The 53,969-nt window shown below is 38.4% G+C and overlaps 4 protein-coding genes across 4 annotated transcripts; 3 read left to right on the forward strand and 1 right to left on the reverse strand.

The window, feature by feature from the left end:
• Positions 1-3,200: 3,200 nt before the first annotated feature.
• cnfn (cornifelin) lies at positions 3,201-5,337 on the forward strand. Its single transcript, XM_062991862.1, has 3 exons — positions 3,201-3,321; positions 4,620-4,756; positions 5,224-5,337. The coding sequence occupies exons 1-3, from the start codon at positions 3,201-3,203 to the stop codon at positions 5,311-5,313; spliced, it is 348 nt and encodes a 115-aa protein (XP_062847932.1). The 3' UTR covers positions 5,314-5,337.
• A 6,666-nt stretch (positions 5,338-12,003) lies between these two features.
• tlr21 (toll-like receptor 21) lies at positions 12,004-14,979 on the forward strand. The gene has a single exon (XM_062991863.1). The coding sequence runs from the start codon at positions 12,004-12,006 to the stop codon at positions 14,977-14,979; it is 2,976 nt and encodes a 991-aa protein (XP_062847933.1).
• A 4,790-nt stretch (positions 14,980-19,769) lies between these two features.
• Positions 19,770-25,806, reverse strand: LOC134310310 (uncharacterized). Its single transcript, XM_062991865.1, has 4 exons — positions 25,762-25,806; positions 22,889-24,180; positions 21,955-22,109; positions 19,770-20,559 (listed from the first exon to the last, which is right to left on the reverse strand). The coding sequence occupies exons 2-4, from the start codon at positions 24,168-24,170 to the stop codon at positions 19,993-19,995; spliced, it is 2,004 nt and encodes a 667-aa protein (XP_062847935.1). The 5' UTR covers positions 24,171-24,180; positions 25,762-25,806; the 3' UTR covers positions 19,770-19,992.
• A 423-nt stretch (positions 25,807-26,229) lies between these two features.
• Positions 26,230-31,250, forward strand: pafah1b3 (platelet-activating factor acetylhydrolase, isoform Ib, gamma subunit). Its single transcript, XM_062991866.1, has 6 exons — positions 26,230-26,279; positions 27,461-27,551; positions 27,673-27,762; positions 28,019-28,135; positions 29,140-29,262; positions 30,422-31,250. The coding sequence occupies exons 2-6, from the start codon at positions 27,471-27,473 to the stop codon at positions 30,677-30,679; spliced, it is 669 nt and encodes a 222-aa protein (XP_062847936.1). The 5' UTR covers positions 26,230-26,279; positions 27,461-27,470; the 3' UTR covers positions 30,680-31,250.
• Positions 31,251-53,969: the final 22,719 nt, after the last annotated feature.

Below are 53,969 nucleotides of genomic sequence, written 5' to 3' on the forward strand. Positions count from 1 at the left end.
CGACTCATGACTCACTTATAGCGACACTGTGAACAGAGCATCTCCGACACCTTTCTTAAAAGAAAAATATATACTTTATTTGTCATATATACATATACAGTTGTACAGTACAATGAAATTCTTTCTTTGCATATCCCAGCTTGTTTGGAAGCTGGGGTCAGAGCGCAGGGTCAGCCATCGTATGGCGCCCCTGAAGCAGACAGGGTTAAGGGCCTTGCTCAAGGACCCAACAGTGGTTGCATAGCAGAGCCTGGATTTGAACCGCTAATCTTCTGGTTGATAGCCCAAAGCTCTACCCACTAGGCTACCACTGTCCCGAAGACACACACACGTACAGGTACTAGCGCTCCCCCCCCCCCCCCCCTTTTTGTTTGTTTGTTTGTTTGTTTGTTTGTTTGTTAAGATTTTAACATCATGTTTTTTACACTTTGATTACATTCATCACAAGAACAGTAGTTATTCATAACACAAGGTTCATCATTTCACACGTTTATTTCAAACAGTCATGGACAATTTTGTATCTCCAATTCACCTCACTTGCACGTCTTTGGACTGTGGGAGGAAACTGGAGCATCCGGAGAAAACCCACACAGACACGGGGAGAACATGCAAACTCCACACAGAAAGGACCCGGACCGCCCCACCTAGGGATCGAACCCAGGACCTTCTTGCTGTGAGATGACAGTGCTGCCCACTTAGCCACCGTGCCCCCCCCCTTTCTTGTAGAATTGTGCTTAAAATAAAGATATATTATACTGACCAGATTGTTAGTTATTTACAAGTCAATATTGTCAATATGGACAGCGATTTAAAAAAAAGAAGAAAAAAAAGTGAACCTGTAAAACTGCGGTGTTAAATGCGATGTGGTAGAAAATTTGGGTGCACCTAACTTTTGTGCTGGTGCACCTAAGAAAAAAAGTTAGGCGCACCAGTGCAACCAGTGCAAAAAGTTAGTCTAGAGCCCTGACACCTCATGGGAATGAGGAGGATCTTATGTCAATCTAAACACAGACAGTACTCCCAGTATTAGCAAGTGTCAAAAATCCCTACAAGATGGTAAAACATAATTCATTTTGGGTTTCCACTGACATGCTGGGAAAAAAACCCTAAAACAGGTTGACTTGTTTACCAAATTGAAACTGATTGCTACTCATACAGGTGTGTGTTTTTGTGAATGACTTATAGGTGAAACTTTGAGTTTTGATCAGATATGGTTCTCCATACTTCCATAAAGAATCGGACTATATGTTCTTGAAATAGAGGTTATTTGTGTAGGTGCGGCCGAGGTTATAGATGCTTCATTAATCTGGAATTTTAAGTACTCACTGCCACACACACATACACACACACTACAAAACACCAAGTATCTACAGAATGTAGATAAGGCTGTGCAAATACATAATGGAAAAGAGCAAAAACCAAGCCCTCCCAAAAATCAAACAACAGGTACTGCCACCCTGTATTGCTTGTCATGGTTACTGGTTTCCTTAGCACCACGTGCAAGGCTGTGACATCATTATAGGTATAAACTATAAGAATCCATCCACACTTTATTTGCTGTACTGGCTGTGAGCTTATACATTTGTCAAGATCTACAACAGGATACGAAACAAAAAGTAGGTATCAAAATATGTATATTATAGTTTTTGTTTTATAGGTAGTTGTCACATATTAATTACGTATACTATTGTTATATGATCTTTATTATATCAGATTTACATGTTTTACAGTGGTGTTAGGTATTAGAGAAACATTTGCATGTGCATTTCTTTAAATGTTTATGTACTCTATATGGTAATATGAATTTAGGTTGACTTAAAGTCAAAAGTTTACATACACTTAAATGAATTAATTTAAACAAAGTGTTTAGGTGGTGCGACCGATAATCAGATTAATGCGACATTTTTCTACCGGGGTAAATATGTTTTACCGAATGTTTTACCTTTTATACCACTGTACATAAAATATTTTTACTTAAATTGATGGAGACTCATCTCTGAAAGTCATGTAATATGTGCAATCCTTTCTAATTCATTTATTTATTAAGATTTTAACGTCATGTTTTATACACTTTGGTTACATTCATGACAGGACACATAGCTACTCATTACACAAGATTCATCAGTTCACAAGTTTAATGTCAAACACAGTCATGGACAATTTTGTGTCTTCAATTCACCTCACGTGCACGTTTTTGGACTGTGGGAGGAAACCGGAGCACCCGGAGGGAACCCACGCAGATACAGGGAGAACATGCAAGCTCCACACAAAAAGGACCAGGACCGCTCCACCAGGGGATCAAACTCAGGACCTTCTTGCTGTGAGGCAATAGTGCGACCCACTGAGCCACTGTGCTACCCCAGTCCTTTGTAATTGAACACTCTGGTCAGTTTTGTCAGAATGTGGCCCAACATACCTGATATTCACTCTTGATGTCCTGAAATATGACAATAACTTATAAGGTAGTTTGTCCTTTTGACTTGCCCAGAATCTTCCTTCTAAGCTGAATAAGTAAGTCCGTCAAATCTGCTGTGTTTTAGGATGAACCGAATGCTCATAATTTTGTTTTTCTATACACCTTGGTGTACAGTGAAATGACAGTAAAGTTAATCTTGAATCTTGAAGTAAACGTGTGTCTTTGTTGGCCAGCAATGGCTTGGTGCCTTGGTCACGTTTTCCTGCTTGACAAGCCAGTGTTTCCAATGTTCTGACCAAGAACAAGTACAGTGGTACCTTGAAACTCAACGTCAATAGGTTCTGGGAGTGGCGTTGAGTTTAAAAGGTGTTAAGTTTTAAGGTATATTTTCCCATAAGGATGTATGTGAAACCTGTTAATGCGTTTCATGGTCCCGTGGAACTGCATATATTTTAGGCTTATGTAAAATAATGGGGTTGTTTTTGACACTTATACACTGATAACACAAATATAATATATAAAAACCACTGAAATACAATAAAAAAACTGTTCAAAATCAATCAAAAATACAATAAAACCTGCACTTTATCTTTAATTCCTTTCTATGTTGTTCTTTTATTACATTAAACTACATTAAGCTTTTTTTTTTAACTATAAGTGTTTTAGACTCTCGGAAAAGCTGATTCTTACAACTTCTCAGAACCTCGAACTGTAACACAAGTTTAAAAGTGAAACAGGAGAAAATCCAGCTGAACAAAGTTTTTTATGTGTGTTTGTGTCAGTGATGTCATATCAAGCTGAAGTGATTAACACACAGCCTCAGGTGACGGTCACTAGTTACACCATTTCCAACACCTCTGACTGGAGCTCCAACCTGTGTGACTGTTGTGAAGACTGTGGCATCTGTAAGTCTGTGTTTGTCTGTGTTTTTATGGATGTATAATAACAGAGTAAAAATAATGTATTTTTAGCAGTATGCAAAATCAAAGACAAAACTAAAGACAAAGACAGTATAACTACATAGCCCAAGCATTTTTGTGGCATTGTTTGAATGGTTTGCTTATTTAGAAGTGATTACTATGTTATTCCAGCTGGTTTCAAGGGTGATGCTAGGTAGGTTGCTATTGTTCCCTAGGTGGTTGCTAGGGTGTTGCTATTTCATTGTGGCTACTAAAATCCATGTCATTGTGGTTGCTAAGATGTTGCTAGGCAGCTGCTTTGGTATCAGTTATGGTTGCTGTAGTGTTGCTTATTGATTTATATGTTACTCCAAGTAGTTGCAATATAACATTTCTGGTGCTTGCTAGTGGGACGTTGTAGCCTAGCGGGTAAGGTACTGGACTAGTAATTAGAAGGTTGCTGGGTCTAGCCCCACCACTGCCAGGTTGCTGCTGTTGGGCCCTTGAGCAAGGCCCTTAACCCTCAATTGCTTAGACTGTATACTGTCATGGTACTTTAAGTGGCTTTGGATAAAAGTGTCTTCTAAATGCTGAAAATGTAAATGCTAGGATGTACCTTAGCTATTTATATGTTATCCCAGGTGGTTGCAATGGTGTTGCTAGTTGTGATCTTTGGTCTTAAGAGGTTACTAAGCTGTTTATATGTTATTCCAAGTGTGTAGGGCATTGCTAACTGGGAGTCAGTGTATCTTTCTTAGTTACTTAATGTTGCAAGGCAGTGCTTATGATTTTAGAGGTGGTTGCTGTGGTGTTGGGAACTGATTCAAATGCCATTCCAGGTGTAAGATGAGGCAAGGTTTAGGTTAGGTTAGGTGGTTTAGCATTGCTTTTGGTTGTTAGGGTGTTGCAGAGCAGCTTATGTGTTATTTTGGAGCTAGGTGGTTGATTTTTTAGGTGATTGCTAGGGTGTTGCTAGATTGCTTGTTGTATGTTTCCCCTAGGTGTAATAAATAAGTGAATAAATTTGTGTTGCCCTGTAATGGATTGGCACCTTGTCCCAGGTGGATTGCTGTCCAGGGCACCAAATCAAGTACAACCCTGGCCAGGTTTTGGTGAAAATGAATGAATAAAATGTGGTTAAATAATATATAATAATGTGGTACATAAATGATCATTATTAATTTGGGTGTAGATTGTCTGTGAACACCTACAGGTACGTTCAGTACTATGATACAACTACATGAGTATTAAGTGCACCAGTTCTGTCCTGATGGAAAATGACTTTTCTGTCCTGTGCTCTGTAGGCCTGTGTGGGGCGTTCATCCCATGCATCCTGGGCTGTAAGGTGGCACAGGACCATGGTGATAGCTGCTGTCTACCTTTTCTACCCGGGGCCATGATTGCTTTACGAACTGGCATCCGTAACAAATACAACATCAATGTAAGTTTAGACGCACAGTTGGAACTCCTAATTTATTGTGACATTATTATTATCATCCAAATTATATTAATCTGTTTCTTCTCCCCCTTTTTTCTTTACTTTTTATGTTTTCTTTTTTAAGTTTGGTAGACATATTACTTTCTGTTTATTCTTTAATTAATCTTATTTTTTATTTTTTTCAAATGGAACCAAACCCAAATGAAATCTTGCTCTTATACAGCGCAGTGATTAAGTAAATAGGCATGTCAGTTAATAATTAACCACTAATAAATGGTGCATATCAGTTACATGAACACTTATACTATATCTGCACTCAACCGTTTCATTTTGTGAGCTTGTTTGTCCTTCTGATTAGTGGCTCAGCTGTACAATAGTGAGCAGATCTTTGTAACTTCACTTCTCAGGTTATAAAACCATGTTTTATACTGTATACAGTATTTGAGCAGCTGTGATGTTTTTTCCTACAGGGGTCGATCTGTGATGACTGGGTGGTTATGGCATGTTGTCCTCTATGTGGGCTCTGCCAGATGGCACGGGAACAGAAGATGAGGGGATGATAAGTCCGAAGGGCAGAAGAAGAAGGACTAACAGCGTCATTACAAACAAAACTGCGCTTTATATAAAGACCTAATGATGTTTAATAACTGGTCATAGACTTTTAGACTTTAGGCTTTATTACAGGTAATGACGATATTGGGAGTTTCAGTTGAAAAAGTTTTAAAATAACCCAAACTAATAATAATAATAATAATAATGATAATAATAATAATAATCTTTACATTCTTTTGATTGGCTGAATTGAGTATTATTTAGGGGGTCAAATTAACCATTATAGCACATAAGTCACATTTTATTTTCATTGAATTGAGAATCTTACCTGGTAAACACAGTAAATTTGAATTGTAAAGCTTTAAGAGATTTTTGGTAAATACTTTAAATGTATCTTTACATGCTTGACTACTAGTAAATACACTAATTACAGTATTAATAAACACATTTAGACATTGACATTGGAAAATTCTGCATCTGATAAAGTTATTAAGATGTTCTTAGGCTATTAAAACCCCCTGGCTGGGTGCCCAGTTGGCGCAGCGGGATATTCCGCTAGCACACCAGTGCCGAGATTCTGAACTCCTCGGTTCGAAACTTGGCATTGCCACCAGTGGGCTGGGCGAAATCTAGCAAGCATAATTCTCAGTGCCTGCAGCAGAGACGTTTCTGCTAGGGCGGGATAACCGGACTATGTGGGTGGGGTCTTCAAACACTGTGTAAGGACCCTGATTAGCAGATAGAGAGATGCCTGTGCAGAATGCATGGGTGAAAAAGGGTTCCGCTAAGGGCTGCAAATATACCCACCTCGTGAGCAGCAAATATACCCACCTTGACTGCAATCAGGGATCCCCCAGCAGCGGAAGACAAATTGACTACACTAAATTGGGGAGAAAATGGAAGAAAATGCCTAAATAAAATGAAAAAACCCTAGATATAATTCTGTAAAGATTCATATAGTTTAAAATACCAGTATAGATGTACAATAACATAAACAAACCTTCTGATCCTGTCCTCTAAATTATACCCTTAAATAATTGTGCTTAGTGAGGTAGATTCAACTGTTTTGATTTGTCAACTGTATTAGATAATATATTAAACAGGTGCTAAAACATATTCAAGCACTTTTGAATATTATCATTATTATTAATATTATTATTATTATTGGGTCAATGGAAAATTAAAGGTTTTACTTTTTTATATGCAGTGATCTATTAAATATATTAATATTTATTAATGTTCAGGAAACTGTATAAAATGATCAGAATTTGTAAAATGTGCATCCACACATTAATAAACATATCCATTAAACATTAAAAAATGGAAATAATAAAAGAACAAAACAAACCTGTACCAGATACACAACACAACCTAATCTTACTTTTATTCTAGGTAAAAGCAAACTACACAATATACAGTCTTATGCAAAAGTTTAGGCAACATATACATTTGCAGCTTACATTTCCATCAACAAAATGTTGCATTTGACCAGGAGTGTATAAACATTTGTTTAAGACTGTATACTTTTGCCTCACATGAACTGGCCTATGTGTCAATCAACAGCTGTGATGGTTTTAGCCCATGAATTCCAGTGATAGCTCAGTGGTTAAGGTACTGGACTAGTAAACAGAAGGTTGCCGGTTCAAGCCCCGCCACCACCAAGTTGCCACTGTTGGGTCCCTGAGCAAGGCCCTTAACCCTCAATTGCTCATCGTGTTCTGCTCATTGTGTAGGTCGCTTTGGATAAAAAAGCGTCTGCTAAATGCTGAAAATGTAAAAATGTAAAAAAATTCCATTCTTTCTTTATCATATCTCCAGCAAACGCCTTTTTAAAAATGTTTCTGGCTGATATGAGCCAGTACTGATACTGGCCACAATACAAGCCAACATTTCTTGGCCTTTCACATGTCTTTTATTCCACAGATCCTTATAACTGCCATTTCTTTAATCACATTTTGGACAGTAGAAGCTGTAAGCTGGAAACCTTGTCCTCCTGTTTAAGCATTATTTAGCTTTATTTTCAGATCCTCAGTCGGTTGTTAAGAGAAGTGTTGTTGAGTGCAAGGTTGTCTGATGTATTTTTCTCAGTGCCAAACCAAATTTTTAATGCCATCAGCAAAACATGTTTTTGGTTGAGCGTGTATCATCACATGAAAATCTTCTTCCCCTTAAAGCTTCTTTGAGCGTCCAAAAAAGTGGAATTTAGATGGCACTAAATCCGGACTATAAGCTCTCTCTCAGTCTCTCAGACACGACCAATTACTACTACTCCCGCACTCACCATAATACACCACACATCCTTATTTGAATACAGGTCTGGACTGCTTCAAAATATGTATTACCCCCCGGTAATTAATGATGCCTTTATAAATGTGCAAGTTAGCCATGACAAAGGCACTAATAGGCTCCCATTTCATAAGAGTTTGGCATTTTGAACTTTGTGATTGTAACAGTCAGGATAGTTCTTTTGCTTTTTGACCTAGAGAAAACAATGTCTATTATTTCTATAAATGATTTAATCACAACACACATTTTCAATTTTTTTGTTAGTCCATCTCTGGTGAGTTTGAGCCCAGTGGAGTGAGTAGTGTATCAGTTGTTATGGAAGTTGTTTATACTGTATACTGTATGGCTTCTATTTTGCAAGGAAAGAAGCATCCAAAGTATTGTTTTCACATAACACATTGGTTTTTAATGCAGTGCCTTTTGAGGAATCAAAAATCACAAGTGCTAAATGTTATTCCATTTATTTTAAAATTCAAATATTACTTTAAATATAACTTTAAGAAAATAGGCCAGTGATGCCCCAATATTCCATGTGAAATGTGGAAAGGTCCTGGGTTCGATTCCCAGGTGGAGTTTTTCAGGTCTTTTCTGCATGAAGTTTGCAAGTTCTTCCTGTGCTTGCATGGATTTCCTTCGGGTGCTCCGGTTACTTCCCACAATTCAAAGACATGCAGTCAGGTTAATAAAATTGCCCTAGAAGTGAATGTGTGTGTGTGTGTGTTTGCCCTGTGATGGACTGGTGACCGGTCTGGGGTGTTCCCTACATTTCACTCAGTGAATTGTACCCACTGCGATCCTGACTAGGATACAGCGCTGGTTAAACAGACAATAAATAAATAAATAAAGTAGTCATGAAAATATTGTCACATCATTGACCATAATTTGATTAAATGTGACTATATGGGAAATTAAACATGTCTATATGAGAGATGAAATGTTACTTCATTATAAAAGACAAATTTCACTGTGTTCTGGTTTTAAGTTTCTATTCATGAACTTAATGATCTCAATTCTGTTTCCTCTTTTTATTGTTGGAAAAGAACTTCTTTTTTTAATAGAGTTTAGTGGGTGGTAGACAGCAAGACAGATAGAGCATTGCTAAATACACTGAAGGTAAGATATGAGATTTTAATATACTGATTATAGATCTTTTTTAACCAGTGGTATTATAATAACTGGGAGCAGGGTCCTCTTCTGGTGCAAGTGGTTAAAACCAATGAACAAAATAGACTTTAGTAGAGCTTTCTCTATATCAATATTTACCTTTCTAAACATGTAAACAGGAACATGTACTATATTATGGTAGTCTTGTAATTGTATTCATTTCTGCAATTGTTCTTTGTTGAGCTTTACTGTACCATGCACTTTGCAGGAAAGAAGTGGCAGTTTCAAACCTGACACCAAATTGATTTAAATAATTTCCATCTTAACCCTTTGATGCACAACCTGGGTCAAAAGTGACCCAACTGAGTTTTTATTTTCTATATATTTGCAATGAATTAATTTCGTCATTCAAGCTTCCATGAATTTTTCAATTCACAACATGGGTCAAAAATGTATTATGTATTTACTATGAAATTTGACAGAAACTACTGACATTTGTAAGTGTTTGTAGTCAAAAACATATTTACTGATCTTTTGAAAGACAATCAAAGATTAGGCTCTTGAATCTTGAATATGTCCAATAATATTTGCTTGCTAGCTGTTTACATATTCTACTGTAGTATAGATAGCTTTTATTAGCTAAGACAGCAAATACATGAATAATTGACAAATGTGCATATGAAAATATTCTTGAATGGCTGAATATGGGTCATTTTTGACCCATGTTGTGCATTAGAAGGGGTTTGCTTAGCTTGTACATCAAAGGGTTAAGGGCTCATGGACAATGAAGTTCAATCCAGCTAGCCCTATTTACACAGGTGCAGAGAAATTAGGAGGACATGATACACAGTTGCAATTATAAAACTTTCTACACCATAAAATCAATTAACCAGTAAATCATTAAAGCTGATCATTTATTTATATTATTTAAATTAAATGTATTTGTATAGCACGTTTTACAGTAGACATTATCTCAACTTTACAGTTGTATCTTAGTGGTTAAGGAACTGAACTTGGTTGCCGGTTCAAGCCCCACTGCAGCCAAGTTGCCACTGATGGACCCCTGAGCAAGGCACTTAACCATCAATTGCTCAAACTGTATTCAAATGTAAATTCAATGTAAATGAAATGTTGTAGCCTAGCAGTTAGGGTACAGAACTAGTACTGGACTAATATTCAAAAGGTCGATGTTTCAAGCCCCACCACGGCCAGGTTGCCACTGTAGGGCCCTTGAGCAAGGCCCTTAACCTTTAGTTGCTTAGACAGTCTACTGTTAAAGTACTGTAGGTCGCTTTGGTTAAAAGTGTCTGCTAAATGCCGAAAATGTAAACGTAAACCAAGTTTCTGTATTCAGATTTTAAGATCAGTTCCAAAATAGAATGTATGGAAGGGAAGAGATCTCCCGCTAACCAGAAGAAACATCAGAGCTCATCTGACAAAATCCAAAATTTTTTTTGGGATATGCTTGATCTTTGAATACTGTATTCCTTAGCGAGTTCATATCTTTTGAGCTGGCTATGCCGTTATTTCCTATGTAGTGTGGCGGTGCACAAAGCTTAATGTGACTTACTGTACTAAAACAACAAATGAGGAAATTCATTAGTGGATAGAACTTATGAGCAGTAATAATTAAGAGAGGTTTTGTGTTTCTATGTCGTTCTTTTAATACATTAAGTGACATTAAGCTTTTTTAACGATAAGCATTTTAGACTCTTTTGGGAAAGCTGATTCTCACAATTTCTCAGAACCCTGAGCTATAACACAAGTTTAAAAGTAAAACAGTGAGGATTTGACGGTTATTCCACACAAATGCAGATTCGTCTCATATTCACACTTTGATGATATTTTACCACACCACTTAAGGCGAGTGCTGAACAAAACGTCAACAAAAAAGGTTGAGTTTAAGAGTACAAATTTCTCGACAAAGGGTGTCGAGTTTCAATGATTTCAAGTTTAGGGGCGTTAATTTACGAGGTACCACAGTAATGTATTTTGGAAATTTTTGGACAATATGCTGGTGGTACTGTGATGGCACTGGGATGCTGGAGGACATTATTTAACAATCAATTGTACTGTACTTGTACTTTCATCAAAACATTCTTGGGGAGAATATGAGGTCATGAAACCATGCTCTGAACTATTTGGGTTATACATTCTTACATTCCACATGGTGATGTCAGGTAGTCCTGAGAACAGGATCTTGCATAGCACACTTTTATTAAAGAACCAGTTATGCTGTTGGGAAGGTTTAATGTGTATGCTTTGACATACATATATATATATATACTGATCAGCCATAAAATTAAAACCAACTCCTTTGTCAATTTTAACTCAATTTAAACTCGTCAATTTTATCAGCTCCACTTACCATATACAAGCACTTTGAAGTTCTACAATTACTGACTGTACTCCATCTGTTTCTCTGCTTACCTTAGACCCCCATAGAGCAGATATTATTTAGGTGGTGGGTCATTCTCAGCACTGCAGGGACACTGACATGGTGGTGGTGTGTTAGTGTGTGTTGTGCTGGTATGAGTGGATCAGATACAGCAGTGCTGCTGGAGTTTTTAAATACCGTGTCCACTCACTGTCCACTCTATTAGACACTCCTACCTTGGTTGGTTCACCTTGTAGATGTAAAGTCAGAGACGATCACTCATCTATTGCTGCTGTTTGAGTTCATCAGTGATCACAGGACGCTGCAGGACCATATCAGTGTCACTGCAGTGCTGAGAATGATCCACCACCTAAATAATACCTGCTCTGTGGTGGTCCTGGGAGGGTCCTGACCATTGAAGAACAGCATGAAAGGCAGCTAACAAAGCATGCAGAGAAACAGATGGACTACAGTCAGTAATTGTAGAACTTCAAAGTGCTTCTATATGGTAAGTAGAGCTGATAAAATGGACAGTGAGTGTAAAAACAAGGAGGTGGTTTTAATGTTATGGCTGATCAGTGTATATTGCATGAAATATATCTTTTATACTGACACCAAATGTAGTTTGCAGCAAAAATATTTTGCAGCATTAATATTTAACCCTTGATTTATTACATATACATTTTAAATATTGAGAAAATTTTTTTTTAAATATTGTATATAACTATTTGTTTCTCCGCACTGTGTTTTGATTTAAAATACATTTTTCTTTCCTACTTTTCTACAGAAAACAAGTTTAATCTGAATCTCTGAATCTGAATGGTGCAAAATACAAAATATAACATGCCAAAATTAAGATCTGAAGAGTTTCTTTGAGGACATAGTCAGACGGATGCAGTTTGAGAACTGTAACTTCTAATCTGTGAAAATGATGGCAACATGGATGCATGATGCACTTTTCTTCATGGCATTAGTTGCCTCAGTCTTCAAGCTCAGCATGAGCTACGGCTTTAGGAACTGCATAGAAAGTGCGGCCTCAAACCGTACCATCTTCAAATGCACAAACCGCCAAGCATGGTCTGTTAAAGCCATAGTTAACGATGTACCATTCTCTGCTACAAACATTACAATCTCATTCTGCAAACTTTCACAAAAACATGTAATGAACAACAGCTTCATCCACCTGCCAAATATGCAAGTCCTGCAATTAGATAACAACAACTTGAAGTCCGTCGGTAAAGATGCCTTTGTTAATTTATGGCATCTTCAGACTCTTAACTTGTCCACCAATGACATAGCCAACCTCGATGATCAGGTCTTCCATAGCCTTTATAACCTCACAGGCTTGATTCTGTCAGTCAACAAGTTGACAAACCTCCCTTCTGACCTGTTTTGTAATTTGAAAAACTTGGAGAGTCTGGACCTGCGTAGAAACCAGTTGATAAACTTTTCAGAAGTTGTGCAGTCCATATGGAACTTGAAGATGCTAAAGAAACTGGATCTTTCCTTTAACCGTCTAACATCATTGACACACTCAACAAGTTTGCCACAGTCACTCGCATCTATTTATCTTGGAAACAACATTCTCAGGACAATGGGTTGCAAAAGGGACTTTCTAAGTAATGTTAAAGAGCTGGATCTATCTAATAACAGATTTCTCTCATATCTACATCACCTGAACCTTAGCAGCTTGAAGTATCTGCGTTTGCGCTCCACAAACATTTCCATAATAGAGTTTCTCAACAATAGTGATACTAAGGTGCCAGCTTGGAACATAGACTTCTCTGGTTTGAAATTAAATAAGTCCGAATTGCTGCTTTCACTGTGTAAGCAACTGTCACATTATCCAAGGAAAAATATATCAAGAATGTTTCTCCAAAGCAATGGTATAAGAATCCTAAATTATAAAACGTTATCTTTATGCCCTTCTATCATCAGGATCTTGGATCTCTCATACAATGAACTAAAGAGCACAAACTGTTTGCAGTTCCTTAAAACTCAAACACACCTGAGCACCCTTCGAATTGAACACAACCACCTAACCAAACTAGGAAACTGCAGCAGAAACAGTAACACAAGATTTTACAACTTGAGAGAACTAAGCTACCGGTACAATCGTATTCTTCAAGTTAACGCCTTTGCCTTTAGCAATACACCCAAACTTACGACTCTTTCCCTAAACATCAACATAATTGCCTATTTGGATCACAAAGCACTGTGTGGTCTTAAAGATCTTGTTACGCTCCGTTTAGACAACAACCTTCTGACTGATCTGTATGCAGATAGCTTCAAAGACCTTCACAGCTTGCAGACGCTTAACTTGCGCAACAATCAAATCGCTGTGATCTTTAACAACACATTTCACTCACTTCGAAATCTAATCATCCTTGATTTAGGTGGAAACAAGATAACACAGTTGAGACCCAAAGCATTTGACGGACTGACCAGTTTAAATAATCTTTACCTAGACCGCAACCGCCTCACAGAAATCGATGGTCAGCTGCTCGGAAGGCTTCACGCGACACTGCAAGTGCTAGATCTGAATAATAATCATATCAAATATATCACGGAACATGAATACTCTCCATTCGTAAATCTCACAAAGCTCATTCACCTGAAATTAGATTCGCAGTTGCCATATGGAATAAGATTTTTACCTCATAAATTTTTCCGTGGCCTTAAATCTTTGAAAAGTCTTTATATTCAAAACAATCATATCTATCATTTCAGCAGTGATACATTCGATGATCTGAAGAACTTAACTTTTTTAACATTAGATGACTCGTGTGATGGTGTAATTCAGCTCAAACCATTGATTTTCAAAAATCTCCGCAAGCTTGAAATATTACTTCTTGAGAACATGGGCATTCAGTCCGTTTCGAAAGAGGTGTTTGGAAACCTCACAAACCTGAGAGTTCTGCACTTGAACCGAAATGCTTTGCAGACCCTGGACATCAACTTGCTGGAGAATTTAACAAATCTAGAGTACCTTGATCTTCGAGATTCTCCTCTGAGTTGCCACTGTCCCAACACTGAGCTTCAGAACTGGACAAAAAACAGCCAAAGGGTCCAGATTGTATATCTTTACAACCTTACGTGTCCAGACCTCCAAGGATCAAACTTTTATAACTTTGACACCAATGTCTGTTATTCGTTTGACCTTGAGATCTACATGTTCGCCTCTACTTGTGTTGCAACAATTTTACTAACTTTAATACCACTTCTTTACGTGAAGCTTTACTGGAAATTCAAGTATGGCTACTATGTCTTCCGCTCTTGGGTGGGCGAGCAGTGGCGTCGACTTCAAGAGGAAGAGGAGAAATGCAAGTATGATGCCTTTATTTCCTACAACTCCGCAGATGAAAAGTGGGTCATGGAGCAACTGTTGCCGAACCTGGAGGGCAATGGATCTGCTTACCGACTCTGTCTCCACCATCGGGACTTTGAGCCAGGCTGCAACATAGTCGACAACATCGTATCTGCGGTTTACAACAGCCGCAAAACGATATGTGTGGTCAGCCAGAACTTTCTCCGTAGCGAGTGGTGCTCTCTGGAGATCCAGTTGGCGAGCTACCGTCTTTTTGATGAGATGCAGGACGTGCTATTACTTGTCTTTTTGGATTCAATCCCAGAGAGACAACTCTCCACTTATCACCGCATGAGAAAGGTTATGCTGAAAAAGACTTATATGCAGTGGCCAGGACCTAACTGTACAGATCCTGATAAGGCTGAAGAAATCTTCTGGAGGAGGCTCAAAAGGGCATTAAGAAGCAGCAACCACAGAAATCAAGAGGAAGAGGAACAAATGGAAGTGCACGTACAGTCGAAACAGCAGAAAAATGCAGCAACTTTAGAGGAAGACGAGGCCAAGTCACAAATGGATGAGCCATATTATCTGATGCCCTAGTAACTGGCTCAAACATACTGGCAAATCAAAGTTTACATGCACTTGTTAGGGACACATATCTCTTGGCAGTCCTGGGACTTCAGTGATTTCTAATTTTTTTTAAATATTGTAATTATATTGTAATATACACCAATCAGTAACAACATTAAACCACCTTCTTGTTTCTACACACATTGTCCATTTTATCAGCTCCATTTACCATTTAGAATCACTTTGTATTTCTGTCTGTCTGTTTCTCTACATAGTTTTTTAGCTGGTTTTCACCCTGTTCTTCAATGGTCTTTTGCCACCACAGAGCAGGTATTATTTAGGTGGAGGATCACTCTCAGCACTGCAGTGACACTGACATGGTGGTGGTGTGTTAGTGTGTGTTGTGCTGGTATGAGTGGATCAGACACAGCAGCGCTGCTGGAGTTTTAAATACCGTGTCCACTCACTGCCCACTCTATTAAACACTCCTAACTAGTTGGTCCACCTCGTCAAGTCAAGTCAACTTTATTTATATAGCGCTTTTTACAATAGACATTGTCTCAAAGCAACTTTACAAAATCCAAATCCAATAGATACAAAAAAAACCCTGTTGAGCAAGCCGAGGGCGACTGTGGCAAGGAAAAACTCCTTGAAAATTACAGGAAGAAACCTTGAAAGGAACCAGACTCAGCAGGGCCCATCCTTCTTGGGTGGCCTGGAGGATACTTTAAATAAATAGGATTTACACAAATCATACAAACACAGAATTTAATTAACTAAAAGTTATAACTGGCAATAAATAAATAAATAATAATAATAGAGTTATTATTTGGTCTAGTCTTTAATAAAGTCTGTAGTGATTTCTTGTCATTCTTGGTGCAATTACTCCAGACCCGTCACATCCGGCAGGAGCAGCATCATTGTCACGGCAGTCTCGACTTCAATCCTTAACCTTGGCGGGTAAACAGGTTTCCATCAGAATGCCCTTGGTGTTCTTCAATGGTCAGGACCCCCACATGACCACCACAAAGCAGGTATTATTTAGGTGGTGGATCACTCTCAGCACTGAAGTGACACTGACATGGTGGTGGTGTGTTAGTGTGTGTTGTGCTGTTGTCCTTGTAGATGTAAAGTCAGGGACGATCGCTCATCTATTGCTGCTGTTTGAGTTGGTCATCTTCTAGACCTTCATCAGTGGTCACAGAACGCTGCCCACGTGGCGCTGTTGGCTGGAAATACTTTTGGTTGGTGGACTATTCTTAGTCCAGCAGTGACAGTGAGGTGTTTAAAAACTCCACCACCATGTCAGTGTCACTGCAGTGCTGAGAATGATCCACCACCCAAATAATACCTGCTCTGTAGTGGTCCTGACCATTGAAGAACAGGGTAAAACAGGCTATAAAGGTATGTAGAGAAACAGATGGACTACAGTCAGTAATTGTAGAACTTCAAAGTGCTCCTATATGGTATGTGGAGCTGATGAAATGGACAGTGAGCGTAGAAACAAGGAGGTGGTTTTAATGTTATGGCTGATTGGTGTATATTTATTCCAGCTGACTTTTAGAATTTTTTTTTGGTTTTTTTAAACTATTACAGTGACTTCTGACATTTTTTCTGCCAATCATTCTTATTATTAGCTTTTCTAAACATTTAATGTGTATTTGTACTATCAAGAGTTTACATTTAATCATTTCTGTCACTGGTGAGTACTTCATTATTTATTCATTAATTTATATTTACAGTATTTACCACTTCCTCCATGGTGGAACCCAGCCTACACAGAAACCCTAGAAACTGTCACCTTATAATCATACAGCATGACACACTCACGCATTGTAAATAGCCAGTCCACTCAAAGGCATGTTTTGGAAAAAAAACAAAAAAACAATAGTGTAACTAGAGGAAACCTAAACGCATTTGGGTCCCCAATCCATCACAACACATCACACATTTAACTCACAAGTAGATGCAACATAGTGAAACGTGTTTTTAGAAGGTCAGAGGAAACCCACATGAATGTCGAAAACGCACACAAAGCTTCTATTAATTGTACCTAATACATTTGGACGAACTTTATGCTTTTTAAGCTTAGGGAAGTTTCACAGTTTGACATGGAACAATTTGCAATTGTGTGATGCCCAGGCACCCTGTCCAGGGTGTATTCCTGCTCTTGTCGCGGGGGGTGGGGGTGGGTATGTTTCTGGAGCCTATCCCAGCTATTCAATGTGTGCAAGGCACACCCTGAACGGGGCGCCAGTCCATCGCAGGGCAGACACATCTACACACACACACACACACACCCATTCTCCTATAGGGCAATTCAGTGTCTCCAATTAACTTGCATGTTTTTGGACTGTGGGAGGAAACCGGAGACACAGGGAGAACATGCAAACTCCGCACAAAAAGGACCCGGACCGCCCCGCCTGGGGATCAAACCCAGGACCTTCTTGCTGTGAGGCGACAGTGCTACCCACTGAGCCACCGTGCCGCCATCCTGTATGCTGTGCTCTTCAAATCACAATAAAACATAATCGTGACATGTAAGTCAAAGTGAGTTAACAAATTTCAAACAAAATTCAAAGTGTTACTCATGGGCAGTTTTCACTAAGGTGTGACCACACATACCACACATCTTTCAACAAGAATCTGAGCAAGTACATACTGATATCTGATGAATTGTTTGAGCATATTCTGAAAAGAAGCTCAGAAGATAAATGTATATTTGAATCCACAGTGAAAATGTTTTCTACAATCAGTAAAACATAACATCTGTACTTTTGTGTTATACCTTAATAAAGTGAATTACATAACATTTCATTTACAGTTAACTCAAGAAAATCCATGTGTGAGTGAATCAATCACAATACAACTGAAGTGAAAAGTTTACATGTCATGTAGCTCAGGACAGTCAATACCTTTCTGCATCAACACAGGTTAAGGTACTGGACTACTGATTGGAAGGTCACTGGCTCAAGCCACACTATCACCAAATTAGCCCTGGTGGGCTTCTGAGCAAACCCTTATTTGCTTGCATTGCACTAAGTCTGTTAAAATGCAGTACATGTAAATGTAGAATCACTTGTGCACTCTGGCGACCTCTGCAGGCTACACAACACCATTGCAACACCCATGCCCCAGTCTTTAATTTTTACAATACAACTGTTCTTTATCTGTGCCTCTGTACGCTATATGACCAAAAGTATTTGGACACCTGACTATGAGCTTGTTTGACATCCCGTTTCAAAAACAAATGGTATTATTCAGCTATAACAGCCACTTTGCTGAGATGGCTTCTCACAAGACTGAACTATGTCTGTGGGAATGTGTTCATTCAAAAGAGCATTTTATGACACTGTTGTTGGTCAAGAAAGCCTCCAGTTCCAGTTCATTCCAAAACTGTTCAGTGGGGCTAAAGTCAGGGTTCAGTGCAGGGCACTGGAGTTTCTTTAAACCAAGATTTTTTTTTTTTTCTTGATGTCTTTATAGACCTTGCTTTGTGCACCGGGGCAAAGGCATGCTGGGATAGAAAAGGGCCTTCCCTAAACTGTTACCACTAAGTTGGAAGAATATACACCGATCAGCCATAACATTAAAACCACCTCTATTTTATCAGCTCCACTTACCATATAGAAGCACTTTGTAGTTCTACAATTACTGACAGTAGTCCATCTGTTTCTCTGCATGCTTTGTTAGCCCCCTTTCATGCTGTTCTTCAATGGTCAGGACCCCCACAGGACCATTACAGAGCAGGTATTATTTGGGTGGTGGGTCATTCTCAGCACAGCACTGACACTGACATGGTGGTGGTGTGTTAGTGTGTGTTGTGCTGGTATGAGTGGATAAGACACATCAGCACTACTGGAGTTTTTAAACACCTCGCTGGACTGTCACTGCTGGACTGAAAATAGTCCACCAACCAAAAATATCCAGCCAACAGCGCCGTGACCACTGATGAAGGTCTAGAAGATGCAGCTCAAACAGCAGCAATAGATGAGTGATCGTCTCTGACTTTACATTTACAAGGTGGACCAACTAGGTAGGAGTGTCTAACAGAGTGGACAGTGAGTGGACACGGTATTTAAAAACTCCAGCAGCGCTGCTGTGTCTGATCCACTCATACCAGCACAACACACACTAACACACCACCATCATGTCAGTGTCCCTGCAGTGCTGAGAATGATCCACCACCTAAATAATACCTGCTCTGTGGGGGTCCTGTCGGGGTCCTGACCATTGAAGGGAGAAAAGCGGACTAAAAAACATGTAGAGAAATAGATGGACTACAGTCAGTAATTGTAGAACTACAAAGTGCTTCTATATGGTAAGTGGAGCTCATAAAATGGACAGTGAGTGTAGAAACAAGGATTTGGTCATAATGTTATGCCTGATTGGTGTAATATCCTTTATTTAATGGATTTGTTATACTTGTTAAAATTGTTGTGGCTGAAACACATAAATTCAAAAATTAAAAAGAGCCAATGCATTTGTCTATATAGTGTACATTTTTGTCCAAAATCCTTTGTGGGTCATCCAAAAATTCTTGCTTGCTTGACTCTGGACAGTGTCATATGAGTTACATCATGTTCTTATTCATATCAGACCATTATCTAGTGGTTCTGACTACTCGGTTTTAGTATAAGAGACCACTGTTCCATGTAATTTGTGATTTAATCCCTGTGGCTCAGTCAAACAAGCCCTATTTGTATGGGCACAGAAAAGTCAGCTATAATCAAGCATAATGTCCAAGAATGACAAAAGAGGTCATGCCACAAAGGTATACATTACAGAACACTTTTTGTTATATGTATATTTTCAAAACATCAGAGTTTATTGGACAAATAAGGATGTTAGAATCTTTAAGTGAGAGAAAAAAAATGTAGAAATTAATGAAGTCGGTAAACTACTACAGCCTACAGCTCCATTACAACTGTATGTAAACTTTTGACTCACTCCTACTGTATTATTTGTACTGGTATAAAAGGCCCTTTGATAGTTTGTGCATTGAGCATTACACTGAGTGGGATCAGTCTTGAATGTCTAATCTCATGGCCAATATGGGATATAAGGACTGTTCAGGTCCGTCGAAGACAGTGCCCTCAGTTCGAAATCGGACTGAGTGTAATGACTCCTATCAGACCTTTCCGAGCTGTTAAAGGAGATGGTTGGATGAGGAAAGCGATAGAAAGGCTCATACCGAAACCCTTCAGAAGAAAAGAATACTGAAGCAGATGACGAAGCACCGAGTGGTCTCTCACTCGCACTCTTAAACTGCTGACGAGGAGACCAATCCCTTACCTCCTTTAAAGGACTTGCTGTAGGACTTCTCCTAGTGTTTGACCAAAGAAAACTCAAATCTGGATCGTTTCTGTACTGTTCAAGCAGTGAATTGATGTGTCTCGCTTTGGGTTCACCGCCATCCAGTTGCTTCTGTTGCTGTAGAAAAAGGGAGTCTGAGGTGAAGTCTGGCCAGTTAGAAGAAGGTGGTTTGGGAATCTGAGGCCTGGGAAAGGCTGGGTGCTGAGAGACGCTTGGGGAGATGGGGTGCTGCTTTGCTTTAGAGAACTCCAGAGACTGCTGCACTGTTCCACTGCACATATTCCGCTTTCTCAACTGCAGAAAAATAACTGAACTGAATTTTACTAAACCAAATCTATAAAACATGAAATGTGCACTATGATCTGTACTGACATTTTAAAATTAGATGAGTTACTTGATATTTGGTGGTTTACCTCTTAAACACCATGAACTAGCTAATGAGTACAAATAATTTGAAATGATATGACATTTACGTGGTGCAGCAGTCTATTCTACTTGCCCACCACCACTGAGACCCAGGATTATACACTGATCAGCCATAACATTAAAACCACCTCCTTGTTTCTACACTCACTGTTTATTTTATCAGCTCCACTTACCATATAGAAGCACTTTGAAGTTCTACAATTACTGACTGTAGTTCATCTGTTTCTCTACATACTTTTAGCCTGCTTTTACCCTGTTCTTCAATGGTCAGGATCACTACAGAGAAGGTATTATTTAGGAGGTGGATGATTCTCTGCACTGCAGTGACACTGACATGGTGGTGGTGTGTTAGTGTGTGTTGTGCTGGTATGAGTGGATCAGACACAGCAGCGCTGCTGGAGTTTTTAAATACCATGTCCACTCACTGTCCACTTTATTAGACACTCCTATCTAGTTGGTTCACCTTGTAGATGTAAAGTCATCTTCTAGACCTTCATCAGTGGTCGCAGGACGCTGCCCATGGGGTGCTGTTGGCTGGATATTGGTGGACTATTCTCAGTCCAACAGTGACAGTGAGGTTTTTAAAAACTCCATCAGCACTGCTGTGCCTTATCCACTCATACCAGCACAACACACACTATCACACCACCACCATGTCAGTGTCACTGCAGTGCTGAGAATGATCCACCACCCAAATAATACCTGCTCTGTGGTGGTCCTGGGAATCAGTCAGTATTACCGTCAGTAATTGTAGAACTACAAAGTGCTCCTATATGGTAAGTGGAGCTGATAAAATGGACAATAATTGTAGAAACAAGAAGGTGGTTTTAATGTTATGGCTGATCAGTGTATGTGAGCTGCACTAAAGTCTGGCTGGTGGTTTATACAATATTGGCTACATCTTGGTGGATTACCAGTGGAGTTGGACCCGCTGAGACCCTGACCAGGCTGAAGTGATTTTAGCTACAGAGTGTAGGTGCCCCAACATCATTGGTTGAGCACCTGCCTAACATTGAATACTATTTATTCTGCTTTGGGACGCAACCAGGCTCTTTTCTGCCCCCCTAGTGGCTCTTTTTTTAAATCCTTCAGGAGCATAAAAGGAATGTGTGTCAGTGCGGCATTCATCATTATTATTGCGTATTAGCATTTAAACTATACTGTAAACATTTACTAACATAATTTAACATCGGTCCTATATTATTTGTTTTTCATTTATTTGGATGCATATTGTACATGGTGTGTTACACCTAGAGCACTTACTATATCTGGACTAGGTTGTTGTTGACTAAGTTTTTGGAGAAAATCCTGTGGTGTATACGTCCCCCAAAAATGTGTTCTCCGCTTCCTGCAGTGTGCCTTTCTTTCTGTGTTCTGATAAAAATCCTCTCCCTCAGGATTTTTCTGTGAGCCTTTACCTAGCACACAGACACAAATACACATGAAAACCCTTAAACTCCTCATGCAAGGCTTGGTGCAGATGGCTAAAAGTATTTGGACACCTGACTATGAGCTTGCTGGACATCCCATTTAAAACCATAAGCATTATTAGTGAGTTGACCTCACTAAGCCCTTGCGACTTTAACAGCCTCCACTTTGTTGGTAAAGCTTATCAGAATATTTTGTACTATATCTGTGGGAAAACTGTGCCCACTCAGTCAAAAAGACATTTGTAAAGTCAGGCATTGATGTTGCATGAGAAGGCCTGGCTCGCAATCAACTTTCCAATTTATCTGGTGTTTAATAAGATTGAGGTGAGGGTTCTGTACAGACTACTTCAACTCATTAAGCTAAGCCTTTATGATACAGTGATGCTGAAACAGAAGGAGCCTTTCTCAAATGTTAAAAGCATATACATTCTTTGATATAACTGATTTTATTTGTGGTAAACACTCATGTGGTGACATCTCAAACTTGCGAGCTGAGATGCTGGACACCTATACAGACAATGATTGGTGCATGACTATGTGTGATATGTATATTTATATAAACCCGCATCGCGCAGGTAAAAAAAGAAGCGGCTGGCTACTGCACACGTGTCGGAGAGGGCATGTGTTAGTCTCGACCCTCAGATTATGAGAAAAACTGAAGGATAAAACAATAGGTATGAGTGAAACGCCATATAATCAAAACTCATTTTCATGGGTTGGGTGTCCACATACTTTTGGCTATATGAGTGATATTTTCAGGAACCTACCTGTCTGAAACTCTACATTCCCACTGTGGTCAACATCATATCCTGTTTTGTAATTAAAATACGTGCATGTGTCTTCAGAGCTTTGAGCTGAGCTTGGCCAGGCTTGTTTTGTGCTCAGAGGTAAACGGTGCTCCTCTGGACTGACGTGGGAACGTAATTTTCGCAGATTGTGTTCAAGCTGAGAACCATGTCTCTCCTGCAGGCACTGAAACAGAATCTCTTTGCACTCGGTCAGCAGTGGGCGGTGCCGTCGTTTTGGAAATGAACGTAGACTGTGGCACAGACGAGCTGCCACCCTACCTACTGCCTCCATGTCGGGTAAAGGTTCAGCCTTTCTGTGCTGGCTTTCATCTGTCACTGCAGCTCTTTGGTTGCCTTTTGCAGAAGTTGAATCAGACTGCAGAACATCCTGTACGCTACTATGCAGCATTTCTGTGGCAGTGGTTGTCTGTCTGGTTTGTCCATGGCCGTGTAATCTGTGTGGATTTTGCATTTTAGGACTGGCATGGTCATTCTGGTTGGTTTGAGGAGCTTGAGAAGATCTTGAGGAGGATTTGTGAATAGTTTCACTTTCTGATGAGGTCAAAACTATAGTTTCAGACTGTTTTTGACGTGGTGGACTTTCAGATTCGATTGGTTTATCTATAGGTTTGTGGGCTTGTGCAGAGTGGTGCTTTCCATTTTTTTTGTCTGAGCCTTCTAAATTAGTCTGAGAATGATCTGTTTGCCGTGCCGTTTTTAGCACTTGGTTTTCCTGTACAGATGTACAAATGTCACTATCAGCTTTTTCACACAACAGTGCTGGAGGTGACTGACAGGGTGATTCTCCTGCTGTGACCAGCCCTTTTTGCCTTTCCTTTTCCTTAACCAGTCTCTCAATGTCCACAGACCTCACCTCGTGGCTAAACAGGCCTCTGATAGATGTTAGACGGCCTTCGGTGATTATACTTGGCTTCTGTGGGCAAAACGGCTTAGCAAGTGGCTTCTCTTTTTTGGAAGTAAATGAATGACTGCACTGGCACTCATGACCCTTGTAACATTTCTCTTTGCATGCTCTTTTACTGTGTTGATGGATGTGGTTAGATCTGTAGCTGCTCTGCCCTCGGATCTGATTTCTCTCTTTGATGGTTTTTAGGCGTTTCACTTTCTGAAAACTGCACATTGAGCTGCAACCGGGTACAGAAACATCTGCACTGCATGGTCTTTCCTTGACCTTTATATGACTGCTGAGCATGCTGAGGACATTCTGTGTGCCCGATGCTGCTCTTTTGTGATGGCTCATATTGAGAATGCTGAAATGCACAAAAATAAAGGAAATAGTTGGCAAACCAAATCTGCAAATTAGCTACATTTTAATATTATGTTCATTTGTCAGGAACATGCATTCATTGGTGGTGTTGTATTTTTATGGATTTCTATAGATTTTTACAACCCCAAATCAGAAAAAGTTGGGACAGTATGGAAAATGCAAATAAAATAAAAATGCAGTGTCCCTTACATTTACTTTGACTTATATCTGATTGCAGACAGTGTGAACCTGAGATATTTCATGTTTTATCCGCTCAACTTCATTTACTTTATTAATATACCTCCATTCCTGTATTTCAGGCCTGCAACACATTCCCAACAAAGTTGGGGAGGGGGCAATTTAGGGCTAATAATGAGGTAAAAAAATTATTATTATTTTAAGAATAATGGGATTTTAAACAGGTAATGTCAACAGGTGATTGTAATCATGGTTTGGAACAAAAGCAGCATCCAGGAAAGGCTGAGTCTTTGATGAGCAAAGATGATCAGATGATCTCCAGTTTGTCAACAAATGTGTGAGAAAATGATTGACATGTTTACAAACAATGAACCTTAAAGAAAGATTGGAAGGGATTTGCATATTTCTCCCTCTACAGTGCATAATATCATTACACCATTCAAGGAATCTGGTGCATAAAGACCAAAGGTGCAAGATGAAAAGGAATAGCAACATTACAAAGTGGTAAATGCTTTACCGTCACAACTTTTTGTGGAATGTGTTGCAGAACTGAAATGCAGGAATTAAGGTTTATTAATAAATGAAATGAATTCGAGCAGACAAAACAATTTTTTCTGATCTGGGGTTGTACTTTGATTAGCCACTTTTGATTGTTTAAACATAAACAATCTAATGGAACAACTATGGTTGACACTGTGACCATACCATACTACCATACTTGGCAGAATTGATAGACTTCAACTTGGTTTTCTGATGCAGACATCTTATTTTCATTACAATCAATCAGTAGGTTAGGGTCAACTTTTCTTTTAACTTGTGTATTTTGTGCCATTATGATCATGAATAAATACTTACTACACCATAATTATTGGAATAATAAACCACAAATAATAAACCAAGTATGTAATATTTTTGTCATGTTAAGACAAGTGAGTTTAAATGTGTTTTAGTATTATTTTAGCAAATTATTGGGAAAATTTAAAAAGCTGTATATAGGCAAGCATTATACAAACGGTTCTCCCTTGGGTCCAGTTGTAAAATTAAACATGGTGATTCGCGTCTATTACACTTTTTTTTACATTAACATTTACAGAAATGTACTTCGCAATAAATGCAATTCTAGATTGTTATAAGAATTTCATAAAGCAAAAATTGTTATTTTGTTCAGGGAAAAAATGAGGAGAAAAGTGAATTTTTATAAACGTTATAAAGCTTGACCGCAGTGGTGGCGTGGATGAGTTAGTTTGTTAGCATGTCATTAGCTAATGTTCTGGTTTATTAAGTAGCATGAGAAGTCAAATATATGCATATTGTGTATAATAATAATAATAATAATAATAATAATAACAATAATAATACAAATAATAATAAGTGTGTTTGTTCTCACCTGCACTGAAACAGTGAACAGTGTACTCTGGTACCACAATTTATTTGTTGGTATCCTCACAGCTCGTTTTAAACGGTCCGTTTCCTGGCAACACGGTATATTAGCATAAACTGTTTTTATTATTATTTTGATAGGTATTATAATTTTAAGTATTATTTAATTATTTTAAGCATTTAAATAATAATAAAAAAGAATTAATAGCATTGTTATCTGTCTGGTATGTTGGTCACTCTCTGTGAGGAGTTTGGCTTGTTCTCCTGCTTGTCTTTTCTCCAGGTTTTCTGGTAAAAAAACATGCAGAAATTATTCATTATTAATTATAGAGATTATTGACTTTAAATAGCCCCAGATGTGAGTGAGTGAATCGTGATAAAAAAATAAATGTGTTTAAATGAATGAACGATGCTTCACACTGTAGTCCAGTTGGTGGCGGTAATGCACTATAACGTTGCGTTGCTAACTTCCATTATTTCACCAAACTAGATAAGAGCTTTTTAGTTAGCTTTAGCAGCCGCCAGGTAAGAGCAATGTATAATAATTTATTTATTGTTATTGTGTTTAATTGTTTACAAACATGTTACAAGTGTTCAAAATGTTTTTTGCATGTTAAAAAACGAGATTCCTGCACTAAAATGAATAGCATTACCATTAGGTGATGTAGCTCTAGCTTCTTTATATATGGACATGTTAGTTTAATAGCAGTGTGTTTATAAATATATTTGACTTAGTATAAATATTTAATGTGTTTTAAACCTTTGTATAACTAGTTTTAAGTTAGAATAGAGTAACTAGGTCAGTTGGGTTGTTTTTTATGTGGTGAAGTATTTTTGGCTCTGGCTAGCATTAGCAGCCCCGCCTATTAGCTGCAGAGATAACGCTCACGGTGTTCCGTACACGTTTGTACAAACAAAACAGTGATCTAGAAGCTTAGGGTTATCTTAGTTTCTTTTCAAGCCTGATTTGTTTGGTTTAAGGCTATCAAATTTAGTTTTTTATATTTACTAGCTGACTTATTATGGAGAACTTTTAATGCTAAAAAGAATCTATATGGTGGAAAACGCCACCACATTACTCCTCACATTATGTATAAGCAAAGGCAAATCAAATTGTGTTTTATATAACAAAATGTTTCTCATGTGTTGTTAATTACAGGACAAATACAGTAATACTGTCCCAGTAATCCATATACATAATTTGTATAAAAAGGTAAATAGTGTGAACTTGCATCAAACAATCAGACAGACTATGTGCATGCATTATAATGAAACCATGCAGTAGTTTCAGGGTTGCACACCTTTCAGTTTGGGAATCTCCTTACTTGAAAACATTTGATGCCAATCAGTTAATTATAAAGTTAAGTAGGTTGTTTAGACCAGGATCACCAAACTGTGTGGTGTCTCGTCAGACACCCCTCGAGCTTTACCAGTGCTCCCAAATGCTGGGGCAGAGTATTTTTATTTTTTTTCAACCCCTGATTTGTACAGTATTGACCAGTCACGTTTAACATACACACCTACATAAAAGACCACATTCATAAACTTTACATAAGCCACATACCTTATTTACATTTTTTAAGTGTGGGGCTACATGTAAACATTATGTGCAGAACTTGTGTCGTTGTCTATAGTGTATAACTTGCCTTAACGTGTGTACAATTTCTCTTTGTGACATATGGTGTGGTGTTCTGTGCTTTCACCAGAATAACAGTAATGAGCAGTGGAGATTTCAACCCTGCCGCCACTCCTACCCCCTGTGAGGACATACAGGGGGATGGACGATGGATGTCGCTGGTAAGTTTGCCCAAAATACACATTTTGTTCCAATATGTGCAGACATTCAAGAAATGAATTATTTTCATGATTATGTTTGTTTGTTTATGTCATTCATTGATTACAACATTTCTGCCCACAGCATAATCGTTTCGTATCTGACAGTAAAGGAAAGGAGCCTGATGTGCTTTTTGTTGGAGATTCTCTTGTCCAATTGCTGCATGAGTTTGAGGTATGAGTAATTGTCTTTGGCTATCTGTACTCAGAATGTTGGACTGTACTTTAGCGAAGGGTGCCAGTTTTACGTTGTGTAATAGAAATAATTCCAGGTGCCATCTTTTGTTACTAAACTATGCTAAACATAGTGTGCAGCGTGCTTTATTACAGTGCATGTCCTGTGTTTATGTATATTAATATATAATATAATATATTAATTATTGTAATAGTTATATTAATAAGATTTTTTCATGAATGTGTATTGTTGGTAGATTTGGAGAAAGCTGTTCTCCCCACTTCATTGTCTAAACTTTGGGATTGGTGGTGACGCCACGCAGCATGTCCTGTGGAGACTCAGTAATGGAGAGCTGGATCACATCAGTCCAAAGGTAGAATCTATGTTGGGCTTGACATGTCATGGTTAGTGACTGAAGCTGTAGTGACCTTTTGTATTGCCAATGCAGCTAGCTCAGGGTGAGTTTGGATATTTTTCAGGGTTGGACACAGGGGGTGCGATAAAGCCAAAATCCTTTAGCGCATTATATGTAGTCATATTAATGCAACCGTACATACACTATATGGCTGGATGTTAAGCGTTCCATTTCAAAACTAATGGCCTTATGTGAGAGTTGCCTCCCCTTTGCAGCTATACCAGCCTCCACTTTTCTGGAAAGGCTTTCCACAGGTGTTCCTGACACAATCTGGATGAAGAGGCCTGGCTTGCAACTGAGTTTTCAATTCATTACAAAGGTGTGAAGTGGAATTGAGGTCAGGACCCTGTGCTGGTTACTGGTGTTTCTCCACACCAAACTCATCAAGTCATGTCATCAGATTGGAACAGAAAAGGGCCTTCTTCAAACTTTTGCTATAAAGTTACGGGCTTATAATCTATTTTATACCATATATTTTATAAATCTGTTAGCAATATATGTGGCTGAAACAGCTGAATGAAATTTTCTCGGAAGAGTGTCCACATACTTAAGTCATACTGTATGTATAAAATTCTTCTTCTTCCAGTACTTTGTCCCCCAGTGTGTAATTAAATTTGTCTCACAGTATGTAATTAAATGTGTTTTGTGTGTATTGCTTTATGTCTCTGTAGTTCTACGGTATTATTTGTGCCATAACGCTTGATTAGGATTTCTCAACTTTATTACTGGTGGTTCACTCTCTTGCAAAATGTCAGTCTTTCCTGTGCCCAAACAAACCTGGTCCAGCTAATTTAGGCAGCTTGATAATATGCTCATGAAATAAATCAGGTATGTTGGTAGTAGAAAGAATTTAAAACTCTGCAGGGCAGTGGGTCACCAGGTCTGGAGTTGAGAAACCCTGTGGTAGATCATATGGAACTAGAACTTGTGGTTTAAACTGTCCTGTTTTTCTTTTTGCATAGGTGGTAGTGTTGTGGGTGGGCACAAATAATCATGGGCACTCACCTGAGCAGATCTGTGGAGGCATCATGGCCATTGTTAATGTGATCAACAAGAAACTGCCTCAAGCTCACATTCTTGTACTGGTTAGTACACATTATCTTGCTTACTTCTCTTTAGAAATTCTGCATCACTAACTTCACATTACTTCATTAGGTTTAGTAATGCTTAAAAACTTGTAAAGGACTTCGCTTTTGCTTTGCACCAACATGGGTCCTGGGGACATGGGTTTGAACCTCGCCTTCGATTTCTGTTGGAGGAGTTTTGTATGTCTTCCCTGAGTTCATCTGGATTTCCTCTGGATACTCTGGTTTTGTCCCAGTGCACAAGGACATGCAAAATGTGAATTGGGTATTGTGATTTGCAACTGGTTGTGGGTGTAGGAATGAGTGGATGATTGAATAGAAGCATGATTATATGCTTGCCCTGTGATGGATTGGATCCCAGGGTGCATTTATGACTTGTACCCAATTTTTCCAGCTGGTGCTGGATGCACCACAACCTTGTCCATAATAATGTAATTTAAAATTTTATTTTATAAACAGAAAACATCAAAATAATCATAATTACTAATAAGGAATTAAGATGTCATGGCACGCTGCTCAGGTGACGCAGCGGTAAAACACGCTAGCACACCAGAGCTGACATTTTAAACTCGTTGGTTTGAAACTCGGCTCTGCCATCCGGCTGGGCGGCTACATGAACAACAATTGGCTTGTTCATACAGGGTGGGAAGTCGGACAGGGACCTCATAACTGTTGCAATTACGACCTCTGCTGGCTGATTGATGGCGCCTGCACAGAGACGAGGGATCATTCGTTTATCAGGGTGTGGCTCTTCCTACACAAAGAAGCTGATCCGCATATGCAGGTGAAAAGATGCAGTCGGCTACTACATGTTTCAGTCTCGCTTTCCTCAATCAGCAGTGGAGATCAGCATCAGTAGAGAGGAATCGTAATGCAATCAAATAACTGGATACAACTAGATTAGGAGGAAAATTTGAAAAAATGCAAAAAAAAAAGAAAAGATCCCCACAAAAAAAGAAACCCACATTAAACTTTTAAAACATTTAATTTTGTAAACATTTTAGACAAGAATTGTGTGTTCCAATCATTTACAGTAAAAGACCAGTTGCAGAAATCATTGAAATCTGAAAAGTGCCATGTCATACATGTCTACTACAAGTATATGAAAAAAAATGCTTTAATACTTTTGCTAAACATAGTCTCTTCTTGTTTCCATTAGGGTATTTTGCCGAGGGGTAAGAATCCAAACCCTCTGCGGGAGCGTAATGCACAGGTAAACACTCTGGTCCAGGCTGAATTAGCACATCTCTCTTATGGTTCCTTCCTGGATGTGGATCCTGGATTTGTCCAATCGGATGAGTCCATCTCTCACCAGGACTTTTACGACTATCTTCACCTTACAGCGCAGGCTTACCAAAAAGTGTGCCAGCCACTACACACTCAGATAAAAGCCCTGCTAGAGGCACATGCACCCTGAGCACACAAACGATACACTTTGTTGAAATCTGACTGGAAGACAAAAGCTTGCACATACCCAGATAAGTCGAAAGTTTACACACACTTGGAAGGGACGTGTGTGCAACTGTTCAATTTTCTGTACATAACAACATACTTAATTTCTTCACTAACATGTCCATTTCACAAACACTTACACTGCTGGGTCAAATATATATGTTTATATATGTAGTATAGCCAAAAAAATGTGGACACCTGACCATGACCTTTTGGGACATCCCATTCTAAAACTGTTGACAATAATATTAAGTTGTCACCTTATTCATGACTATTAACTTACTCTTATGGAAAAACTTTCCAGAAGATTGTGCCTGTGTCTGAAAAACTTGTACCTATTAAGTCAAAACAGCATTTTTAAGGTTGGCTCTGATTTAAAATGAGAAAGTCTTCCAATTTATCCCAATAGTGATCATTCAGGATCACTCCAGACCAAACTTATCAAACCATGTCTGTATAGAAATGGTTTTGTTCACTGGAGCAGTCATTGTTGACATTAAAAGGTGCTTTCCTAAACTGTTGCCTCATAAGTTAAATATATGAACATTATATGTAAATATACGTATGTATATTTTAAGCCGAGCAGATTTTCAAAAAAAAAAAAAAAAACCAACACTAACCTTATAAGTTACAACTCAAAACGCTAAAGGATGCATTTCAGTCATTTAGACAAAGAAAACAAACAGTAGCTGAAATGATTGCCATCCCAAGACTGCCATGACACATACCATGTACCCTGCTAGTGTATGTAAAGTTTTGACTGTACACGTATGTAAATTACTATGGACCAATGCTTTACAATTTACACAAAATATATAGCACACGGGGCACAATGTTCTTGGAGGACCATGTCATAGCATTCCATTCATTCAAATAAATCAGTTCTAAGTTCAGCATACACTGATCAGCCATAACATTAAAACCACCTCCTTGTTTCTACACTCAATGTCCATTTTATCAGTTCCACTTACCATATAGAAGCACTTTGTAGTTCTACAATTACTGACTGTAGTCCATCTTTTTAGCCTGCTTTCACCCTGTTCTTCAATGGTCAGGACCACCACAGAGCAGGTATTATTAAGGTGGTGGATCATTCTCAGCACTGCAGTGACAATGACATGGTGGTGGTGTGTTAGTGTCCACTCTGTTAGACAGTCATACCTAGTTGGTCCACCTTGTAGTTATAAAGTCAGAGATGATCGCACATCTATTGCTGCTGTTTGAGTCGGCCATCTTCTAGACCTTCATCAGCGGTCACAGGACGCTGCCCACGGGGCGCTGTTGGCTGGATATTTTTGGTTGGTGGATTATTCTCAGTCCAGCAGTGACAGTAAGGTGTTTAAAAACTATGTCTTATCCACTCATACCAGCACAACACACACTAACACACCACCACCATGTCAATGTCACTGCAGTGCTGAGAATGATCCACCAGCTAAATAATACCTGCTCTGTAGTGGTCCTGGGAGAATCCTGACCATTGAAGAACAGTATGAAAGGGGGCTAACAAAGCATTCAGAGAAACAGATAGACTACAGTCAGTAATTGTAGAACTACAAAGTGCCTCTATATGGTAAGTGGAGCTGATAAAATAGACAATGTGTGTAGAAACAAGGAGGTGGTTTTAATGTTATGGCTGATTGGTGTATGTAATAGAGAAAGACTGAAGCTTTTATTATCATGATAATATAGAGCCAGGTGACAAATTAAAGGAAAAATTCAAACGTTAGGCTTCCACCAGTTGTCCAGAACAGCTTTCATGTGCCTTGGCATAGAGTCTAAAAGTCTCTAGAACTGTACTGTAATCATTGTGGAGAAATAGGACAGAATTCTTCCTACAAATTATTATTTTTATTGTTAGTTTTGATGACTTTGGGCAATGCTGTTTAACATTGTGTGTCTATAAAAGCTATGGCATATAATTTACATCAGTTTTCTGTTTCACAAACCATTCAGTGACCTCCTCGTGTCATCTCATTGGGGGCACTGCCATCCTGGAAGACTTCTAAAATCAGCTAGTCAGTCAGAATAATAATCCGAATAATGATAACAGCATAACAGCCACCAGAGGCCCTTACTGTAGGGGTCAAACATGTAGGCATGTTCTGTTCTTTTGTTCTCTTTTGCCTGCTTGGCTTAAATATTATAAATAGCTTATTTCACTAAAATCTTTACTCAGCATCTCTTCTGTTTGCCATCCTGATCCAAAATTAAGGTAAACAGAGTCTGTTCGGCGATTTCATGTCTGCCACAGATCATGGTGAAATGTTGGCTGTATATTTCAGTACATCTGTCTAAAAGCATTTGTGTTTTTCTTCTCAGTTATCTAGGCTTTATCTTAAATGTGTCATCTGGTGCTAAAAAGATGCAACTTAGACGTTTTTAAACATACTATTTGTGTGTCTGGATGATTAAAAGCAACATGTACAGTACAAAGCAGGTCAGGGCTGCTCATAAAACCTCAAACCATTTACATGTCAGACTAATAAACATTAATCAATTTATTTATAGTGAGATTGAAGCTGAGCCTGCTTGAGAAAACTGGTGGTGTAGAATTTTCATGCTGAAAGTATAAGACATTTTCTGTAATAGTCATAGAACCATATAACCTGTAAACATCTCTGCCTTATTCATGTGTATTCATGTTAATTGAATGTCTGCTTTATTTCCCCAGTTTGTTAGCAGATCATGTTTTTTAATGCGTTTCTGTAACTTTGTTATACTACAAATACAAGAAATACAAAATACACAATTGTTACTGATCTACTGTACATTATCGTACTGTGCTCTATATTACCCTGTAGTGATGAAAAGCTCTTGGCTTGCTTGTTATACATTGTGTTAATAGTGTAAAAATTATCTTCTGCCAACTGTAGCATATATTCCATATAATTAACATGCAAACATAAGCTTATCAAAGATCAAGCAGTAGAGTCATGAAAATAATAATAAAAAACTCTTAGCACTGTGATTTACTGGATATATTTGATGGTGATGTACATGACTGTTTTAAAATGCAGCTTTAGCCTCTGTATGTGTAGAGAACTACAGATCTAAGGGCCATCAGTATAACCATGTTAACATTACTCCTGTGTTAAAAGACTTGATTAAAACATGGAACCATCTCACTGTGTGTTTATTTTTGGTTGAGAATTCCCCAAGTGATTAACAGTTAAGGAAATGGAGCACATTTTTACAGTTGCGCAACGTTTCAAAATTTTTATTCCAGGAAAAGTCAAAATAATAATACAGGCGTCAAGTTGCAACCTGTCCCGGTCCTGACCATGAGAAAACCGTTGATAAAAATCTAAATTAAATGCAACTGTGTCAAGTTAACTTCAAAACCAAACCCAAAATGAGCAACAACCACATTCAACAGGGACATCAGTCCTTCTTGTGCAGCCTGGAGGATAATTTGAATGGGTTAGAATATTATTCTGTTCTTAATACGGTTATCTGCTTGTACTAGAGTAAGAAATGTTTACTGAGGAAGCATTTTGGTAAGTCGCTCTGGATAAGAGCGTCTGCTAAATGCTATAAATGTAAAAGTATTAAACTTGGCGGTTCAAAACTCAGCTCTGGGGCAGCATGGTGGCTAAGTGGGTAGCACTGTCGCCTCACAGCAAGAACGTCCTGGTCCTTTCTGTGTGGAGTTTGCATGTTCTCCCCGTGTCTGTGCCGGTTTCCTCCCACAGTCCAAAGACATGCAAGTGAGGTGAATTGGAGATACTAAATTGTCCATGACTGTGTTCAATATAACTGATTAATCTTGCGTAATGAGTAACTACCGTTCCTGTCATGAATGTAACCATAGTGTAAAACGTGAACTTAAAATCCTAATAAACAAACAAACTCAGCTCTGCCATCCAGCTGGGCTGGGCAGCTATATGAACAACGACTGGCTTGTTGTTCATACAGGGTAGGGAGCCGGATAGGGACCTCATAACTGATGCATTTATGACCTCTGCTGGCTGATTGATGGCATATTCACAGAGTAGAGGAATAATGCTGATCAGAGTGTGGCTCTCCGTACACAAGGCTGATCCGCATATTAACTTGCCTTGTGCAGGTGAGAAGATGCAGTGGGCTACTGCACACGTGTCGGAGGGGGCGTGTGTCAGTTCTCTCTCCTCAGTCGGGCGGGGGTCAGCACCAGTAGAGAGGAAGCATAAAGCAATTGGGTAGAAATTGGACACGCTAAAGAACGGGAGAAAAGGGGAAAAATGCAAGTAAAGGTATTTACTGAGGATCTGATTGGCATTCATTATATCACTAATTGTTACCTAATATTTTTGATAGTTTTCATCAATAAAGAAACTTCTCAGAAGGCAAAACAATTTTCAGCTGGCTGTCAGATGTTAACTCAGATGATTTTAATCTAAGCCATTTATGGGCTGGAGCTACATCTGATTACCACAGTACCTCAGAATCTTAAACTGCTTGTATTGCTTGGGTTTATTGTCTCAATCATATTTTTTCATGGAAGTAAGTCGTAAGTGGGTGAGACTGTGATTGTGTGTTGCCCTGTCACGATTTGTAATGAGCCTTGGCTGCCCATGACCCTGTTGCCGGTTTACCACCTTTTTTGGAACTTTTGATAGATACTGACCACTGCAGACCAGGAACACCCCACAAGAGCTGCAGTTTTGGAGATGCTCTGATCCAGTTGTCTAGCCATCACAATTTGTCACTCAACTCACTCAAATCCTCATGCCTGCACATTTTACCTGCTTCTAACACATCAACTTTGAGGACAAAATGTTCACTTGCTGCCGAAACTATCACACCCACTAACAGGTGCTGTGATGAAGAGATCATCAGTGTTATTCATGCCTGGTCGGTGTATAAAATGTACAGTTTGAGACAATAATGTATTTAAAATGGCATTGTCATGTCATGAAGCTGAACCGGTACATCAATCTTGTTCAGGGTTATGATGATTGATTCATTGGGACAGTTGATTTTTTTCACCAGAACTGGAATTGAATTTGGGCAAAGCACGACAAAAAGTATTGCCAGAACTGAAGACATGACAGAACAAGATAGTCCTCTATCAGAAAATGTTAAACGCTTAAGTGAAAAAGAGACAGACATGTGTGAACTGCTTGTATTCTGAGCATATCGGTACATCTGTAAATGTCAAAGCAATCAGTACATCACTCATGCATGTACATACTGCTGGATTTAGCACCTTACATAAATCCTTTAATGCATGTTGATGATTGTAATGCTACATTAATCACTGGCCTTGGACATGTTTTTGAGAAAAGGTTTGAAATGCCATTTGGCAAGCCAGTATAAAGTGAAGCTTGTTGATGTGATTGTAGAAGACGTGTCCAGTTGTAATCCTTTTTTTCTTTGAGTTGGTGCATTTGAAGTGTCGATCAGGGTGGCTCTACGTGAGCAATCGTGGTTTGTTGACATGCACCTCCATGTCTATGTCAGTTTCCATTAGATACTTAAGTCAGGTAATTATTTGGTGAAATGCCATATCCAAATTGGAACAAGATATACAGTAAGTGCATTGACACTTCATACTCACTAATTAAGCACACACACACACACACACATTCTACACTCATTGTCCATTTTATCAGCTCAAATTACCATATAGAAGCACTGTGTAGTTCTACAATTACTGACTGTAGTCGATCTGTTTCTCTGCATGTTTTGTTAGCCCCCTTTCATGCTGTTCTTCAATGGTCAGGACCCCTACAGGACCATTACAGAGCAGGTATTATTTAGGTGGTGGATCATTCTCAGCACTGCAGTGACACTGACATGGTGGTGGTGTGTTAGTGTGTGTTGTGCTGGTATGAGTGGATAAGACACAGCAGCGCTGGTGGAGTTTTTCAACACCTCACTGTCACTGCTGGACTGAGAATAGTCCACCAACCAAAAATATATCCAGCCAACAGCACCCCGTGGGGAGCGTCCTGTGACCACTGATGAAGGTCTAAAAGATGACCAACTCAAACAGCAGCAAAAGATGAGCAATCATTTCTGACGTTACATCTACAAGGTGGACCAACTAGATAGTAGTGTCTAATAGAGTGGCCAGTAAGTGGACACAGTATTTAAAAACTCCAGCAGCGCTGCTGTGTCTGATCCACTCATACCAGCACAACACACACTAACACACCACCACCATGTCAGTGTCACTGCAGTGCTGAGAATGATCCACCACCTAAATAATACCTGCTCTGTGGTGGTCCAAACCATTGAAGAACAGGATGAAAGCAGGCTAAAAAAGTATGTAGAGAAACAGATGGACTACATTCAGTAATTGTGGAACTACAAAGTGATTCTACATGATAAGTGGAGCTGATAAAATGGACAGTGAGTGTAGAAACAAGGAGGTTTTAATATACAGTATATATATATACAGTGTATCACGAAAGTGAGTACACCCCTCACATTTCTGCAAATATTTCATTATATCTTTTCATGGGACAACACTATAGACATGAAACTTGGATATAACTTAGAGTAGTCAGTGTACAGCTTGTATAGCAGTGTAGATTTACTGTCTTCTGAAAATAACTCAACACACAGCCATTAATGTCTAAATAGCTGGCAACATAAGTGAGTACACCCCACAGTGAACATGTCCAAATTGTGCCCAAATGTGTCGTTGTCCCTCCCTGGTGTCATGTGTCAAGGTCCCAGGTGTAAATGGGGAGCAGGGCTGTTAAATTTGGTGTTTTGGGTACAATTCTCTCATACTGGCCACTGGATATTCAACATGGCACCTCATGGCAAATAACTCTCTGAGGATGTGAGAAATAGAATTGTTGCTCTCCACAAAGATGGCCTGGGCTATAAGAAGATTGCTAACACCCTGAAACTGAGCTACAGCATGGTGCCCAAGGTCATACAGCGGTTTTCCAGGACAGGTTCCACTCGGAACAGGCTTCGCCAGGGTCGACCAAAGAAGTTGAGTCCACGTGTTCGGCGTCATATCCAGAGGTTGGCTTTAAAAAATAGACACATGAGTGCTGCCAGCATTGCTACAGAGGTTGAAGACGTGGGAGGTCAGCCTGTCAGTGCTCAGACCATACGCCGCACACTGCATCAACTCGGTCTGCATGGTCGTCATCCCAGAAGGAAGCTGACGCACAAGAAAGCCAGCAAACAGTTTGCTGAAGACAAGCAGTCCAAGAACATGGATTACTGGAATGCCCTGTGGTCTGACGAGACCAAGATAAACTTGTTTGGCTCAGATGGTGTCCAGCATGTGTGGCGGCACCCTGGTGAGAAGTACCAAGACAACTGTATCTTGCCTACAGTCAAGCATGGTGGTGGTAGCATCATGGTCTTGGGCTGCATGAGTGTTGCTGGCACTGGGGAGCTGCAGTTCATTGAGGGAAACATGAATTCCAACATGTACTGTGACATTCTGAAACAGAGCATGATCCCCTCCCTTCGAAAACTGGGCCTCATTGCAGTTTTCCAACAGGATAACGACCCCAAACACAACCTCCAAGATGACAACTGCCTTGCTGAGGAAGCTGAAGGTAAAGGTGATGGACTAAACCCAATTGAGCACCTGTGGCGCATCCTCAAGTGGAAGGTGGAGGAGTTTAAGGTGTCTAACATCCACCAGCTCCGTGATGTCATCATGGAGGAGTGGAAGAGGATTCCAGTAGCAACCTGTGCAGCTCTGGTGAATTCCATGCCCAGGAGGGTTAAGGCAGTGCTGGATAATAATGGTGGTCACACAAAATATTGACACTTTAGGCACAATTTGGACATGTTCACTGTGGGGTGTACTCACTTATGTTGCCAGCCATTTAGACATTAATGGCTGTGTGTTGAGTTATTTTCAGAAGACAGTAAATCTACACTGCTATACAAGTTGTACACTGACTACTCTAAGTTATATCCAAGTTTCATGTCTATAGTGTCGTCCCATGAAAAGATATAATAAAATATTTGCAGAAATGTGAGGGGTGTACTCACTTTTGTGATACACTGTATATTAAAACCTCCTTGTATATACTGTATATATACTGTGTATATATATATATATATACAGTATATATATATATACAGTATATATATATATACATATACTGTATATACAGTATATACACACACAACCCCAATTCCAATGAAGTTGGGACGTTGTGTAAAACATGAATAAAAACAGAATATGATGATTTGCAAATCCTTTTCAACCCATATTCAACTGAATACACTACAAAGACAAGATATTTAATGTTCAAACAGATAAACTTTATTGTTTTTTGCAAATATGGTGACAAATAGGTCAGCATGGTGACACAGCATAGAGTGTATATCCAGTTACAATCAGGCACAACATGCAGTACCAATGCCACACAGCTATATTAACCTATAGGTTTGACCACCACCTCCAGTTACTGTCTGTATGGAGTCTTAATACATTACCAGTGGTTCTAGTGGGCCCACTTTCATATATATTTATAATATAATATATATAATATACAACCCCAATTCCAATGAAGTTGGGACGTTGTGTAAGACATAAATAAAAACAGAATACGATGATTTGCAAAGTCCATAAAAATATGGGAAGAGAAATGAGCGTGTCTTCTATAATCCGTAATCATAAGATGTTGTTTTAAGCTTTTCATCAGAAAGAGGACTAAGATCTTAATAAAGGATTAAAATTATTAAATGTATTAAAGCTTTTATTTCACACTACAACAGCCTCCACCCTTTGGAAAAACATTCTCTAGTATCTGTTTGTCAGGGCTCTAGAAATCCAAAACTTCAAACTCATCAATCCAAGCCTTCATGAACCTCGCCTCGTGAACAAAAGCACAATTAAACTGGCAGTGGGTGTGGCTGGAAAACTTGAACTCAATAATAGGAGGTGCGTCCACATACCTTTGGACATATAGTCATTTACTGCTTGCTTTAACAATGGATCCACCACAACAAAGTGGAACAGTGATGGCACAGGAGTTAAAGTACTAGACTATTCTTTAGAAGGTCGGGTGTTAAAGCCCATTACTGCCACTGTTGACCCTCAGTTGTCTGGAATGTGTCCTGCTTTAAAGCCATTAAACCTCAACCTGAGAGGACATTTAAAGACATTAGATCAGCCATAACATTAAAACCACCTCCTTGTTTCTACACACATTGTCCATTTTATCAGCTCCACTTACCATATAGAAGCACTTTGTAGTTCTACGATTACTGACTGTAGTCCATCTATTTCTCTTCATGCTTTGTTAGCCCCCTTTCATGCTGTTCGTCAATGGTCAGGACCACCACAGAGTAGGTATTATTTGGGTGGTGGATCATTCTCAGCACTGGAGTGACACTGACATGGTGGTGGTGTGTTAGTGTGTGTTGTGCTGGTATGAGTGGATAAGACACAGCAGCACTGCTGGAGTTTTTAAACACCTCAGTGTCACTGCTGCACTGAGAATAGTCCACCAACCAAAAATATCCAGCCAACAGTGCCCCATGGGCAGCGTCCTGTGACTACTGATGATGATCTCAAAGATGACCAACTCAAACAGCAGCAACAGATGAGCGATCATATCTACAAGGTGGACCAACTAGGTAGGAGTGTCTAATAAAGTGGACAGTGAGTGGACACGGTATTTAAAAAAAAAAATGTTTTTCCAGGTAATTGGATCTCTTCTCAATCTTCAAAGGCACAAGTGGATAAATTGCCTACTCTACTACTATGTGTGTGTGAGTCCTAATGAACAGATGTTCTGTCCAGGTTGCATTCATACCTTGTTTTTTTTAGGTATGGGCTCTATATTAACTGTGATTCTGACCAGCTGGTCATGTTGTGCACAGTGGCATTTGTATAGTAGTACTTGACAAAGGTTTGCCAAAGTAATCCCTCACCCATGTGGTTATATCAGCTATTGTTGAGTGGAGGTTCTTGTTTTCACCTCATTATCAGTCCTAAATTGCCCCCGTCCCAACTTTTTTTTGCATGTGTTGCAGGCCTAAAATGCAGGAATGGAGGTATATTAATAAATGAAATAAAGTTGAGCAGATAAAACATGAAATATCTTGGGTTCATCCTGTCTGCAATCAAATAAAAGTCAAAGTAAATGTAAGAAACACTGCATTTTTTATTTTATTTGCATTTTCCATACTGTCCCAACTTTTTCTGATTTGGGGTTGTACCATAAACATGACATAAACAAGGAACATGAGTTATACTATCTACAGTCGAGCAAGCTTTATGTTCGCACTTAAAAAAAAACAGGAGCCGGGTTTTCTGTCTTTCATGGCAGTCTCTACAGTAAGTCTAGGACAACCTGCTTGGCTGTGGAAAGTGTCATGGGTTCCAGCAGCTTCTATTTCATGGCAGACCTGTTTTTTTTTTTTTATTACTCCTGGATTACATCAGAACATTCCACAACATTCTTCAGTTGTAGTTTTTCTTACAAGCTAAACAAAGAGACCACTGTTGTAGGTAACTTTTAAAGGGTGTTGTCAAAAAAGACCTATTTATATGGAACTGAGAGCTGTTATCAGTCAACTACTAAACATGAATAAGGAGGCCAAGTTGTGTTTTTCTGTGTGTTTATGTGTTCCAATCAACAACAGTTGTGGTAATGATCAAAATACCATGAAATGACCTCAACAAGTAAACGTAAACGTTTGACCTTAGCTGCTCAGAGGTGGTCTACTATATTTTATATAATCCAACAGTCAAAGAATGTTCATGACCAGTGATGTTTATTGCAGTAGTGAGAGATTCCAATAAAAGTACATGACTTGTTCATATCTGTGACTTGAATGGCATGATTCCAAAGAAGATATCAGGTTCTGTTTTGTTGAAGAATTACTGGAAACACAATTACAGTCAGATTTTTTCTAGCTTGTGTAATGTTCCAGGAAATCACCACAAGGTGTGAAACAAAATACCAACCAACAAAGCAAAATTAAGCCCCAAATGAAAAGGAGCTTGACATTTAAATAATTTGAAGACAATTACAACCACACCTGCATAGCTGAGTTTTTTATTAGCTTGATTAACAATATAGAAAACATGTCAGGAGTTTACCAACAATTGTAAATAACATGATGCCCAGGTGGCGCAGCGAAATATTTTGAACTCGCCGTGTTTGAATTTAAACTCTGCTACCGGTCGGCTGGGCGACCTCTAGCAGGCACAGTTGGCAGTGCCTACAACAGAAAAAAAATTGCCACTAGTCTGCTGGGTATGAAGAGACCTGAATAAAAGCAGTTGGGTGTTCAAGGCTGTGTAAAGGCTGGTTAGTAGCCTGAGGTGCCTGTACAGAAGTGGAGAGGTGTCCACATATTTTCATTTCACTTGTATAAAGGTTCTGACCCTTTGCACTTTGATGAGTGATATTTTAAGTAACACAAGGCAACTAACAAAGGAGAAGACCAGTTAATGCCCATTGCTTTTCATGATCACACAATAGCCAACCAGTTTGAAGCATTTTTACTGAACCTGTGGGACAAATATTTTTTCATTGTGATGATTCAGAGTGGTTTGATTAACATTTGAACAAGGTTGTGCTTTTTCTATGGCCTTCCCAATCACTAAATTTAAACTTTAGTAAACTGAAGCGCAGACAGTGAGGTAGATCCCCACCCCATTTGTTCCACAAATAACTGAGAGGGTTTCTTTCTGAACAATGCTTTTATTATTCTATTATTAAACCAGTCAACGCCAAACACAAACTGTGTCACAATGGCATTAGATTCAAGACAAAGTTTGTAAACCCTGTTGGAATAACTTTCATTTTTGTGAAATGAAGTTTAGTATTTAGTATTTAGAATTAATGCTCTGGTGTTTATTCAATTCATAATATGTAACACATACACTCTGAATCCCGCACGGTGGCTTAGTGGGTAGCACTGTCGCCTCACAGCAAGTAGGTCCTGGGGTCCGGGTCGCTCTTGTGTGGAGTTTGCATGTTCTCCCCATGTCAGTGAGCTCCGGTTTCCTCCCACAGTCCAAAGACATGCAGTCAGGTTAAGTCGAGATACTAAAGTTCCACTAGATATGAGTGTGTGTGTTTGCCCTGTGATTAACTGGAGACCTGTTCAGGGTGTTTCTTGCCTTTTGCCCAGTGAATCCTATACACCACAACACAGAATAGGATAAATCAATGGTAAAACAAAAAATGTCCTTAAGCTGCAGTTAAGGTTCCACAGATGATCTTTTTAGGTCATCATGTGGTTGATTTAGTCATGTGCTTTGGTATATTGAGGCATATCCTGACATTTCCTCGCAACAGTTCCTGATACAATTTTAATGTATTGTTTATCGAATCTGCGGCACGGTGGGTAGCACTGTAAGCAAGAAGGTCTCACAGCAAGAAGGTCCTGGGTTCGATCCCCAGGCGGAACGGTCCGGGTCCTTTCTGTGCAGAGTTTGCATGTTCTCCCCGTGTCTGTGTGGGTTTCCTTCGGGAGCTCCGGTTTCCTCCCACAGTCCAAAAACATGCAGTCAGGTTAATTGGAGACACTGAATTGCCCTATAGGTGAATGGGTGTATGTGTGTGTGTCTGCCCTGTGATGGACTGGTGTCCTGTCCAGGGTGTTACTGTGTGCCTTGCGCCCATTAAAAAGCTGGGATAGCTCCAGCACCCCACATGACCCTAATTGGATAAGCGCTTAAGAAAGTGAGTGAGTGAGTGTTCATCGAGTCCCAAAGAGGGCAAAGCATCCCTCAACCATCGACCTTCGACTAATGCTTCGCAGCTGATGTTCAGTATTGTTTTTTCAAACATAAAGTTCAAAAGGTCAAGCTTTCATCTTCATATTTTATCTATCCAGAGAATTGTCCCAGAAACATAATGGAACATCCATGGTAGAGAAGTGGTTTATTTTGCTCATGGTGTCACCTTTGCTGGACAGTCATTCAATGCAGTTCAATTGAGTTCCATCCAATGGAGTTCCAAAAGCTTGTTTAATTGTGTATTAATTACCACTGTTTTTTAAGTGTTTGTAGTGCTTTCCAGTTTCATGCATCTCAGATTATTTATTCTTTAAAAGTGCTCGGGATTTTGATTTGATTAGGCCTTTATAGATTTGCATTGATTCATTTGATTGGTTCATATAAACAATGATCCTTCTTAAGATTGGGTCTGCATATTTTATAAAGCAGGGCACCCCTAAAACCTGCACACCTAATTTCAATTAGCACAGATGTTCACATACTTTTTACTGGTGCTTCTGTTGGTCCTTTCTTGGTGTGCTTTGATGCTCTTTGTCAAGGTACAAGCAATGGATTCTGAGGTAATGGGTCGTACTGTAACGTCTAGGTTGTTTGTTTGTTTATTAGGATTTTAACGTCATGTTTCACACTTTGGGTACATTCATGACAGGAACGGTAGTTACTCATTACACAAGGTTCATCAGTTCACAAGGTTATATCAAACACAGTCATGGACAATTTAGTATCTTCAATTCACCTCACTTGCATGTCTTTGGACTGTGGGAGAAAACCGGAGCACCTGGAGGAAACTCACGCAGACACGGGGAGAACATGCAAACTCCACACAGAAAGGACCCGGACTGCCCCACCTGGGGATCGAACCCAGGACCTTCTTGCTGTGAGGCGACAGTGCTACCCACTTAGCCACTGTGCCACCCGTAACGTCTAGTAATATAATAAAAGGAGCTGGAGAATGCTTTGGCTGGCTACAGTAACACCAACTGTAAAGTGTGACTGAGGTGAAATCTTTATAGAGCTTTTTAGACCTTACAACACACAGTGACTTTCCAGAAAAAAAAAGTATTTATAAATATAAAAATATTTCTAAATAAATTAATAACTTTTGGCGTTTTTGGGATGCATCCCTTTAAGCATAACACTGGAGTTGGGGGTCTTTTGGAGAGGTAATTAGCACAGAGGTTCACATACTTTTTACAACCTGAATTAAAGATGTTTTTCTTGTTTCTTTTTTTATGCACATGGCATGATAAAATGTTTGTGTACACCCTATATTACGAAATCTTGTCTCAGATTTATGCCCCACAGTTTACATACCTGTGGTGTCATGTTTAACCCTTGGAAGGCTTCTTGGCATGAATTGGAGCCAAGTAACGGATGACAGCATTCTTGGCAAACATGCACAAAAAAAAACACAAAAAAAGGAAAAAAATGGCAAAAAGTGGTTGACAGTTCCATCCAGGTAAGATGTCAACAACTGCTTCAACGTTTCACCTCTGATTTTGATGTGATTGCTGCAAGCTTGGGCATGGTGAATGAAAACAGACACCAGCAGTATCTGGTTATAAATGCTTTGATGCTTCACATCAACATGCAGTAGAGCCAGAGTCCTAACAGAAGCAAAACCTGAACTTTTTTATTTGAGAGAGGATGAGGTTCCTGGTGTTTTTGTTGCTCTTGACTATCCTGGTGGGCTTTGATTCTCTTTGTCAAGGTACTGTAGCCAGTTTATTTATAGGATTGTTTATGGTGGCCTGCAAATGAAATGTTTAAGATGCAAATTTTGCTGAATTAGTAGATAGTGACCCATCAAAATAGCCTTGTTACAAATTGCTTACATTTCACCAGGAGTGGTTCTGTATTCACAATGTACATTTAAAACAATGCTAGTTGCAGGTCATTCTTTACAGCTTGATGTCATGGGATTAACAAACTACATTACGCTAACTGTATCAACTACAGCTATTTCAGCTATTTCTGCCACAGAAGATACAATTACATGGAAAATACCAGCATACCATTAAAACAGCAGCTGTTAATCCCCACATTTACAGCATTTAGAAGCTGAGGATAAAAGATGTACTGTAGATGTCACAGTAATAAACAATTGCAGACCTACTTCAAATATTTTCATATACTGAAGATTTTTTAATTGATTTTAATTGGATTGTGAAGATCGGTTCCACATGAATACTTTTGATTTATCAGACATATTTAGTTGCATTGATTAAACAAAAATATTTATATTAAGTACTTGATTTGCCAATTCAGTATGTTTTAAGTTATTTAGTTTTTTAATTATTTTAGCATTATTTATTATTTATTGGGAATAAGTTCTTAAATTAACTGCAGGCCAGATCTTATCACCCATCATTATTGCACAACCTTTGGCAGTGAATTGTGGGTCCTTACTTGGTCATTAATGGTGTCCATAAACATTTGAGCAAATATTTACTTTAGGACTAAAATACTGATGGCTCTTTTCTGGGTACATGATGCAGTTCCAGCCAAACCTGAAAAGGCGAGATCTGCTGATGTTACATGGCAGATATTTTAAAGTTTTTTATTTATATGAATAAATGTGCGTGTATAAAAAACCTATATGATTAAAAACCTTAAAAATCATAATATAAAATTGCAGCAGAACGGCAGCTTTGTCTTTCATTTTCCTCTGTTTAAAATTACATTTACTGCTAATAAACAACAGCAATTAAATACATGTTGGCTACCTGGTAAATGTTAGAACATTAACATAAGATAATACTGGATACTTACGGAAATACACAGTTAAATATATAGATTTTTTTCAGCAGCAATTTATGATATGATAATGATAATATAAAGTATATAATAATTAATTATAAATGATCAAAATGTCATACTTTTGTTATGTTTGTCTTTACAGAAGTTAAAGATTCACAATTATCAGACACAAATGGTAAGTCGACTATTTACTTAAATATTTATAATAAACCAACTGCACTAAATGAATACAAATGTATTTAATATTTCATTTTATATAAACTACATGGTCAAAAGTATGTGGACACGTCTGCCAATTTTTAAATTTACTAAATTAGTAACATACATTTAAATAGAAAAACACTGGCAGTAGGACGGATCATACTGAAGAGTTTAGTGACTTTCAACATATTATCTATTCTAACCTTAACTGCAACTACTTATTTCCAAACGACCTTTGAAAGCAACAGCACATGAATTTTGGTTTTAAGCTTATTGATTTGGCTTTGCTGAGCATCCACAAACACACCTAATTTAAGCAAAGCCAAGCACTGACTAAAGTAGTGTAAAGCACACCAGCAAGGGATCCTGAGGTAGTGGATTGTGTTGTAACATCTAGTAATATGATAAAAGATGGAGATTTTTTTGGCTGGTTATAGTAACACCAGCTGTAAAGTGTGACTGAGGTGAAATCTTTATAATGGGATGTCCAACCACCCAACACCTTGGGAATGAGTTCTTAAATTAACTGCAAGCCAGATCTAATCAACCATCATTACTGCCCAATCTTTGGCAGTGAATTGTGGGTCCTTACTTGGTCATTAATGGTGTTCACAAACATCTGAGCAAATATTTACTTTAGAAGTAAAAAAAATTATGGCTCACTGAACTCTTTTCTGGGTACATGATGCAGTTCCAGCCAAACCTGAAAAGGAGAGATCTGCTGATGTTACACGTCAGATTAAACAGCGGGGTAAAAAATGCAGCTGCACTGGTGAGTAATGTTACACTATCAATGAAAATTAATCTACTTTAGAGTAGGACTAAAAAGTAAATAAATAAATATTTATTTGCTACTTGAGGTATATGGCAAAGTTTGATTAGAACAATTACAACAGCATTAAACCCACAGGGACCCAGACATGTTTGAATACTGTAGCATTTTATATTCTGAAAATTAATGTAATGGTTATTAAGATATTGTTTATTGTTTTTTTTTCCCCAGTTAAGCAATAATTAAAAAGAGATGTTTTAGATATTTCTGATTACTGAAGGTAATCAGAAGGTTGCCGGTTAAAGTTCCACCCCCCACCAAGTTGCTTAGATTGTATTTAGTCTCAAGTGTAAATACTTTTAAAGAAAAGTGTCAGCTTAATGCCATGAATGTCAATAATGAAACTTATTTTGAACAATGAAAACGGCATTGCAATTGCGTCTTAAAGCTAAATTTGGATGATGGTTGCCAAATGTTTTAGAAACACTTGAATCAAAAGCAAAATTACATCTTATATTGGCAGCCATATTTAAGTCTGTCTATTGTTTTGGGTCCTTATTTTATTTACTGTTTATTATTGTCATCAATAAATATATATATAAAAAAAACTATTTAAAATAATGTAATGTAATCTAATTGGATAAGCGGATAAGAAAATGAATGAATGAATGAATGAATGATCTATGGTGGTATGTTTGTGTGTTAGTAATTGTATACAGTATTTTAACCACCAGGTATAAACTAAATTGAATGATTATGAGTTTAGTTTGGGTAGTCAAGATTCTACACTGTGAAAAAGAATTGTAGTACAATTTAATAGATGTTTAAATTCTAAACAAAGCATTTACAATTATTAATAATAAAAAAAAGTGTATTAAACCTGTTTGTATTATAATGCAAAACATTAAGAATCACAATAGTTACAGTGCCTTGCAAAAGTATTCAGCCCCCTTGAACTTTTCAACCTTTTGCCACATTTCAGGCTTTAAACACAAAGATATGAAATTGTAATTTTTTGTGAAGAATCAACAACAAGCGGGACACAATCGTGAAGTGGAACGAAATTTATTGGATATTTTAAACTTTTTTTAGAAATAAAAAACTGAAAAGTGGGGCGTGCAATATTATTCAGCCCCCTTGCGTTAATACTTTGTAGCGCCACCTTTTGCTGCGATTACAGCTGCAAGTCGCTTGGGGTATGTCTCTATCAGTTTTGCACATCGAGATACTGAAATTTTTGCCCATTCTTCCTTGCAAAACAGTTCGAGCTCAGTGAGGTTGGATGGAGAGCGTTTGTGAACAGCAGTTTTCAGCTCTTTCCACAGATTCTCGATGGGATTCAGGTCTGGACTTTGACTTGGCCATTCTAACACCTGGATAAGTTTATTTGTGAACCATTCCATTGTAGATTTTGCTTTATGTTTTGGATCATTGTCTTGTTGGAAGATAAATCACCGTCCCAGTCTCAGGTCTTTTGCAGACTGCAACAGGTTTTCTTCCAGAATGGTCCTGTATTTGGCTCCATCCATCTTCCCATCAATTTTAACCATCTTTCCTGTCCCTGCTGAAGAAAAGCAGGCCCAAACCATGATGCTGCCACCACCATGTTTGACAGTGGGGATGGTGTGTTCAGGGTGATGAGCTGTGTTGCTTTTATGCCAAACATAACGTTTTGCGTTGTGGCCAAAAAGTTCGATTTTGGTTTCATCTGACCAGAGCACCTTCTTCCACATGCTTGGTGTGTCTCCCAGGTGACTTTTTATAGATATCTTTGAGAAATGGCTTTCTTCTTGCCACTCTTCCATAAAGGCCAGATTTGTGCAGTGTACGACTGATTGTTGTCCTATGGACAGATTCTCCCACCTCAGCTGTAGATCTCTGCAGTTCATTCAGAGTGATCATGGGCCTCTTGGCTGCATCTCTGATCAGTCTTCTCCTTGTTTGAGCTGAAAGTTTAGAGGGACGGCCGGGTCTTGGTAGATTTGCAGTGGTCTGATACTCCCTTCATTTCAATATGATCGCTTGCACAGTGCTCCTTGAGATGTTTAAAGCTTGGGAAATCTTTTTGTATCCAAATTCGGCTTTAAACTTCTCCACAACAGTATCTCGGACCTGCCTGGTGTGTTCCTTGGTCTTCATGATGCTCTCTGCGCTTTAAACAGAACTCTGAGACTATCACAGAGCAGGTGCATTTATACGGAGACTTGATTACACACAGGTGGATTCTATTTATCACCATCAGTCATTTAGGTCAACATTGGATCATTCAGAGATCCTCACTGAACTTCTGGAGTGAGTTTGCTGCACTGAAAGTAAAGGGGCTGAATAATATTGCACGCCCCACTTTTCAGGTTTTTATTTCTAAAAAAAGTTTAAAATATCCAATAAATTTCGTTCCACTTCACAATTGTGTCGCACTTGTTATTGATTCTTCACAAAAAATTACAATTTCATATCTTTATGTTTAAAGCCTGAAATGTGGCAAAAGGTTGAAAAGTTCAAGGGGGCTGAATACTTTTGCAAGGCACTGTATAATATAGCTAGCTAACTAGAGAAATAGATAATTAGATAGATCAAAGTTTAAGTCATATTTTCTTTGCATAATAAAGTGTTTTATGTTATAGAGACAAATAAAACACCAGGATGTCACTGTCCTTCACTGCCCTCTAGTAAGTCTCTCTCGCCACCTCTGACTTTTTTTTTCCAAATCTCTAATAAATTATTAAATACTGTAGTGAATAACTGGAAATATCTGAATTACCTAAAATGAAACAACATTGTTCAGACAATAAACAAAGCAGATAAAATGTAAAAGTCATTTTCATTTGTATTTATGGATAAACTGCATTACTGATTTTCTTCTTATTTTTTTCATTTATTCTTAGGTAAACGCAGTCGGAAAGAAAAAACCATGTGCAGGAAGAAAGGGAAAAAACCCTCCAAATGCAGGAAACTCGATCCTAAGAAAAAAACGGTGAAGATAGGAGACTTTAGTACTCCAGTTTAACACTCCTGGCAAAGTCTACTTATGTTCTCCAAAAATTATTTTGTTATCTTATACCATGACATAACACTGAGGTTGTGTTAATCTGCAACATGTATCATAACTAATGATAAACATTCAAGGCTGCAGTGTACAGATTTTAAAACATTTTTTAATGTTGAAAATGAAATATGTAGCAGTTCTGGTTTATGAAAGACATTCCTTTAACATCGTGCTGCCACCAGCATATTTCACTGAGGTAATGCTGTAATCTGGTCAATGTGTCACCATGATCTTCTAGACTTTGTGCTAAAAAGGTTACATTTATCAGCTTACCAAATCTCAGCATTTAAGATATGGTTTAAGATATTTCATCTTATTTTCAGTACCTGTTCAAATTAGTATTATTTTAGTTGATTGGCTCAATTTAGAGGGGCAGTGTGTTGAAATCCATTTCTTAACAACATCGGCTCTTTCATCTGCCTTGATTACTGCCTCTAGTTCACCTGAGTATTAACACCTGATGCTCATTCCATCCCTCATTAAGCCTGTCATATACTACTCCTGTTCACTGTTCCACAACGACCCTCTCACTTCGTTTAGTCTGTACTGACTCTCTGTTTAGCATTAGCAATAGCATTGTCATGACTTGTTAGCACTGTAGCACATTAGCTTATTTAGGTATTCTCATTTACTGTTTTGTTATAGTGTATGGTGGAGGGTTTTAGTATTGTATATACTGTACTTGTGTGTATAGTTTATAGCTAATTTGGTAATTTCTTTGCACTAGTGTCCATTAACCTGTGTTAGTATCCTTCATTACAGGTGACCTGACCTAGCTGTATGACTATAACTTACTGATTAGATCAGGTGCATAATCAGGTGCATAAGTTTTTTTTAGAACACTATATGTATGTTTATAAAAGATCAGACTTCTGACTTTCTAAATATCAAAAGACCTGATAACCTGAACTAATTTAAAGAAACGTGTCAGACATATTTTAAATTGTTAATAAAACATTAAACTGTATAAAAAGTTTGTTCTTCATGATTATGTAAGGGTTATCTCCAGTAGTCATTTTGATTCGTACCCTTTTGCTTTGTTACTTGCACTTTGTAGTTCTACAATTGCTGACTGTAGTCCATCTATTTCTCTATGTACTTTTTAACCTGCTTTTACTCTGTTCTTCAATGGTCAGGACCCCCACAGAGCAGGTATTATTTAGGTGGTGGATGATTCTCAGCACTGCAGTAACAATGACATGGTGGTGGTGTGTTAGTGTGTGTTGTGCTGGTATGAGTGGATCAGACACAGCAGTGCTGCTGGAGTTTTTAAATACTGTGTCCACTCACTGTCCACTCTACTAGACACTCCTATCTAGTTGGTCCACCTTGTAGATGTAAAGTCAGAGATGATCGCTCATCTATTGCTGCTGTTTGGCTGGATATATTTTTGGTTGGGGGACTATTCTCAGTCCAGCAGTGACAGTGAGGTGTTTATGAACTCCATCAGCACTTTTGTGTCTGATCCACTCATACCAGCACAACATACACTAATACACCACCACCATATCATTGTCACTGCAGTCCTGACCAATGAAGAATAGCATGATGGGGGGGGGGATAATAAAGCATGCAGAAAAACAGATGGACTATAGTCAGTGCTTCTATGTGGTAAGTTGAGCTGATGAAATGGACAATGTGTGTGGAAACAAGGGTGTGGTTTTAATGTTATGGCTGATCGGTGTATATACCTGTCACAATTGTATGTAAGCTTACAAACAAACTGCAGCTGTCAACCAAGATTTACGCTGTAAATGCTCCTAAATCATTTATTTTCTGTTCAAACTAACCTAGATGTATTTAAATCAGTGTACAGATGTAAACTACACACACTTTTTTATCATAAATTATCTGTACTATGATAGAAAGGCAACTTTTGTTTTAATCTAAGAAAAATCGTATCAGTATCAATAGAAAAACATTGGAAAAAGTGAAAGTTCCTTTGGTTTATTAACAAGAGCAATAAATAAAGTTTAGCAAAATCAATACACATAGAAAATATTGTGTGGAATCATCAAAACAGTGTTATGAATCCATTTCCCTTCATTTCACCACATGTATTTTCTTACTCATACAAAAATATGTCTGGTCATACATCATATATTTATATAATATGTGAGATTCTTTTTAATCATATTCTATTAATCATGGTCTAAAGCGGCCTTTTAGTTTTCCCCCTCCACCATAAGCACACTGATTATAGCACAAAAATTATTCTACTAAAGTTAAACTGATTAAATATCTGATTCCTCTTTCTGTAATAAACTGGATACTTGGAAACTCGAGTCTTGATTTTTTACAGTATATAATGTCCAGTTATTCCACAGATCTACAACCCCTGGCAAAAATTATGGAATCACCACTCTTGGAAGATGTTCTGTCAATTGTTTAATTTTGTAGAAAAAAAAAAATTACAGACATGCCACAAAACTATCATTTTTCAAAATGTCAACCTTCTGGCATTAAGAAACAATAAAAAAAAGAAACAAATATAATAGTTGTGGTCAGTCACAATTGCTTTTTTTAGATCAAGTAGAGGAAAAAAATATGGAATCACTCAAATCTGAGGAAAACATTTTGGAATCACTCTGTAATTTGCAGTTTAAAAACAAAACATCTGCAGCAGATTAGATTTGCTAATTATTCTTCAGTTTAAAAAGAGTGCTTACACCTCGGAGAGCTGTTGCACAAAGCAGATTGTCATGAATCATGGTTCCAACACAAGATATGTCAGTTGAAACAAATGAGAGGATTATAAAACTCCTTCAAGAAGATCAATCATTGTGGAATGTCACAAAAGATGTTGGTTGTTCCCAGTAAGCTGTGTTTAAAATCTGGACCAAGTACAAACAAAATGGGAAGGTTGTAAAAGGGAAGCATACTGGTAGACCAAGTAAGACATCAAAGCATCAAGATAGAAAACTTAAAGCAATATGTCTTGAAAACAGAAAATGCACAACAAAACAAATGAGAAACAAGTGGCCGGAAAGTGGAGTCAATGTCTGTGACTGAACTGTAAGAAATCACCTAAAAGAAATGGGATTTACATACAGAAAAGCCAAACAAAAGCCATCATTAACACCTAAAAAGAAAAGAACAAGGTTAAAGTAGGCTAAAGAAAAGCAATCGTGGACTGTGGGTGACTGGATAAAAGTGATCTTCAGTGATGAATCGCGAATCTGCATTGGGCAAGGTGATGATGCTGGAACTTTTGTTTGGTGTCTGTCCAATGAAATATGGAAAGATAACTGCCTAAAGAAAACATGTTAATTTCCACAGTTGTTGATGATATGGGCCTGCATGTCGGGTAAAGGCACAGGGGAGATGGTCTTCAATAAATGCCAAAGTCCACATTGAAATTTTGGACGCTTTTCTTATTCCATCAGTTGAAAGGATGTTTGGTGATGATGACTTCATTTTTCAAGATGATAATGCATCTTGCCATAGGGCAAAGGACGTGAAAACTTTCCTTCAAGAAAACATATAATGTCAATGGCATGGCCTGCAAATAGTCCGGATCTCAATCCATTTTAAAATCTCTGGTGGAAATTGAAGAAAATGGTCAATGACAAGGTTCCAACCTGCAAAGCTGATCTGGCAACAGCAAGAGACAGTTGAAGGCAGATTGATGAAGAATACTCTTTGTCATTAGTTAACTCCATGCCTCAGAGAGTTTAAACCATTATAAAAGCCAGAGGTGGTGCAACAAAGTAATAATGGTGCAGTGTTTTCTAATGATTCCATAATTTTTTCCTCAGATTTGAGTGATTCCATATTTTTTTCCTCTACTTGATCTA

The sequence above is a fragment of the Trichomycterus rosablanca genome, chromosome 3, assembly GCF_030014385.1.
Source record: "Trichomycterus rosablanca isolate fTriRos1 chromosome 3, fTriRos1.hap1, whole genome shotgun sequence".
NCBI lineage: Eukaryota > Metazoa > Chordata > Actinopteri > Siluriformes > Trichomycteridae > Trichomycterus > Trichomycterus rosablanca.

What these genes read in the sequence shown, in the direction of transcription:
- cnfn (XM_062991862.1), top strand. Translation starts at nt 3,201, where the DNA reads ATGTCATATCAAGCTGAAGTGATTAACACACAGCCTCAGGTGACGGTC. An exon ending in TTGTGAAGACTGTGGCATCT is followed by an intron (nt 3,322 to 4,619) that starts GTAAGTCTGTGT and finishes TGTGCTCTGTAG; the next exon opens with GCCTGTGTGGGGCGTTCATC. An exon ending in GTAACAAATACAACATCAAT is followed by an intron (nt 4,757 to 5,223) that starts GTAAGTTTAGAC and finishes TTTTTCCTACAG; the next exon opens with GGGTCGATCTGTGATGACTG.
- tlr21 (XM_062991863.1), top strand. Translation starts at nt 12,004, where the DNA reads ATGGCAACATGGATGCATGATGCACTTTTCTTCATGGCATTAGTTGCC.
- LOC134310310 (XM_062991865.1), bottom strand. Translation starts at nt 24,170, where the DNA reads ATGAGCCATCACAAAAGAGCAGCATCGGGCACACAGAATGTCCTCAGC. An exon ending in GAATGTAGAGTTTCAGACAG is followed by an intron (nt 22,110 to 22,888) that starts GTAGGTTCCTGA and finishes TCTGTGTGCTAG; the next exon opens with GTAAAGGCTCACAGAAAAAT. An exon ending in AACAACCTAGTCCAGATATA is followed by an intron (nt 20,560 to 21,954) that starts GTAAGTGCTCTA and finishes ATTTTTCTGCAG; the next exon opens with TTGAGAAAGCGGAATATGTG.
- pafah1b3 (XM_062991866.1), top strand. Translation starts at nt 27,471, where the DNA reads ATGAGCAGTGGAGATTTCAACCCTGCCGCCACTCCTACCCCCTGTGAG. An exon ending in TGGATCACATCAGTCCAAAG is followed by an intron (nt 28,136 to 29,139) that starts GTAGAATCTATG and finishes CTTTTTGCATAG; the next exon opens with GTGGTAGTGTTGTGGGTGGG. An exon ending in AAGCTCACATTCTTGTACTG is followed by an intron (nt 29,263 to 30,421) that starts GTTAGTACACAT and finishes TGTTTCCATTAG; the next exon opens with GGTATTTTGCCGAGGGGTAA.